The sequence below is a fragment of the Natrix helvetica genome, assembly GCF_964273705.1.
Source record: "Natrix helvetica genome assembly, chromosome: 4".
NCBI lineage: Eukaryota > Metazoa > Chordata > Lepidosauria > Squamata > Natricidae > Natrix > Natrix helvetica.
In genome coordinates, this window is record NC_138550.1 from 104,597,487 (window position 1) to 104,669,575 (window position 72,089).

Consider the following 72,089-nt stretch of genomic DNA (forward strand, 5'->3'; position numbering starts at 1 on the left):
ATTACCAGGCTAGGTAACATCTTCAGCGGATATAAGGGCTTCAGGTGTGAGTGTGTCAAGTGAGGGTTTTGGGATGGGTCTTGTGAAAGGGAGATTATATCAGGTCAGGGTCATTGGGAGATGAACTGGGGGGTTTGTGTGGGTTGGTTGAGGGTCAGTGCTGTCTCTGGTTAGCTGTGTGATTGATTTGGGTTCTGAGAGGTTCATACGCTGGTTGTAGGTCAATGTGTCTGTTGATGGAATTATTTGTGGAGGGCCAGGCTTCGATGAACTCATGAGCATGGCAGGGGATAGCATGGCCAATGATTTTTGTGTTGCTCCAATCAAACTGGTGCTATTTGAGGTCAGTGTGGGTAAAGAATAAGGATTTGGGATCATGGCTACATATCAGTGGTGGGTTCCTACTGGTTCAGCCAAACCAGTAGTGGTTTGGCGGCCTGGGTCGCTGGAACTGGTAGTGACCCAGGCCTGCGACGCCCCTGAACTGGTTCTCTGGGCAGCGCTGTAGGCGCTGCCATCTTGGGTATTTTGCTTCTGCACATGTGCCGAGCAATTTTTTTTTAAAGAATTTTATTGGTTTTTAAACATTTTTGGGAAAAGGTAAGAGGGTACATAGAAAATTTTGGCAGCTTCCACGCTAGTGGTAGACATCCCTCCAAATCTCACAATTTTTACAATATTAAAAACAACGTGTAAAAGATAAACAAAAAACAGAATCTTATTCTACATTGTATCAAATCATGTGTTCAATCATCTTTTCCTTTGTCACTTTCTAATATATCAACAATTACAAATATTTCAAATACATTTATTTTTGTGAACTGAGCCTTTTTGATATTGCCACAGCCCCCCCTCCTTCATATCTTGTACCTTGCTACCCTTTTCACTACCTTCCCTATGTTCGTCCTCTAGGAGAGAAAAGTGCTTTTTAATGAAGGCTTCAGCCTCCTGCACTGTATTCATTCTAATTCTATTTCCCTCCCAAAAAATCAGCATTCCCTCTGACAATAGCCATCTAAACCAAACTCCTTTATTGTATAATTCCTTTGATAAAGAGGAATACTTCCTCCTTCTTTCTCTTATCTTTTTTGGAATTTGCTTAAGAATGGTGATTTCTTCATCTTTATATTTTAGTGGTCCCTCCCTTTGGACCCCTAGCACCTCATCCCTTGTGGTCCTCCTGAGAAATTTAACATGTACCTCCCTTGGAACATTATGACTTCTAGCATATGCTGAATTAATCCTGTAAACCAGATCCATATCCCACCGCAACTGCTCTTTATTTCTCTTAATGTATTCTGCTAAAATTGTACTCATAATATCCTTAAGGTCTTCATTTTCTGTCTATGGTAGGTTCTGGAATCTGAGAAAAAAGGACATTCTTTCAAATTCTATTTTTGCCATAAAGTTTTCCAGGTCTACATTTCCCTTCTGGACTGCCTTAACCTCCTCCCCCAGCCCAGTCTCTCCGCCCTCCAACACCACAATTCTCTGTCTGTTTTCTGAAATATGATGTTTAACATCTCTGAGTTCATCTTTGAGATCTGTCACCTCTTTTTTCAACTCATTTTGACCCCTCATTATTTCTTGAAACATTTGGGTAACAGATAGTTATTTTGAGCTCTTTACAGACCCTTCTTGTTGTAGCAATGAAGTAATTTTCGTTTGCTGCATGCTTGGACTGGAGGTGGCAGACGCAAGAGCCGAAAATGACTTGCCCGTTGGTGGTTTCTTAGGCCCCATTTGTCTGAGTTCAGAGATGGTATAAGTCTTTTACAAAGAAAATGGCATCAGCAGAGTACGCAGCCATGCTGATCCAAGGAGACAGGCAAATCCAAATGGGAAAGGTTAATTCTCCTTCACAGTTCCAAGGCACCGAGGCACAGCAGAAAGGGGAAAGTCAAATAGTGCTGAGCAATTTTTATTGCACTGCATATGCACGCGCAGCAGGCATCAAGCACACATGCGGCGCAGCCATGAGAGAACCGTCAGTAGTGACTGCCAGAACCCACTCCTGCTACGTGTGTGTGTGTGTAAATGTGTGTGTGCCTGTATAAAATATACTGAATTACAGTAAAAACAATCAAAGCCAGCCATAGATATAGTAAAAACATAACATTTACATGTAGAGTCATAATATTAAACACTTTCCTGGTTTTATAAATGGCAGCCAATACAATGCCTAATTCTTCCGCAGCATTTTAATCATGGACTAAAGTAAAATTTACAAACCCTTTGCAAATACATCATGAGCCATTGTCTAAAAATGATCAGTATGAAAGTTAGCCATTTTATCCCCAAGATATGTGTGCAATATAAAACCCTAATAAACATACATCAATAATTGGGAGTTTTTTTTAAAAAAAATCTAGATGTGGATTGTTAGGGCCCCAGCCTAGAGTGGGAGATATGGGTGGGATACCTATTTCAGTCTAAGTCAAAGATTGCCCACATACTCAGTGTCAGTGTTCTAAATACCATGCATGAAATCAATCAGAGACCAAGGCAGAATCATCCTTAAGGTTCCAATTTAATCATACAGGCATGTTAGCACGGCTGTGGAATTCCAACTCTGATTCTCTTCCTGGAATTCCACCCAGTTGAAAGTTCATGATCCTATCCCCACACCCACAATCCATCACATGTTCCAATCATCATCTTCCACGCTGGCATCTACACCCCTCTGCTTCCGGTTAGGTGTCGAGATGCGGAGACAAAAGATGACCTTGAGCTTCTATAAAAGAATGACAACAATACATTCCACAAATCTACTCCTTTCTATTCCCCCCTCCCAACTACTACACTAATGAAACAGCATAGGAAAATAATAGAAAGTGTGGCAGGCCAAAGATCCTAAAAAGAATATAACTACAGGCCTGACACTCAGGTTATAAGCATAGGCAGTGTAATAGGAATTTCTGGCATTTTTCCAACCTGAGGATGTTCTTCTTGTTATGCTTGGATCCTTTAAAATAAAATAAAAATAGATTGTGCCACTAAGCATTGTCATTTGGAATTCCATTTTATAATTAAGGATTACTGTATAGATCTGCCATTGGACCTAGGTAAACAAACCTACCTTTGGTAAGTCATTTATGAACAATACGTGTCTAGCAGCTTTTGAGGATTTGTTCAAGGAAACAAATGGAAACATCCAGTAGAATTAAACTTATCGTACTTATTATTATCACACATATTCACAGGTGGCAGAGCATTGAGCTTAAAAGTTTTGTATATTGATCTGCCAAAGAAAATGTCTTTAATACAACCCTGAACAGGGTTTTGTTGATTTTTCTTCTACGCCAGGTGCAGCACAGGAACTGATGGTTTTGTATAATTTTTCAGATCTCTGTGGGAGGTATTGGTTGCTTTCCTTTTTTCAATAGATCACACCACACGATATGTTAGTTTTAGTTTTACTCTGTATCGTTTCAGCATCTGAATTAAGGCTTGTTCCCTTTGCTTTAGGACAATAAGGCTAAATAGAGTCCATCTAATGTCCTGAATAAAATCACGAAACTCCTTGGAGGTTTTCTTGGACTCCATTAAAGACTACTGAGAACTATTTGGACAAAAAGATAAAGTAAGACGTTAACAATTGGCTCCCAAACGCTAGCACAGGAAGCATCGCAACATGGTGAAATACTTCACTTGGTAAACATCTTTAATAAGAATTTGAAATGAGATCACTAGTTTCCTCCTGAACGTTCTGATCTCCTAAGGATAAAGCTGGCTGCAAAGTTTATATACAGAATTTTTAAAATATCAATTATGTTTTTATTTATTTATTATATTTAGAAATTGGAATGAAGCTCCATTTCCCTACCACCTTTCTGAAAACTACAGGCATTCCTCAACTTAAGCCATTTGTTTAGCAAATGTTAGACGTTACAACAACACTGAAAAAAGTGACTTATGATGGGTTCTTACCAGAGGTGGTATTCAGTCAGTTCTCTCTGGTTCAGGCAAACTGGTAGCAGCGGCTGTAAGAAGCTCTGCCCCTCCTCCAACCTAATGTATGAGCACTGTGCATGCGCAGAAGGTGGTGCGGATGCGCAGATGAGATGCATGCGCTCACATTTGCGAGCCGGTAAGGAAGGTAAGTGAATCCCACCCCTGGTCCTTACACTTATGACCATCACAGCATCCTCATGGTCCTGTGATCAAAATTTGGGCACTTGGCAACCAATATGTCTTAACATCCCAGGATCATGTGATCACCACTTGCAACCTTCCCAGCCAGCTTTAGACACACAAAATCAATGAGAAAATCATATCAGAGGTGGGTTGTTCCCAGTTCGGCCTGGATCCGGTGAACTGGTAGTGGTGGCAGTGAAAGGCTCTGCCCATCTGTCAGGATAGCGCTGGGATTTGCAACACACCTCTGAATCACATGCATGATGAGGGCAAGCGTACAAGATTAAAAAGACACACATAGTCACAAAAATTCATGACAAAAATCATTTAAAAACAAACAAAATAAAAACTGTACCTACTGGCACAGTCTTTTTGCAGACTCCACATCAGAGGTGTCCAACCTTGGCAACTTGAAGATTTGATGGACTTCAACTCCCAGAATTCCCCAAGCAGCCATGCTGGATTCCCAGGTCAGATGGCAAAGCCACCAAATCTTCAGGCCTTTCCAGAAGGCCCCCAAGGTCAAGGCCAGCCTGAACTTAAGGGGGGTGATGTTTCAGAGGGCAGGTGCCAAAGCAGAGAAGGCTCTATCTCTGTCCCATAAGTGACATCCCTTTGTGGAGAGAGCCCTCAAACCCTCTTCCTTTTTTCTTCCTTGCTTGCCTTCCTCCGGGGGGGGGGGGGAGGGGTGTTAAGGGAAGGAGAAAGGAGAGCAAAGCAAAGAAATATTGGAGTAGGATTCATATTTTATTACAGAAAATTCTTAAAGTAAACATTAAAAAACAGATTTTCTTTTGGGTTTAATGGAACAAGATTTGGGGGGGGGGATTAGGAACTTTGATGTTATATATGCTGACGGCAGCAAGACTACTCTATGCACAGAAATGGAAGGTCACCTTGACCCCCCCCCCCCAATGGATGAATGGCTGCAAAAACTGATGGCGTTAGCAGAGATGGCTAAATTGACTGCTCTGAGTTAAGAGTAAAAACACAAATACCTTTACTTCGTCTTGGAAACCACTCCTGGACTTTGTGATTGAGGTGGAAAAAGATGAAACTTTGATCTTGGGTTTTACTGATTAAATAGATTTGCTATTACAGAAATGGCTAATTTCTATTATTATGAAAAAGTAAAAAGTTGAGCGCAGATCTTCATGCCTTATTCAACTGCGCCAAAGGAGTCAGAAGTCAATGCATTTTTTTCTTTTTCCCTTTCTTTCCCCCACTATTCACTTTCTCTTTTCCTTCCCTAATTTCCATAATATTTGCTTTTATATTCTCTTTGTATGTTATATTATAAAGTAATACAACTATAAAAAGGAGAAAGGAGAGCAATGATGATGTGCAGATATCATTACGCTAATCTACTCACTTGTATCAGATGTGACACAATTTGATAAAATCATTATTTGTATGGTAAATGCACTGGATGCATGTCGTCATTTTGGCATCATTGCAATTTATTGCAGGCGCCTTGAGGTCTGTACTGAAAATGCTGAATAATGAAACTGTTCAAGGTGCTTTAATGCAGACCAGGCCTCCTAAGATTAAACAATTCTAGAGCAGATCCTCCAGCAAGTTTGCACATTGTTCTGAAAGTTAGTGGTGGATACCCCCCTCCCAATGTCTTCTAATTTCTTTTGTTGGAAGAGCAAATCTTAACCAACTGGCCTTGTGTCTTTTGTTTGTCCAGCCATGAATTCTTTTCCCAGAGGGATTTGTGGCAAAAATCAATTTACTAGTTCTGAATAACTACAGCTGAATCCAAGCTAAAACACATTAGCTCACAGAGAAAAGTAAATGACACAATATTGTTCCTAAAACAGGTGTATAAGTTAAAAATCTTAGATTGAAACCATTTCAAACAATTATTCTGTCTCCTACATACTGTACTGCAGGTATCTTAATTCTGTTTTCTTCATATAATTCTTTCGACCAAGATTATGGGGCCTTGAGATTCATATTTTAAAATAGCATATAAAGAACCTGCAGGTAAGTCGATTTTTATCAGATGCAGAAAGTTTTATGTAATTGCCTTAAAGGCTATTAACTCTGTAGTTAGGTTATCTGAAGGAGACGGGAAAGCTGCTGCATCTGCAGTGCATCAAGAGAAGACAAACGCTCATTTTTATCCCTCAGTTCTTCCCCTTTTATTCTGAGTTTTAAATAAAGATGTCAGAGTGACATTTTGCAGGTTTCTTTATGGCTTGAATTACTTGGGAAGGAGACTGAGAAGGAAGAGAGGGCAGATGTGGTGGTGGTGGGGAATCCTCTCTGACAACATGGCATCCCTTCCAAAACTGGGGCACAGAGTGCATAAGTTTACTGGTGGATGCTTCAGAGATAGCAGATACAGAAGTAAAATTAACAAAGAGTAATTTCTGAAGCTCTCTATATTTTAATTACTTCTAGTCAATAAGTGCACTGTTATCATGAGCATGACAGATGCCTCACATATGGCAGATAAATTGTACTTATGCCAAGATATATATTTTTTTTATTTAGAAATTGCATCAAATGAGGAAAAAAATGTCAGTCTGCTTTTAAGAAATCTTGATTAGAAGCTGAAAAGCAATATTGCTTGAGAACTTTCCTTCCTCTTTGCCATCTCTTGCCATAATTCTGACAGTATTCTTTGTCCCGATTTTTCTTCTGCAGATTTTCTCTATGGATCAAGAAGGTTCAGTTAAATATCTGACATTGCTCTTGGGGAGGGTTCCTTAAGGGACCTTCATGGACATAATTAGATAGGACCTCAATAGATTTGTCCAGCCAAGGAACTGATGTGGTCATTAAGCTGTTCAGACAGGACTGGAGGCTGGGAGCTTCCTTTCAGCTTTTAACCTTCTATTTATTTCTTTTTATCACATGTTTTAACAGAATAACAGAGTTGGAAGGGACCTTGGAGTTCTTCTAGTCCAAACCCCTGTGCAAGTGAGAGACCCTATATCATTTCAGACAAATGGCTGTTCAAGGTCTTCTTAAAAATCTCCAGTGATAAAGCACCCACTACTTCTGGAGGAAAGCCATTCCACTAGGTAATTGTTCTCACTGTCGGGAAATTCCTCCTTAGTTCTAGGTTGCTTCTCTCCTTGATTAGTTTCCATTCATTACTTCTTGCCTTGCCTTCTGGTGCTTTGTCTGCAAATTTGATAAGTTCTCCTTCTATTCCCTCACCCAATTTTTTAATGCATATATTGAAGAGTACTGGTCTAAGACAGAACCTTGGGGTCCCCCACTGCTTACTTTTCTCCAGGAAAATCTAGTTCCGTTAAGGACTACACATTGAGTACAGTTTGTCAGACAGTTATGAATCCATCTGGTGATGATGCTGTCTATCCCACATTTTTCTAGCTTACCAAGAAGTAGATTTGTGGCCTACTTTGTCTAATGCCTTACTGGTTGGATTTCGTATGTCCACAGAAATTCACTGGTCCACTACTTTAGTCACTTTGTCAAAGAATGAAATAAGATTTATTTGACACAATCTGCTTTGACAACACATGTTGGCTTCTGATTATAACTTTGCTTGCTTCCAAGTGTTAGCAGATGCTAGTGATATATACTATCAACATCAGTGACGTGCGGTGAGGTTTATGACTGGTGAGGCACTGACACAGTGCTGGGTTTCAAATATTTTTAGACTTGTGGACTTCAACTCCCAGAATTCCACAGCCAGGCATGCTCAGTTCCAATTTAAAGTGACAGCATTTGTTTTTCTCCTTTGCTCCTTCTTTCTTTTTCTTTTTCTTCTCCTTCCCCTCCTTCCTCCCTCTCTCCCTTCCTCCCCCTCTCTCAAACACACACACACACACACATACACACACACAAGTTGGATTGGACTATCTCTCCTACCCCTTCCCTCTCTCACTCACTCTCAAACAAACACACACACACACACAAAAGTTGGATTGGATATCTTTTCCAGTGGCTTGAAAGCAGCTCCTCTGACATCCCCCCCATTCCCCTGCTGCCTTTCCCAAACACCTCCACCATTGCAAATGCAGCCTGCTGTCTGGGTGGGAAATGCCTGGAACACAATAAAGCCCACCCACCACCTCCTGCTGGCAGGCTGGGGTGAGAGGAGAGGCAGAGAAGCCAGAGGGGAGCCGAGCCTTCCAAAAGAAAGAGGCTGGGGGGAAGTGTGTGTACTACAGCATGGCTCTTTGCCTGGCTTCCTGCCTCCTCCTGTGGTCTCCTCAGTGCTCGCTTGTGCTCTCCCTCCCCAAGTGTAGTTTGATTGCAGGTGGAGCCACTTGCCTTTTCAAACTTGTAATCAGTGAAGCTGGGCTAGATTTTTATATAGTTTTATCCAGCTGTGTGTGTGTGAGAGAGAAATGAATGGGGGCCTGGGGAGGAAGTCACTACACTTGGGGAGGGAGAGCACCAGTGAGGTTAAGCAGAGTTGATTGCAGGTGGAGCCACTTGCCTTTTCAAACTTGTAATCAGTGAAGCTGGGCTAGATTTTTATATAGTTTTATCCAGCTGTGTGTGTGTGAGAGAGAAATGAATGGGGGCCTGGGGAGGAAGTCACTATACTTGGGGAGGGAGAGCACCAGTGAGGTTAAGCAGAGTTGATTGCAGGTGGAGCCACGTTGCCTTTTCAAACTTGTAATCAGTGAAGCTGGGCTAGATTTTTATATAGTTTTATCCAGCTGTGTGTGTGTGAGAGAGAAATGAATGGGGGCCTGGGGAGGAAGTCACTACACTTGGGGAGGGAGAGCACCAGTGAGGTTAAGCAGAGTCATCCACGGTGAGGCAGCAACTAGCTCAGCTTTTTCCTTTTACTTTTTTTTTCATGATGAGAGTGGTGAGGCTGTGCCTCACCTGCCTCACCTGACTGCACGTCACTGATCAACATAATAGTGTTTAAAAAGGATAAAGGTTATTAGAAGCATGAAATGGCCCTCCATTCAATGACTCCCTTCATAGAGTATGTTTCTTGAGGCCCTTTGCTTGGTTGGGTTACAGGCCTCTAAAATTTAACTTGAAGAAAACCACTGGAGAGAAAAAGAACATAAAAAGTTAAGCATCAGGAACAAAGAAAATCCTTTCACACCCATATTCTTCTTTTTGAGAAGGAATTACTACTGTCACATATAGATTGACTCGAGTGAATTTGTAACCTAGGATCCAGATGTAAAGAAATGGGCTCCATCAAATATATTTGAAGAGAGAGATACCCTTAGAAAATAAAATCCAGTCTTGTTCACTGCTTCCTTACAAATTGTATAAAAAGTATGGCACCTAATGCTTTTGTGATATGGAGCGGTGGACACATGCTAGAAGTATGGATAAACAGAATCAAAATCCCCTGCCATCCCCATATGTATCCCTAATAGCATTCAGCAGTCTGGGCCTGGAATAGTCTCTTCATTTCCTTGTAATCAATGAAAGAAAAATGGTCTTAAAAAGGGAAGTGGAGGAAAACGCCACCTTCTATCAACTTTTACCATGTAGACGAAACCGCAACAGGGAATAAGTTTCTGTGTCTTCTACTCCATTAGACTGCTCTGCTTCTTGTTAAATAGTATTATATCAGAAGATACAACTGCTTTAAGGAGGTGGAAAGACATGTTGCAAGAGCAACTCCATTTATTGTGAAGCCCCTCTCTGCCTTTAAATCAGAATAAACAATGGAAGTTGTCTGCCCATAGTGTTTGATGAAGCCTTCAACTTTAATTGGTTGCTGATCCCTGCTTTATCAGAGATTGTATATATCAGGTCCTCAGTTGGATATTCCTGGATAGAGTAAGTATAAGTTGGCTACTCTTCTAAGGTAAAGGTAAAGGTTCCCCTTGCACATACGTATGTGCTAGTTGTTCCCGACTCTAGGGGGCGGTGCTCATCTCTGTTTCAAAGCTGAAGAGCCAGTGTTGTCTGAAGAGGTCTTCATGGTCATGTGGCTGGCATGACTAAATGCCGAAGGTGCACAGAACGCTGTTCCCTTCCCACCTATTTTTCTACTTGCATTTTTACGTGCTTTCGAAGTGCTAGGTTGGCAGAAGCTGGGACAAGTAATGGGAGCTCACTCCGTTCCGCGGCGCTAGGGGTTCGAACCGCCAAATTGCTGACCTTTCTGATTGACAGACTCAGCGTCTTAGCCACTGAGCTATCGCATCCTTTGCTACTCTTCTAGTTACCCCTTAATTAGCAAATTCTTTCTAAACTGCTTTATTTTCTTTGATTCCATATTATTAGCTTCGTCAACATGATTCCTGGCTTCTCTCAGGAATGACACAAATGAAGAAAATGTGATGGTTTTAGTCAGGTAGGAATAAGAATCATGAGCACCGTGGTGGTTGTGTATTGTTTTATATACTTGTTTAATTCCACAAACATCTACCTACGTACATTGTGTAGGTCAGTGATGGCGAACCTATGGCACGTGTGCCACAGGTGGCACCCGGAGCCATTTGTCAGGACACACGAGGCACTGCCCTGTCAGCTGGCCAACGTGGATGTGCATGCTGGCCAGATGAGTTCACCCTTTTTAAAAGCCATTTTTCGCCCTCCCCAGGCTTCAGAGGCTTTATAGGAGCCTGGGGAGGGCGAAAAGAGCCTCCCCACCCCCACCCCGGAGGCTCTCCGGAGGCTTCATGAGCTTCCCTGAAGCCCCCGGAGTGCAAAAACCAGCTTTACGAGCAAACCGGAAGTTCGGGAATTGACTTCCTGTTTGCTCGGAGGGTCATTTTGACTGCTCCAGAGGCTTCAGGGAAGCCTCCTGAAGGTCCCTGAAGCCTTCGGAGCGCTTAAAACAACCCTCCGACTTCCGGTTTGCTCAGAGGGTCGTTTTGACTGCTTTGGAGGTTTCAGGGAAGCCTCCTGAAGGTCTCTGAAGCTTCCGGAGGGCTTCCACGGGGGTGGGGGAAGCTGTTTTTGCCTTCCCCATGCTTCTATAAAGCCTCTGGAGCCTGGGGAATGCGAAAAAAGCATGCAAAAATAGGGGGCGTGCCTGTAGTGCGTGCATGCGCACTGCGGGGGTCGCGCATTGCATTATGGGTGCGGCACACCTGCACACGACTCCCCTGCGCTCCCCCCACTTATGGCACGCAAGCCAAAAAAGGTTCGCCATCGCTGGTACAGGTAGTTCCTAGGACTTGGATTTTGAAGAGGTTTCCTGTTATAATATCTTTTTATACATATTAGTGCTTACTGTCTATAGAAATTCTCAGTCATCTAGGTCATGGTTGTCCCAAAAGTGCTTTTTCAAGAGGCAAATGGACTTTCTATTTTTTCTTTGAAGACATTTCTCTTCTCATCCAAGCTGAGCTGAAGAAGCTTCTTGGGTGAGAAGTGAAACGGCCTCAACCCCCCCCCCCCCCAAAAAAAAAAAGTCCAGTTGCCTCTTGAAAAAGCATCTTTGGGACATTAATGCTTACTATTTGCAAACGGAATGTATAATGCTTTGGAGAAGATCCGTGAATTTTAATAAGGTTGTAGATAATAAATGACAAAAATATCAAGGCATGAGAGGGGATGCTGATGGAGATAGAGATCAAAAATAGTCAAGATTAGCTTTGCTTCATAATTTGTATTAAACATGTAATATATAAGCCCTCTATTCAAAGCAACATTAGTGAACCAACTTTAATGTTTTTTTTTCTTCACTGTCAATAAGCCATAAATTACATCCTTTTAAAACACACCCGATATGAATAGAACAAAAAAAAAAGGCAGGGAATAATCATCTTGAGAAAGAATAACGAGATAAATAATGACTAAGCTTGCCAGATTCCAAGACATCTTTGGAGATGTTGCATTCCAAATTCATTATAATGAACTGTGGTTTGGTTTCTCCCTTTACAAATCAAATAAGGTAAAATAAAATAAATACTTGAATTCACTCTAGCCACCTGCACAATGGATCATTGCCCAGTTAATTTCCTTTGTGAAATAGAAGTGTTCTCGTTTAAGCTATATAGTGTTCTTGGTTAAGCTGCTGTTAGAAAGGCAGCATCTCCATAGCAGTAAAGACAATGGCAATGTTCTTTGGAAAAGAGGTGAGGATGGGGGTGGAGGGTCTTTTTTATTATTTGACAGTGACTGGCCTGTATTCATGCAACATAGCGATGGTAAGAATTTAATCATTATAGTGGCAAAAAGGATGACCTGATGTGGAGCAAAATTATACCCAAACAACCATGGAATTGTGTTATAGTGGACAGGAATAAGACCTACCAGGCTAATATCCCCTTCTACCGACAACATCCATCCATAATTTACTCTGTACTGAAGATCTTTCCTACTGATTTCAGGGGTCAACAAGCTTCAAAAGGGAAAAAAATGTACTGCATTTCTTAATCAATTAATGCAACCTTTTGTCTATAATTGATATTCCTATAGACTTTTAGAATACCTGCCCTTTCCTCTGGGGCACAGTGAAGTACAGGAAGACAAATTTTACATTTAGGGCATCTGAAACTTTCATCTGATCGCATGACATGAAAGCATTTCCCAGAATTCAGATATCTGGCCTGGGTTTGGATAGGCTTAAATGTTAGGAGAAAGGGGTATCTTTGCAACATAATAGTTCATAAGATTGAATTGCAATGTGTCCAGGCCTAGATCAAAACTGTTTTGTTTGCCTACATATTTAAGTAAGATTGTATATTGTACTAAGTTTCCTGGCTGAGTTTGCTCAGCGAATGTTATTGTAGCTCTTTTATTTAAGTACAATTGTTGTGTGTCTTTATACTTAGCATAAATCACTCTGATATCTATAGGCATGAATGTAATTAGGAACATGCATGTTTCTTGTTTTTATGGTAATTTTAAGATGTATTTTTATTATTCTGTTTTTATTGTATGGTGCCCAGAGTCACATTCATGAGATGGGCGGCTGCATAAAATAAAAATAAAATAAAATGTGGTATCTTAACAACTAATACATGCGTTGCATAAGTTTTCCTGATTGATAGCACTATAGGAAATTTGTTGGCCTTTAAAATGCCACAATTATTGGTTGTATGTGCTGCAAAAACTCTGCCTATGGCAATTACAAGGACAAAAGGCAAATTTAAGTGCAGTTAATGAAGGAAAAAACATGGAAATGCTTCGAAATTGTGTTCAATAGGACAAGAGGAGTCTCAGTCATTCGGGGATTCCCCCATTTGTATTTTGCACAGAGGTGAAAGGAAATTAAATTTTTTGTCTCCGGTCTATTTCATCTAACATTTAAACCCTAAAGTTCTCTTCATTCCAAAAATTTGTCTTTATTTAACTAACTTTATACCGCATGGTTTTTTTTTTCTCCTTAAAAGTTGATTGACTTGTAATGTAGTTGTTCATTCTCTTTCTTTTTTCTTTTTTGCTTTGTTCCACCTAATTATGTAGCTGCCACTCTTAAAGCATGCAAAAGAGATAAATTTGAAAACATTCTTGGCTTTGGTTATACTACAGATAGAATTGTTATTTGTCTTCTCACAAGGGAGGGAGAGACAACGCGATGTAAAATTTTTGCAGGCCAATTTTTTTTTCAATAAAAATTCAGTGAATCTAACAGGAAAGAAAGGAATTGACAGGCATGTAATTATTTGACTATTCCTACTTTTGTCACTTTTCCTCCCTCCTGCCATTCTTTTTACCATTCCTTGTGTTAGATACTTGCTCTAATTACAGTGGTTTCCACCAAGGTCCTCTGTTGCGGCGGGAACAGAGGATTAATCCTATCGGTCGAAGGGTCTGACAGCTCCCTATAAAAGGGCTGCTGTCAGACTCAACCTTCGCTGGATTGTTCTCTCTTGTTCTACTTAATAAAGAGCTGTTGTTACTGTCTAGCCAGTGTGTGCCTATCCATTACCCAATGTAACACTGGCGACGAAGGTGGGATTGGAAGGCAACTAGGTGAACCGAAAGAGCGTAGCAATCCAGCAAGTACATCCAGCCAGGAGCTCAGCTCGGCTTCGAGCAGCCATTTTTGAGCGGCAAACTCAAAACGCCCTCAGGTCACAAAATGGCCATGCACGCCCCACTTACTCCGTATGACCCAGTCACCGAGCACTGGGACTCGTACATGCTATGATTTGACTGCTTCCTCGAGGCAAACGACCTCATGGGCCTTTTTGAAGGCCGCAAGAAGAACATGTTCCTCGGATACTGTGGCCGGAAAGTGTTCAAGATGGCAGAAAACCTCTCTGAGTCGACACCACTACAATCAGTTGCCTGGTCCATGCTTCAGCAGACGCTGAGGACCCACTATGCGCCCAAGCATGTTCGCCGGCATGAGTTTAACATCAGGAACCAAAAAGAGGGTGCTTTGCAAGGCCGCAGCGTACTGCGAATTCCGAGACCTGGATGAGCTAATTCTGGACCGCATAATTTGCGGCGTGCGGGACATTAACCTACAGAGGAGGTTACTTGCCACGTCTGACCTCACTCTGCAAATTGCCTTGGATGAAGCCAGGGCATCAGAATCGGCTGTTAAGTCTGCAGAAACCCTGCAGTGCCAGGGCACTTCACAGGATGCGCGGAAGAGCGCACACTCACATCGCAAGGCTGCAGAGGCCGAGAGCTCAGCTGGCGCGCAAATTCGAACTGCGTCTCCCACCTTGTGCTAGCTGCGGAGGAGACCATGCCAGATTGTTTTGCCATCTCCGCGACGCTGTCTGCCACCTTGCCTTATGTTAACAAAGTCCAGGATCTCTTTTACATAAGAACAATCTGCAGAGCATGAACAGAGTGACAGTAACAAGTCTTAGCCAAAAATAGTATGATAAGACATTGAAGCTGTTCAGAACTCACCTTAATGGATCCATTTTTTTGGCATGAATGAGATTTCATTATGTCCTTCAAAAATGTACAAATCAGTAAGTAAAAAGCTTTTATAGAAAGGAAAGGTGGTAAATGCATATGTCCTGTCTTTCACCCATCATCTAGCTCTGCTGAAATATTTCTCTGTTGAAAAAGGTAAGCTCTGCAGAAAATTCACTACTTCTCAGCAGCCATTATGAGTTCCAGAACTCACTTACAATTCACGTTGCAAAATTTTGCTAGTTAGCCCCCTCCCCCATTGGTAGTTTTATGGTTTTCTTGTTGTCTCCACGCCATCCAAAGTTTCCACTTGATTTCTCTTAATCTCAGGAAATGTAGAAAGAGGCCCAATAAACCAAACCAAAATTCAGGGTCATAGAATCTGTTGCAAACCAGCTTCAGATTCTCTGAACTTTTTAGATGATATTTTAGAAACTCATTGCTTACTAAACTGCACTATTGAAATGGCAATTATAGCAATGGTGGGATTCAATTTTTTTTACTACTGGTTCTGTGGGCATGGCAGGGGAAGGATACTGCAAAATCCCCATTCCCACCCCTCTCAAAATTTCCGCTACCGGTTCTCCAGAACCTGTCAGAACTGGCTGAATACCACCTCTGAATTATAGACATTATCACCTGTGAATAAATGCCACTAAATTTGCCAGTGCAAATTGCTTTTCAGTAATAATTCAGCTCTAATCCTGTGCCCATCTCTCTCTCTCTGTCTCTCTCTCTCTCTCTCACTCACTCACTCACTCACTCACTCACTCACTCACTCACTCACTCACAAATGCATTCTCCTGAAGATTCTTGGAGGAATTACTATTAATCTGTGTTTTATTTTGGTGGGTTTTTTTTTTACTGTGTTCATATTAACTTTGCAAGGAACTGAACTGTGCTGAATCAATGAGACCCCAGTTTAAATTGCATTTAGAGTGTCAACAAAGGGCTTAAGCTTAGCAGGTTTGGAATACTTTCAACAAGCTAGCAAGATCCATTATACCTAAGGTGGAAATTTAGCAATGCTTACAAACATTGTATAGACTTGTACTGGGAATAAGTTCAATTTAACCCAGACTTGCTTTTCTGAAACTCATTTTAAGGAGCTCCCCTTTTAGTATATATTTCCTTGCTTGAAGGGAGAACGTTTGCTTGTGGCTAGCAGTGACTCTATTTTTAGGGTTTAGCTTTGATCATTTGCTAGTGGGAGCACTGTTCCCTTCCAATGCAGAAACTACCTGGTATTTAGCCTTAGAGTTGTAAAGATTTTATAACAGAAAAATAGCATTGTATGAGCCGTAAGCAATAATAATAATAATAATAATAATAATAATAATAATAATAATAATAATAATAATAATAATAATAATAATAATAATAATAATAATAATAACCTTTTATTTCTAGACCACACTCTTTCCTAAGCAGAACTCGGGGCGGTGTACAGTCATTATTAAAACCATATACAAATACATGGACATAGACATAGACGTAGACGGAGGAGGTAGAGAATATACTGTACAATATTTAGTAAAATACAAATAAAATTAAAATTCCCTTTAAAAATTCCCAATAAAATGTTTGCCAGGAGGTGGAAGATGGAGCTATCAATCGGCTAAGCCAGCTAATTGGAACAGGTGGGTCTTGAGCTTCTGTCGGAAGGAGCGGAGGTCGTTAGCAGTTCTAATGTCGGGGGGGAGGTCATTCCAGAGGGTCGGGCCCATCACAGAGAAGGCTCTATTCCTAGGCGTCACCCGCTGGCACTGCTTGGCGGATGGCACCTGGAGAAGTCCCTCCCTGTGAGAGCGGATAGGTTGTAGAGATGTGTGAGGTGAGATGCGGTCCCGCAGGTAACTAGGTCCCATGCCATGGAGCGCTTTAAAGATAGTAACCAACAACTTGAAACACACCCGAAAGACCACAGGCAGCCAGTGCAGCTCGCGCAGGAATGGTGTTATGTGGGAGTATCTTGTTCCTCCCATGATAACCCGCGCGGCCGCATTCTGAACTAGCTGTAGTCTTCGGGTGCATCTCAAGGGGAGCCCCATGTAGAGAGCATTGCAGTAGTCCAGGCGAGACGTCACCAGCGCATGAGTGACTGTGCGTAGGGCGTCCCAATCCAATAGGGGGCGCAATTGGCGCACCAGGCGAACCTGGTGGAACGCCCCCCTCGCCACGGCTGTCAGATGGTCCTCCATCGACAGCCGAGCATCCAGGAGGACGCCCAGATTGCGCGCCCGTTCCACAGGGGGCAGTAATTCGCCCCCTATGGCCAGCGATGGCGTCCACTGGTTAAATCGGGGCGCCGGTAGCCACAGCCACTCAGTCTTGGAAGGGTTGAGTTTAAGTCTGTTGTCCCCCATCCAGACCCGAATGGCTTCCAAACACCGGGACAACATTTCGACGGCCTCGTTGGGGTGGTTTGGGGTGGAAATGTACAGCTGTGTATCATCAGCGTACAGATGGTATCCAACCCCAAAACCACGGATGATCTCACCCAGTGGCTTCATGTATGTGTTGAACAGGAGGGGCGAGAGGACCGAACCCTGAGGCACCCCACAAGTGAGTGGCCTCAGGGTCGACCTCTGCTCCCCTGCCAACACACACTGCGTCCGGTCGGAGAGGTAGGAGCGGAACCACCGCAAAACGGTGCCCCCTACGCCCACCTCTTCCAGCCGGCGCAATAAGATACCATGGTCGATGGTATCGAAAGCCGCTGATAGATCTAATAGGACCAGGATAGAGGAACAACCCCTATCTCTGGCCCTCCATAGATCATCTACCAACGCGACCAAGGCCGTCTCCGTGCTGTGACCGGGTCGAAAGCCGGACTGGCGCGGGTCTAGATAGTCTGCTTCCTCCAGGTGACGTGGGAACTGTTGCGCCACCACACTCTCTACAACCTTCGCTAAAAAGGGAAGGTTGGAGACAGGACGGTAATTAGCTAGTTCCTCAGGATCCAGGGAAGGCCTCCTGAGCAGGGGCCTCACCACCGCCTCTTTCAAGGCGGCCGGCAGGGACCCCTCCTCCAGTGAAGCATTCACCAGACCCAGGAGCCAGCCTCGTGTAACCTCCCAGGATGCCAGTACAAGCCAGGAGGGACACGGGTCCAGTAAACATGAGGTGGCTCACGTAACCTGTCCAAGTCCTCGGGGGCAACAGAGTCAAACCCCTCCCAGCGTGGTGTCTCAAGACTTGCTTCCGACGTCTCCCCGGGTCCACTGAAGGGGGCCCATCCACTCCGGATCTGATCGATTTTGTCCTGCAGATATTCCCCAAACTCCTCTGCTCTACCCTGCAAAGGGGCTTCCCGCGACCTCTGCAATAAGAGAGAGCGGGTCACCCGAAACAGGGCGGCAGGGCGGTTATCCACGGACGCAATAAGAGCGGCACAGTGTCTACGTTTAGCCGCTCTCAGAGCCACAAGGTAGGTCCGTAAATATGCATTGGGGCCATTAATGTTCATGGCCTTGCTGAAATCAGAGAATGACTCACTTTTGACAATCTCATTTTTGAACAAGATTGTTTAATCTAAATTATATGCAACAGGTTCATCAAGTAGGATGGATATGTGTCCTACTAGAGATGGTACAGCCCCTCCACTACAAGAATTATCAAGTCCAGTTGAACAACAAAAACTAATAAAAAGAAAGAAAAGGAGACACATTATTAAATCCAGACAGATTAGGTATACAGGACAAATTAAAGGATTTTGGATTAAGACAAGTAGAACCTATACAAGTAATATTATATTAAATATGAAATTTTGTTTGTGGTAAAAAAAGATGATGGGACATACCAGGTTATTAAAGTAATAGTAGTAGGAAGGTGAAATATGTATTATAGAGGGAAGGTCTTAAAATTAATATAAGAGCTTATTAGAGAAAATTAAACTGAAGAGCTTGGATAACTGAAATGTATTTTCAAAGATGAACAAAATGTATTAGAAAGTTTGGATATGTTTTTATGTATAAACATATTGGCTTCATTAGTAAACTGATTAAACTGAATTTACCAGACATCTAAATATTTTTCAAAATCATTAATGATCAAAAAGAGTATGTCACATTGATCATCCTCATGTCCCCTTATTTGTGGTTCAGTATTACCTTCTCCTTCTCTCCAACTTAAAACTGAAGGAGCTAAAAGCTGTTCTTGGTTATTCTAATGTTAAGGTAGTTTTAAATTTCCTTTCTCCCAACAAATTTTCTCCCAGACACAATTTAGGAAGAGTTCACTGACAAGGTCAGGGTTAAATCTGTCCAACTCCCATTGGCCAATTCAGACTGGAGATGCCTCTGTTCTCAAATCCATGAGGAGGATGTCCTCCGTGCCCCTGATTTGGGTTGCTGGAAAGTTCAGACATCTGGCTTTTGCAGCAGTATCTGCCCACATACAGTTGCTTTCCGAAGCATTTGTCAGGTCTGAGGCAGTTACATGAGAAATGCACTTTCATGGGAATGACTCAGATTTCTTATTAAAAGTGGTTTAACATTCTTTTGAAAGAGCACCAGACCTGTGCTTAAAAAATAGCACTGGGACATTCTTCAGAGAGCTATGTAGAATGTTGATTTAAACCAAAAAAGAGAATAGCTATATGTTGTTGATTCTGTCTTCAATGATTGCACTACAGGTATGATAGCTGAAAAGTATTTTCTGGAACTATACTTTTTACTGTTTCATAATTGGAGTTCAGGGAGCAGTACTATTTTGCCTGATCCTCAGGCTAGGTCTGGATGCTGCCAGTCACAGTGACTTATTAGCACTGCCATTTCCTTGAGGTGAGAACTTGCTCACTGTTTTTCCCATTACACCCTACAGCTTTCTTCTTTGCCACTTAACCTAGCTTCTTCCAGTTTCAGGTCCCAATATTCCCCACAACCAATGGTGGGATTCAGCCAGTTCGCACCTATTTGGGAAAACCAGTTGTTAACTTTCTAAGCAGTTCGGAGAACCGGGTGTTCAAAGAAATCTCTTTTTGTTTTTTTCCACTTTACAGGGCTAATCCTGTAAGGAAGGCAGGTAGGAAACATTCTGGTGTTGTTTCTAGCATAATCTTTATTGTCCTGCTTACAGAAACTGCCTCTCCGGTTAACCCTTATTACATTGTAACAGCTAAGGCGAAGTTCCCATCGACGTGAGTGACGTTGAGTTGGCCACGGCCACACTGTCACATGCCCACCAAGCCATGCCTACCCAGCTGGTCATTAGGGCACAGAACAGGTTGTTAAATTATTTGAATTTCACCACTGCTGGTTGAGAGACTAGTGAACACATTGCGGACTTCTCAGAAGGGCCTAGCATTGTGTCTCAATAGCCCAGGGGTGTCAAACTCACAGCATCACATTATCTTCACGTGATGTATCATGACTTTTTCCCCTTTGCTAAACTAGAGGGGGCATGGCCAGCGTGTGATGCATCTGGCCCAAGGACCATGAGTTTGACACCCCTGCAATAGTCCAAGGGACAGATCCCAGGCACAGAGAAGGAGTGCTAAGTGAAGTGGGAGGGAGATTAGGACAGCTTTTTCCCACTTCATCCCATTTCTCTTTGTCTTGTCCACCTATGCTCCAAATGAGCTCAGCTGATAGATCTTATGATCTATCTCTTGGACAACTTCTCTTATGGGAAGATATAGGAACAAACATAATCAAAGTAAGATTTTGAAGTAGGCAATTTAATTCCAGTTGCTTCACCTGTAATTTTTGGAAGTCTCTTCACTTTTTATTGCTTTCCATGCTTGGATAAATTCATTTTCTGAATTTCTATTTCTTGAAATCTTTACTGTGACCTGATGTGGCACTAAGTCTATGGGTCTTTGGGAACTTTATGGGGTATTTCACCAAATTATCAATTTCTTTTGTGATTATTCTCTACACTCTATAATGCTGTATTATTTTGTATTGTTCCTCCTTTTTTGAAAAAAAAATCATGCTTTATTGTATCCTTTTATTTATTTTTAGTTTCCCTTTAATGTTTTTTAAATACTCCTAATACTCCTTCCTCCTCCTATTTTCTCCACAACAATAATCCTGAGAGATGGTTTGAACTGAGAGAGAAGGCCTGGCCCAGAGTCACCCAACTGGTTTTCATGCCAAAGACGGAAATAGAATTAATGGTCTCCCAGTTTCTAGCCTGATGCTTTAATCACTAGACCAGATTTTTTGTTGTTAGTTACGAAGTCGTGTCCGACCCATTGTGACCCCATGGACAACATTCCTCCATGCTTTCTTGTCCTCTACCATTCTCTGGAGTCCATTTAAGCTCACGCCTACTGCTTCAGTGACTCCATTCAGCCACCTCATTCTCTGTCGTCCCCTTCTTCTTTTGCTCTCAATCTTTCCCAGCATTAGGAAGGACTCACTTCTCCAGTGAGTCCTTCCTTCCCATTAGGTGGCCAGAGTATTTGAGTTTCATCTTCAGGATCTGGCCTTCTAAAGAGCAGTCAGGGTTGATCTCCTCTAGGACTGACCAGTTTGATTGCCTTGCAGTCCAAGGGACTCGCAGGAGTCTTCTCCAGCACCATAGTTCAAAAGCGTCAATTCTTTGGCATTCAGCCTTTCTTATGGTCCAACTTTCACAGCCATACATTGCAACTGGGAAAACCATAGCCTTGACTATATGCACTTGTTGGCAGAGTGATGTCTCTGCTTTTTAGTATGCTGTCTAGATTTGCCATAGCTTTCCTCCCCCAGGAGCAAGTGTTTTTTAATTTCTTGGCTACAGTCCCCATCTGTGGTGATCTTGGAGCCCAGGAAAATCCCTTCATGGATTACTGCCTTGTCGTGGCGAAGGGGCTTGTGTAGCTCAATGAAGCTATGAGCTGTGATGTGCAGGGCCACTCAAGTTGGACAATCATAGCAGAAGGCTCTGGCAAAACGTGGTCCACTGGAGAAGGAAATGGCAACCCACTCTATGCCATGAAAACCCCATGGACAGTACCAAAAGACCAGACTGGTTAAATTTAAAGCATCAAACATAACGTTCTTTCTTTAGAGCCAAAAATGGATACTCTGTTCATGCAATATTTCTAAGAAATGCTTCTACTTTCCCTCCCCCTAGCAGCCTGTTTGCCAATTGTATGTCGCTTCTTCCTTGTCTTTAACATTCTAGTTCTATTGACTACTATCCCCCATCTATCAAAGAGTGGATGAACCATGCACTGGAATCTCTGCACTTAATCTTTTAGATTATTTTATAAATAAACACATACCCTTCTTTATACATCCCATGACTATTAAGCTTTTGTTCTTGGTGCTTCATCTATATTCACCTTTTTTTTAAAAAAAATTTTTTTTATTTTTATAACAAATAACCACATGTATACTGTTCAGTGGTGGGTTTCAAAATTTTTTACAACCTATTCTGTAGGTGTGTCCTATTTTGTGGGCGTGGCTTGGCAGTCATATGACCGGGTGGGAGTGGCCAACTTGTAAAATGTGGTGAAACTCATTTAACAATGCTCTTGCTTAGCAACCAAAATTTTGGGCTCAATTGTGATCGTAGGTTCTTTCTTTTTCTTCCTCCCTTCCTTCTTTCTTTCTTATATCTCTCTCTCCCTCTTTCTTTCTTTCCTTCTTTTCTTTTTCTTCCTTCCTTCCATTCTTTTTTTCTTGTGTGTCTCTCTCCCTCTTTCTTTCTTTCTCTCTTTCTTTCTTTCCTTCCTTTCTCTTCCTTCCTTCATTCCTTCTTTCTTTCTTGTCTCTCTCTCCCCCACTTTGCAGAGGGTTTTCGTAATTTTTATGCAAGCCGATGTGTTTTTGGTTTGTTCTTCTTAGTGATATTTTTTTCTCATAATGCTTAAGAAGCACCCTACCATTAAGTGTCAGTCTGGGTGTGCTGCATTCAAGTATGTGCCAATTAGCTGTACAAATACATTAATTACCCAGAGTTCTCTAGCTAAGAGGATATTTTTTGACCCCAGACCTTGGTGTAAAGAGGTTACTCTAGTAATTATAAAGTCAACTGGCATTTAAGGCTCCTAAAACATGATTTCAAGTTCCTCATAAAAAATAGTTCCAGAAAATGCTGCTTCTGAAATATTTCCAGTTTCAGTCACTTCAAGGTAGCTGAAGGGTTTCTAAATTTTATTGAGGCACTACTCAGCTGTTACATCGTTATATATGTATGTATATATTTATTTATTTATTTGGAAATTTTGCATGCCATTTATTCCTTTAATAGCTCTGCTTGTTTACAACAATGTAATAAAATATCCATATGAGCAACTTACTATGAAACCTGCATTTTAAAAAACCTATAAAATCTAACACATAGAAACAAAATAAAATATGAATAATAAAACATTAATAAATCCCCTTATATTACTGTCTCTGGTTCAATAATATACATTTTAAAAAGGGATAGAAATGGGAAGAGGATATACCAACTCAATTTCAGTTTAATAATAAGCATTTTCAAAAAGTAACTGGAATGGGTTGAGAATCTACCAATTCAGGGGAAAGGATTATGTGCAAAGATCTTTAAAGTTATTTCTGACTTTCTGTCAGTTTCTTTGCACCTTTGTCTCAGTGGCGATTGGACAGTTTGGTTCACTCCTTTTAGAAGGACAAGACAAGATATAAATCCTTACTTGGAAATGGTATAGCAGTGAATGAGCTATGGATATTGAATTGTCATCACCTTTCTCATTACTCATATTTTACAACCCCACGTGATGCGGTCAGAGCACTAGTGCCTCACTTGAAGTATAAAATTCTTCATCACAGTTCCCAAGAGAACATCTGTCTAATGTTTTATTCCCCCCACTCCTTCCATCTCTTGTAGTTATGTGAATTTTGATCAGCTGAGCCAAGAGGCCACCATGCTTTATGAATTAGAAACAAGCTAAAAGTTAGAGTCAACATTACTTTAAAAATTCAATACAAAATATCCTGAAGAAAGGATTAACATTAATCAATAAGAGGATATATAAGAAGGAATTCTGATTCTGTCTGGCAGGCGAAATATGATCTGGAAGAGGACAGAAATGCATTTACAATGCTGTATCATGAAACCTGCATTTAAAAGTTTCTATTTATTAGGGTTTTTTTCTATTCAATTTTTTTTACATTTGGTTTGTTAGATTATTTTGTATTTTATTTTGTACCGTAGTAGAACATGAGAACATAGGAAGATTGTTGATTTGAGCCACCTGGAGTTCTGCCACCCCACAATCTGTGCCACAACTATGTCCTAATCCATGCCGTTCGTATACATTTTCATCACATCAGCCTCAACAGTTCCACCTTCCAAATCCTCCAGTATTGAGAGTCTCCCTTCCAGCCACATTTGTGCCAAAAATTGGAAATTGTTTCCCTAATCTTTACAGAAAGTAGACCATCTGAGGCAAGTGATGTATGTCAGCCGTGCTTATAGGCAACATTACAAGATCATTTTTTGCAATTGACATACTGTATGGTCCAGTGGTGGGTTTCAAAAATTTTTAGAACCTCTTCTGTAGGTGTGGCCTGCTTTGTGGGAGTGGCTTGCTGGCCATGTGACCGGATGGGAGTAACTTGCCAGCCATGTGACTGAGTGGGAGTGGCTTGCCAGCCATGTGACTGGGTAGGTGTGGCCAACTTGGAAAATGTGGTGAAACTCACTTAGCAATGCTCTTGCTTAGCAACCAAATGTTGGCTCAGAAATTCTGGAATTTGAAGCATGCAAGTCTTAAAGCTGTCAAGTTACAACACCCTTTCACCCCTAACCCTTTAGAGAAAAAAAAAACCTGGGGTGTTCAAACTTAACAGCTTTAAGACTTGTGGACTTCAACTCCCAGAATTCCTCCTCTCGCTCTACATCTTGATGATGTGCAGACGGGCAGGGGGAGGGAGCTGGAACCAGTTCTAAACGGCACTGTAGATTTGTGGAACCTCTTCTATAGAAGAGGTTAGAACTGGCAGGAACCCACCCCTGGTATGGTCAGTCTAGGAAGTGCTGCATAGTTTCTAATGGTTTCTTATGTATGTGCCAAGTGTTTCTTCCTATGCAAACATTCTGTGTCACATAGTTGTCAAGTTATGGTCACCATAACACAAAAAAGTTTTTGAGACCCAGAAAGAGCACAGAGAAGAGCAACAACAAAGATGATAAGGATTTAGAGGCTAAACATACAAAGAACAATTGAGGCAACAATTGAGGGATGTATGGTCTTACAAAGAGAGAGATGAGGGGTAATGTGATAACAGTCTTTTAGGCCTTGAGGGATTGTCAGAGAGAAGAGGAAGTCAACCTATCCCCCAAAACACTCAAGATCATTAAAGAGAGATCCAATCTAGAGCCAAGGAGAAATTTCCTGACAATGGGAACAATCGGTGGAATGACTTACCTCCAGAAGTTGTGGGCACTCCATCACTGCAAGTTTTCAAGAAAGATTGGACAGGCATTTGTACAGGTTGATATAGGGTCTCTTGCTTGAGCAGTGGATTGGACTTGAAGACTTCCAAGGTCCTTTCCAACTCTATTATTCTACGGTCTCTGTTCTATGTCCTATAGCTGACAACCAGATACATTCAGAAGCTTACAAACAGAGATGGACTTGGTTGCTCTTTCATATCTTATGGTTAAGGCTGATGCAAAGTCTTAAGGAAAAATAATTGTTTCTCCTTTCCCAGTCCGCAATTTAGTCTTGCAGTTCCTTGTTTTCCAATTGCAAATTCTGTAACCCATCTGTCTCTAAAATTTTCCAGTCCATGTCCAATTCAGTGGATCTTTCTCATTCTTTAATTAATTTACTCGTCACTTCAGAGTCCATTCAAATCTCCCCATAACATTTCTCAGCAATTAACTCCAAAAGCTTCTCTGAATCAACGGGATAAAGTTTCAGCCCAATAGCTTTATTTCTGTTGTCCATTGTTGTGTCATCCCTTCTGGACTGTAGCTTGATGTGTTTCTCCCCAACAGTTCTTTTCCACGAAGACACTTAATTTGGCTATGGTAAAAGATAACTTTTCTCTCTGCTTGTTTTAAATTTAAATTCTCCATTCCACTTTGATTTCTTCTCAGTACCTCTAAAATCTTCCATGTGATGTATTACAAATTGCAAGTTTCCATCTGCCTTCATTTTTTAGAGTATTCACAAGAATGTCAAAATATTCTAGGAGGCTGTTTATCATTAACCTAATTATGACTGTTTCAGATAGAATTACACTTTGAACTTCTGGTTGGCTTGATATTTCTAGCATCTCATTAAAATGCACCGATAAGCTTTTTCTCCTTCTTCAAGTCTCTTATTACAAAACTGTGTAACAAGGTGCGCTTTGAAAATCATGGGCCTTTTCATTATGTAGTCATTTCAACATTTTCCATATTTTTGTACTTTTCTTGTTCCTTAAATGAAACATAACTGAATTGTCTTCAATTAAGCAAACTCATTCTAGATGCTTTTTCATAACTTGTGTTCCATTTTTCTTTTCATTTTTTGTTAATGACGAGGAGTGTTAGGAAAAGAAGAGGATCATGAAAAAATAGCCAGGAGAAAGATGTATGTACAAGGTTCATCCTTGCTCAAGGACAGTCCTGTGTCTGTAAATGCCAGTCAGAGACACATAGTCCTCATCTTGTAGCCATTCATTTAGTGACTGTTTGAACTTACCACAGCACTGAAAAAAGCTTGGGACCATTTTTCACACTGACGAACCCTTGCAGCATCTCTGTGGCCATGTGATCAAAATTAGGATGCTTGGCAACTGGCATGTACTTAAGACAGTTGCAGTGTCCTAGGGTCATGTGATCCCCTTTTGTGATTTTCTGACAAGCCAAGTCAATGGTGAAGCCAGATTCACCGAACAACCATGTTACTCATTTAACAACTGCAGTGATTCACTTAAGAACGGTGGCAAGAAAGGTTATAAAATGAGGCAAAACTCACTTAACAAATGTCATGCTTAGCCATGGAAATTTTGGGCTCCATTGTGGTCATACGTTGAGGACTACCTGCATGTAAAAGCATTTCGCCCCATGAATCTATGAGTAGTTTTGGGTTGGGTTGGGTTGGGTTGGGTTGGGTTTTTCTTTTTTCTTTTCTTTTTTCTTTTTTTTTGCACCATGCAAATCTGCAGCAGGTTAAACATTAGTCAGGACAAAGGCTCATTAATGTTCATTTTTCTTCAGAAAAAGTCTGACCTGCTTTTGAAACTGGCCACAGGGACAGAGTCTCAGCTTTATTTCTCTTTCTTTTGTAAATAGAATAATAGCCTCACACTTGCAAGAGTACAGGGCTTCCTGCAAAGCTCTTCACAGCATTTCCCAGACGGACCATGCCACAATACAACATTGCATCAAAAGCACCTGGGGAAAAAAGAAGCACTTTCTTCAAAATCTCATTCTGTTGTGAGCCACAGAGCATTTGTGAGGCGGGGAAAAAAATAACTTGCACCCAGCTACTGTACAAAGTAAATTCAATCCCATATGTTTCTAAATAGACAAACAGTTTTACATCCAGGTAGTTTATTAAAACTGAGGCATAAAATATGTCAGAATTGCAATCTGTCCTACAAAGCAAGTAAGAAAATGGTTTATTGCCACTCCCACCTCTCCAATGCAGGGGTGTATTATTATCGGCAGAGGCCTCTTTTCCATTTGAAGAATATGTTAGTCTTAAACAACATGGTATTAAACAATACTGGATGTTGCACTTACAAAATCTTATATTTCCAGTGGAAACAATTCTGACATTTTTCCAAAGTTCAGCACAAGTCACAATCAAGGCTCCATTCGTAGGTCACGTCTCACTTTTTGATACTGCTTAATTTGGACAACTTAAAAGTGACAAGATCCCTTTGTTACCACTACTCATTAGAACAGTGACATAGGCTGTCACCATTAACAAAAGGTTTAATTTAAAGCAATATAAACAGCACTGCACAGCAGTCAAAGAAGTGGCAATTAAAATGCATCTTCTATGATGGAATGAACTTTAACAAGGATCTTAATGATCAGATTAGAAGTCATGCATGAAGTTCTACTTCTAATGCATGGTAAATTCATAAAAAGGAGATAAAAATGTAATATAAATATGAAGTGTGGCATTTGTGAACTAGATAGAATCGTGACACTGCAGACATTTTGCCTTAATGAGAGGAGAAAAAAGAGGAAAGGAAAGAAATTCTCCACTGCCAGTGCATCATTTGAATCAATTTAGTTTAAATGTGCTTGCTTGCTTTCATGGAAGGTCATTATTTTGTAAAGTGATTTTTGTAATTGTTGTCATTCTATATCACTTATGTCACATTTAGGTGAGATTAATTCTGAGAGCATCCCTCTAATAGATTATTAGCTAGCTGATTTGCTCAATGGCATGCACACACCGACACAGACATAAGCACACACACATTGTCAAGCTCGTCGGGTGTCTCCTGTCAAGCAGAGAAATGAAACAGAAGCTCCAAGGTGGCTTTATTTCCAAAATTTATTCTGGTTCATGGATCAAAATCTCGGGACTTTTTATTCCTTTGTCTACTTTTGCTATCTCCAGAAAAATTAAAGCACAGACTTACATGGATTATAGTAGATTTTATAAAATGGATTGAGAAATCCATTAACATATCTGCTCCCCCCCACTCCCCAATGACAACTAGTTAGGTGGCAAGCTACTCTATGGCTATCTATAGTGGCCCAAGAATACAGGAGCTGGTCCTCATTAAATAAATGGCAGCTTTAGGAAATACTTAGGGATAAAGATATATACCTAGATCAGTACACTAATACCTAATCTTACATGGAACAATGGAAGAGCTATGCTATGGGCATGGTGGATCAGTGGCTAAGCGCTGAGCTTGTCGATCAGAAAGATCGGCAGTTCGGTGGTGCAAATCCCTAGCGCCATGTAACGGAGTGAGCTCCCGTTACTTGTCCCAGCTTCTGCCAACCTAGCAGTTCGAAAGCATGTAAAAAATGCAAGTAGAAAAAATAGGAACCACCTTTGGTGGGAAGGTAACAGCATTCTGTGTGCCTTCAGCATTTAGTCATGCTGGCCACATGACCAGGGGGACGTCTTTGGACAGTACTGGCTCTTTGGCTTTGAAACGGAAATGAGTACCTCCCCCTAGAGTTGGGAACGATTAGCACATATGTGCAAGGGGAACCTTTACCTTTACCTATGCTGTTTGGAATCAGAGTGGAACATCAGGTATGAGCATTGTTTGTGGATACTTGGAAATATTGGACATATTTGGAAAATAATTGGAAATATTCTATCCCGGAGAATGTTTTGTAATTATTATCTCTAAGACTGTAATTCTGTCCAGGAATTTTCAAACCAGTTTAACAGCTATGGCTGCTAAATTAGGTGTTTCTGATAGCTATTACAATTGGAAATTGTCCTTCTCTAACCTCCCTATTCCTCCCCAGTCCTCTTTTTATAGACACTACAATTATAATGGGAAAACAGCCCATTGCCCCTTCTGCCGAGGTCTTCCAGCCATAGAAACTACTGATGAGCTTTTGAGAGGCAATCCTGTTTGAAATAAAGACGGATGTTACTAGAATACTAAGTTTGTATTCCAAGCTGGTTAATGATAAACCTCACAACATCGCTTCCGCTTAGCTTTAGATAAAATCCACATGATCTTTACACATGTATTCACATGGTCTTACTGGTAGTCCTCGACTTACAATGGTTCGTTTAGTGACCATTCAAAGTTACAACGGCACTGAAAAAAGTGCTTTTTTTCAGTTGTGACCTTTGCAGCATCCCCATGATCACATGGTCAACACTCAGACCCTGGGCAACTGTCTCATATTTATGACGGTTGCAGTGTCCCAGGGTCATGTGATCACCTTTTGTGACCTTCTGACAAGCAAAGTCAATGAGGAAGCCAGATTCACTTAACAATCAGGTTAACTTATCCCCTGCAGTGATTCACTTAACAACTGAGGCATGAAAGGTCATAAAATGGGCCAAAACGTACTTAACAATTATCTCACTTACCAACAGAAATGTTGGACTGAATTGTGGTCATAAGTCGAGGACTACCTGTAGTTCAATGTCAGAGATGTTAATGATTTCTCACTGGGTTTCTGTGTCTCTGAGTCTAGAAGAAGTCTTGACTTCTGTTGACTTTTTGAATACGTCCATGTGGTTTTCTTCAGAAGTGGTTTGCCTAGGGCTGAGAGAAAATGACTGGGCTGCTAGCTTTGCGCCTAAGGGGATACTAGAACTCCCGATTTCCTGTCTTCAAACCTGGTTCCTTAAACCTATGGCAAACTGGCTCTCTAAAATAAAACAAAGCAAAGCAAAATAGATGGAAAAATATGAAGATGGATCAGGGCTATGAGAAATGGCAGCCACTCATGGAGATTCCAGTTTAGGCGTATACATTAAGCCAGTGCTTCTCAAATAGTGGGGCGGGCCCCCCAGGGGGGGCGCGAGGCTCCGTAAAGGGGGGCTCAGCTCAAATTATTTTATATATTTTTGTTTTGCAGGTTAAAGTTTTTTTTAATATTGTGTTCCTTTAAATCCTGTGCTCCTTTAAATCTTTTCTGCTACAGTTAATAAAGCTATTCTTTGTTGTAAATTGATCCACATTTCTTTCTTTTTTTATTCTCTTATACGTTAATAAGGATACAGTGTTATGCAGAGGTGTACTTATAACAATTTTATAGACAAATGATACTATTTACAGTCGCGCGGGGGAGCGCGAAATGTTTTCTTCTTCCTAGGGGGGGCATGACAGAAAATAATTGAGAAGCACTGCATTAAGCCAAGTGAAGCCCAGGTGATACAAAATAGTTAAAGTCCTGCAACTCTAAAAATCACTGTAAGATAAAAATCAAAAATTTAAGCCATAGTGTTAAATTTGGTTCGGCTTCCCCCCACCTTCTTTTTAAAACTTCTTTTTATTCAGTTTGTGGGTTTCTCACAGTTTCATGGCCTAGAATCCAATAAACAGCCCAATGACAATCAGACGTTGAGGCAGAATTTAAGAGTGAATTTATTTGAGTTGTGCAGATCATATACTTTCTTTTCCTGTGTCCCCCCCCTCCCCTTTATTTTCTATACATGACTGCTAAAATGCTGCCATCTTCTGTCTGTTTTTCATGTGCCATTCAAAAACAGTAGCAGCAAACTCTGCTTATATCCTGGACATTTATAAACTGATTTATACGGATCACGTGCTGCTCTTCTGCAATATATATATATATAACATGACAAGTTAAACACAGAGGCTGCCAAAAGATCTCGAAAGGGTCAGGAGCTTTCATGCAGCAGCCCTTGAACATACTATTATGAGTGCCACCTAACTAAAGTATGCTCAATAGTTTTGACAGTGATTATTTGAAGAGCACTTTATTACTTTGCCAAAGACTGGCACGGTGTTAAAACACTGGCATTACAGCAGTTGAAGGATCCAGGAGTTAAAAGATATTTTGTTTTTGCTTTTTAAGAGGAGTGCTGCAGAAAGTTGGAGTCAGCTTCAGTTCTGACGTTCATATAATTTGTTAACTACATGGAAGATCCCAGAATAACAACACCCACCCACCCCCACCGCAAATCCAACCCCACCCACAAGGAATTTAAGTTTATCATAGTTTGCAGTCACCACAGTTTAAGTATTAAACGAATATATTACACATTCAGATAGAGGACTTTGATGTGCAACGCATGTTAAGCATTTTGAAAAAACTAGTATCAGGGAGACATGCCTGCAGTAAAATAAAATTGTGTATAATAAAATAAAATTTGTGGAAAATGGAATGACAGAATAACTGTCCAACCTCCTGCTCAAGGAGGAGACCCTACATGCTACTGAACCAAAACTCCTATCATATTTGAAATATCACATAATTTTGAAGTGTGAAAAATGTAACCAGGAAGACAACCTCCGTAAGTAGGCATTCTGTTGTTACACAAAGGTCCATAAGTCACCGTATTTGTGGTCATAAGTCAAGGATTACCCATAACTAAAAATAAATAAAATTTATCCCTCCATCCCTTACCCTCACCAGAACTGTTTGCCCAATTCTCCCCTCCAAGTGGTTGCCCTTTTTTTTGTTCTCTTGTCTTTCCCCTCGCATTGACTACCTTTCACCCAAAGCAATGGTCCTGACCTTCTGAACCACTTTGTCAAAGAGCCACCAAGGTCAATGCAGAATGCCCATCGTTCTCCCTCCCTCTCCAGTTTCCACAAGGACATGAGGCATGGGGATGGGGAGCGGAGGGGGGGGGGTTTGACAGAGGAAGGGGGAAATGGTTTTGAAAAGAGCACATTGCTGTTCAGGGCTGACAGGGAGTTGCAGCCAGCCGCCTAGCCGCCCCACCAACCTTTCCATTAGAAGGCGAGGAGGAGGAAGAAGGTGAGCTCATCCTATCTGATTAGGGCTGTCACCATCCAACCGAGTTTGCAATTAGTCCATGCCAGCCTCGTTCAAGCTTGGATTCCTTTCAGCAGCGATGGGTGGGAGGTGGGGGGGGGAATGGGGGGGGGAAGACTTGAGCTCCATTGAATTGGAGCGTGGCATCTGCTGCACATGGAGGGGAGAGGTTGGGGGTCAGCGGTTGATTTTGATAAAGTGTGCCAGATTATTTGTCTCCCGTAATCCTGTTTGTCATGCTAGATGTGTAGAGGAGTCTTTGTGGCACAGCCTGACATATGGGCTAGCCTGCTGCTTTGCCCAGCACATGCTCTTCACAGTTGGCCTAGTTCCCAGAGCCTTGTTTTCCTGGGGAGCGGGCCTCCTGCTACTATTCATCTGGCCCTCCGCTCCACAAACAGGCTTACTAATCTTCAGGCCTGTCTGGGCTACTCAAAGCAATGGCATTATTCAAAAAGGTGGAGGGAGAGAGAGCAAGGAGGAAAGAGAATGAAAAGCGATACATGAGCTGCTTTTCTCATTCTCTTCTTTCTCTGGAGCCTCAAGCGAAACAGAGCAGGAGCCTGATGATCATCTGTTTTCAAATCAGGGGCTATCAGCAAATGAGAGTTTATTAGTTCCTAAAGGAAATCATGACTAACTCCGGACAAAGGAGAATTTACCACAGGCCGTTCAAACCCTATTTAGCCCTCTCATTCTCAAACTAGTGCTCCCCAGATGTGCTGAGATGTAGTTGCAACTTTCTCAGGCAACTTTCTAACATTTGTGTCCTAAAATAACTCACCTTTTTAACTCTGCAGCTACCTCAATGGATTTGAAAGACTAAAGAAGCAAAAAATGTGGCTTCTTACAAATAATGTACGATTAGAATTCTTAAAAGTTTGAGAAGAGATGAAAAAAAAAAGATACTTCTAAACTCAGTCACAGAGAGAAAGCATGGAAGTAAATTAATTACCAAGTGAATGCCAGGAATGGCAGGGAAAATTATATATTCTGATGATGGCAAAATTGGCTGCAAGTGACAAAAAAGATATCTCCCTAGAAAAAGAGGCCATCACTGCGCTAAGGCAGTGAAAAAGATGAACTCTGTTAGAATTTATTAGGAATAAGATTTAAAATAATAAGGATCTCTTGTTTCCTGTAGTCACTCAAGCAGTGTGCCAGTCTCATTGAATTCAGTGAGATATATCTAAGAAGACATGCACTCCAGTTCCTCAGGATTTTGCTACAGAGAAAAAAAATGTCCTAACAATGCAACCAATATTATCTAAAGGTTGTTGGTGGTTAAGAAAGTAGATCAGTCTGCAACTCCATTATTTTTATGAAGAAACAGTGAAAGTGTACATTAGGAGTTTTACCCAGCACTGTTTCCACTTGCCACTCCCTCCAAACTATTTTGAAGTCAGTAATGCAATTAACTTTCCTTGCTGAAGGCTTCGGAGCGCTGACAAAAGCAGCAAAGAATATCACAAGCAATCTGTTCTCTCTCTATATATATATATAGTTGACCAATAGAAGAGCACACAAGCCTCACTCAGTCCACATACTGCCCCAAGCTATTGTAGATGCAGCAACACAGCTCCCTAATTCCATCCAAAGAGGATGTTTAATGACTTGCTATGACCATTCACACTTCCATAAGAAGGGAGGGAGGGAGGGAGGGAGGGAGGGAAGGAAGCCATGACCAAGTTAGGCTGATAACAGCAGCTTGCCTTCCCTTTTTTGTACATCCATTGTATGCCTAATACCTGTAAGAAAAGGGAGGACTTCAATTGCATTGTCATGGCTGCCATTTTGATATTTTGACCCTTCCTTCTTTCCCCATGGACGCTTCTTTCTACAGAACATTCACACTCAACAGTCAAAAAAGGAAGGAAGGAAGGAAGGAAGGAAGGAAGGAAGGGAGGGAGGGAGGGAGGGAGGGAGGGAGGGAGGAAGGAAGGAAGGAGCAGTTTCTGAGCAGTTTCTATAAAGAGGGAGATTTTAAAAAAACTACCAAGCTAATAAACTGTCACTCTCATTGTATATAAAAGCTTTTTGCTAGTTGTGATGGAGAAGGCAACCATGTTAGTAATTTCGCAACTTGGGAGTAGATTTAACAATACATTTTGGTGTATAGGGTATTATCAGAGAGAGAGAGAACTTCATCCTAAAAAACCCCAGAGATAAGCAGAAAGAACACACAGTCTGTGGTCTACTGAGTTGAGGGGTGAAAGAGAGATGATTCTAGAGCAAATAAAATTCCTTCATCCCTCATTTTTTTCATGAAAGGAAAAGGTAAGAGATTACTTTTCTATCCTATTAGTTTGTCTGGGGTTGGGAACAATTACTTATACTTTGCATCCAGTTGATTTACAGCAAAAGAGAAGGGTAAAATAGGCAGAACTCTAGTCAAACCTCCCCACTTCCTCCTTTTTAAATTACTTTCTGTATGAGAAAGATTACAAATAAGAAAGTCCAGATCAACGATAGTACTGAAGTCATCAGGACAATACATATTTCTGGATCTTGTGTGAAAAAAAACTCTGAGTAGTTGCTGGGAGGAGAGATCTATAAAGCCTTCAAGTCACCTTTCCCCTTTAAGGACCTGTAAACAGAATGGTACATCAAAGGAAGTAGAATGAAGCAAGTGTTCAGTGGGAAAACAGACTACTATATAAACAAACTTGTCAAATACACTATTTCAGCTTTGGGAACAGAAAGATGTTTGTGTGCATGTATGTGTGTAATTTTGGGATCCCTAACAGCTGAATTAGGAATATATTAGTTCATCAGCTGATCGCAGACAAAAGCATGAAACTAAAAGCTTCAAAACGTATTTTGCAATAACTTGGTTTAAAGGGCCATATATTTGAGGATATTTATGTACCATTTGTGCAGTTCTTACAAGCTTTACAAGAGCAAATCACAATCACCATTAGCAGGGGATTGGACTAGAAGATCTCCAAGGTCCCTTCCAACTCTGTTATTTTGTTATTAGAACAAATGCTATATTCTGCATTACCTTCAGGAATTGTAATGCTAATAACCTCTAGCTAGCATGCAGTTATGCTGAATATGAAGGGAATCGGCCTTGTTACATATATTCATTGTAAGAGTGGTGGGATAGTGTTACAACGGCACTGAAAAAAAGTGACTTATGACCATTTTTCACTTATGACCATTGGTCACATGGTCTAAATTCAGGTGCTTTGCAATTGACTCACATTTAAGACGGTTCCAGTGCCCTGGAGTCATGTGATCCACTTTTGCAACTTTCTGAGAAACAAAGCCAATGGGGAAACTAGATTCACTGAACAATCATGTTACTAACTTAAGAACTGCAGTGATTCCCTTAACAAATGAGGCAAGTAAATGGGGCATAAAATGGGGCAAAACTCACTTAACAAATTTCTCACTTGGCAACATACATTTCAGTCTCCATTGTGGTCATAAGTTGAGGACTAACTGACTCTATCACTCAGCTGCTGTTCAGCAGATATTGCTGCCATATTCAACTGTTAGTTAAACTGGTTAAAACACATGAAAGTGGAGAACAGGTGTATGCTAAGGAATTCCATCACAAATATTTTACATATGGTCTTTTGGGAGTCCATATATGCAACATGAATGCCAGAAGTATCAAGGGAGTACTCTAAACATAGTCTTATATAAATGCTTTTTGAGTTTCTCAGTCATCCAGGTCATGATTGTCCCAAAGATGCTTTTTCAAGAGGCAACTGGACTTTCTTGTTTTTCTTTGAAGACATTTCACTTCTCATCCAAGAAGCTTCTTCAGCTCTGACTGGATGTGGAAGAATGAAAGGATTTAAACTCCTTGCAGACATCTGGTCATCTGCATTCTTTTAGCAAGTTGTTAAGGCCACCTGGAAGTTTATCTGTGTCATCAAGTAGTGCAAATGGGTGTGGAGCCTTCTTGGAACTGTTGAAAAGACTGTGTTGCAGACTGGAGGTAGAAGATGTCATATCCCTCCCCCTCTATTGAGAGAGGGCTGTTCTCATATAAATGGGGACTTTCATATGGATTGAGGCAATCGGGTTCATGCAATCCCAATTTGGTGAGCATGGAAGTATCCTCTGCTTCATCACACTATATATGTAAACATTAGAAGAATCCAATCAATAAATGCATCATTAGAATGCATACTCCTCTACACGGCCCCTTTGCTCTTTGTCTCCTCCAACGTATGTAGATACCTGAAATTATTCTGAAAATTATCTTCTCAAAGTAGAGTTGCCTTTTATCTATATGGGCAACAAGCCCTTTCCAATTTTTATTATGAGTATCGCTTAAGCTATGATGCTTTGCTAAAAACACTTATTAGGCTGTTTTTATTAGGCCCCACTGAACACAGTGTAAGTTGCTTTCAATAAATAAACACAAGATTGTTACATCTTTTGTAAAGCCAACTCTGAAGTCAGAAAAGGCCCAACAATTGACATTTTCCAGTCAGATTATATTGCAAACAGTGTAAATCTGCTTACTGACTCGCCTATTACTTTTAGAGAAATTAAAGACAAAAATCATGACATCAGTATGATTAAAATGGTTGAGTGACACACCAGGGCTTAGTGTATTGCCAATTCTCTCACTGAGCAGATGTCTCTTGGTCATTAAAAAGGGTCAGCTGAAATCCTTACCCTTGGGTGCCTTTGTCTACCATGACCGCAATAATTGATGTGCACTTATCACCCCAGGTCAATAAGTCACAGCCTTTGGTATGGACTATCTCTGACTTGTCTGCCTTAGTTGTGAACTTCAATGAAGGTCTAGTCCTCACCAACTGTGTGCTCCTTAATGGTATCTCTCTGACAAATACCATGCCCATTGTAATGCAATGGCCACCTGCTGCTACTTTTGCTGATTTCCTTTTCTCTCCCTGCAGGTGCACAAATCTGTATAGGCATCCCCTTGAAATACTGAATAATGGATACGTCCTAATGATCACTTGTTTTAAAACCATAAAAACAGACATTTCTTGTATAAATCTTCTTTTCTGTGTTTAAAGAGCAAGTTCTACCTCTATCTCCCATTCTGGAAGATTTCTGACCATATTCCCTTTTACATTTCCATCTGCTACTGCAATTCCTCTATGGTGCTTTCAAATCCATGTTCATTTTAGATGCCTATACATTATGGAAGTATTTTGATACGTACATCAGTCAGTAGATGAAGCCTAAATGTGCTTTCTCTCTCTCTCTCTCTCATTTCCATGAGCAAATGAATTTTTCTGATGGAATTTGATGGCCATAGGTATAATTGGTTGTAAAATGATGGAGATGCTGTTCAATACAATTGCCCATTAATAAATAAAATCCAGGGCAGTCAAGGAGCTACAGCATGTGCACATGAAAGGATAATTTAATGTAGCAGGCTACTATTTCTCTGCTTTATTTTCATTGTTCAGTCTGCAGCTGCAGACAGCTAATGAATGCAGTTCTTGTGAAAATGGATACTTCCAGATAAAATTGCCTCCTACCACTGTGAGTATATTTGGAAGAATTATCAAGTCTGTACAAGTCAATATCACTATGCTATATGCAAATATATTGAAAGAATAATATCATATCTGCAGGGTCTGCACCTTTAAATACACTCCAGATAACTTAGGGAATAGCATAATACAGGAACACACGTAAATCTCATACATGTAAATTCCATTTCTGATTCAGGAAGGAACAATTGCATTAACTTAGCAATGTACTTCAAAAATATAAACAGTTATGATTTACAAGTCAGATTATATGTTCCTGCCCTCCTCGTTTTCAAATTACCACACTGAACCTTTGATTTCAACAAAAAATATGATGCTGCCATTTTAGTTTTAAGTCAGCGATTTTGTTTTCAAATGTTGTGTAACACAAGGAAAACATTTGTTTCTGTGAATGCATGAATGCCCAGGTCATTTTTTAAAACTTCCATATTTCATATCTATTATTAAAAATGGATGGATTGTTTTTATGTATTTGTGCATTAAAGAATAATGAATACATATGTTAATTATGGGTAGACATGTAAGCATAAATGTTAAAGTTATGTCACTTTACATTGAATTTGATCTCCTTGCCGTGAAGTTATTTCAAATTTAGAAGAGCTGAGAAATAATATAGGTGTATTTTCAATGAGCACATAAGACTACATATTTTTTTTTCCTAAATTATACTCAGGCAAACAATGCACTTTCCCAACTCAATTCTGCCTATCCTTTAGAAATTCAGAAGATATATGGATCCCTACAAAGTAGGGGGAAAGATAATGTCAAGGAACAGAAAACGAGCGGAAAACATCCATGATCTATAGAAAGTCAGATTGCAAATCTTGAGGTAGCATCCTTCATTTTGTCATTTTTAAAATTTTTGTTACTATTGGCATTACAAGAAAAGATGAGAGGTCCTGGTTTTCATTGCTAATTCAGTGGAAATAGCTTTGTCCTCTCCAAATGAAATGAATAAAAAATGGGGGGGAGGGGGAAAAGCACTGTCATAGTTCCGTTTTGTTGCCCATATAAATCAGCAATCACCTTAGCCTTCATGTTCTACTTCATGAATAACATCTATTATGGCTTGAGAAATGCCAAGTGCTCTCTTCAACCAGATAGAATTTATTATTTTGGTAATAGGATAAGTGAATCTTCCTTTTCCTTGGACAATTTCAATCAGTCAGTGGAACAGTTCTTCCTAAGCCAGGGGCATTCTTTAAATCTGGCAGCATTGCCCAGTTGTATGAAAAGAAAACGTTGGGCTCTGAAACTGCTGAGACAGACCAGTATATTGCAAACAAAAAAAATGAATTCATTGTGCAGACAGTCAGGTCTAATAATATTTTTTTTTAAATATTAGAATCAACCCAGGAATCCAGATACAATCAAGCGTAGGTCTTTAGTATAGCCCAGTGATGGTTAAACTTTTTCGGTGCCGAGTGCCAAAACTGGCCCATGAGCATGCGCCGGAACCTGGAAGAGAGCAGCTGGCCGGTGTACATGCACGTAATAGAACCCAGAAGAACAGCTGGCAATGATGCACATGCCCACAGAAAGGGCACTGTGCCACCTCAGGTACACGTGCCAAAGGTTTGTCATCACAGGTATAGCCTGTCTGCCCACATTTTTCCCAACACCCTAAAGCAAGATTCATTGCCTGTAATGGTACGTGGGAATGACTATGAGAACTGAGGGGAAGAGATGCTGCCTAGGGAACAATCTGATAAAGGAAGAGGGGGAGCCCACAGCTGTGTAATGCGCAGAGAAAGAAACTTAAAATCTGTACTAACTTATCAGGCTGTAAAAGAGACAGCAGGAGATTTGTACTTTCAGACTTGCAAGACTCTGTTAATAAAAATAAAGTAGAATTAGCTCATCAGCTCTATTCCCTGTCTGGTTTACCTGGGAAGGCTGATATTGCCATGCTGTAACTCACAACATTCTGAGAGCCACAACATGGTTGTGTCTAATGGGGGAATCTCACAAGTAACAAATAATCATGATATCTGTTGGTACAGTAATAAAACATGCTGGGCAGGCCATGTTGCAAGGATGTCAGACCATCGCATCCCTGAACAGCTCCTCTATGGTGAGCTGTCTCAAGGAAAACGATGGCATGGGGGACAAGCGATACAAAGACATGTTGAAAGCCTCCTTCAAGTCCCTGGAAATTGACACCACTTCCTAGGAAACCCTGGCACAAGATTGATCGACATGGCGCATGCTGATCCACCAAAGCTGCCAGACATCTGAGGACAGAACAACCATAGCACAAGAGAAGTGAGCACTCCGCAAAGCTAGAGCTGCAAATGCTGCAACAATGGTGCCTATGCATGTGTGCCTGACATGTGGCAGAACATTTCATGCCCATATAGGTGTTACCAGCCACCTGTGGACACATCATGGACAGCCCACAAGTTGTTAGATGTCAAGGTCCTCTTTGAACATGATGGACAAACATCATCATCAATAAAACATACTTTCCAGCAAGAAAAAGTGAGGGTAAGGATGTTGATGTGCGATGTGCTGGTCTGACAAATGAGAATTTCACCGTACAAGAACTGAATTCCAAACTGAATTAGGCGTGCCTATATAAAAATGTTATTAGGAAAACTGACCAGAAACAAAGAAATAAAATTTTCTAAGAGCAAAACACTGGTGTATATTCTTAATGATGCTGACTCATGATCACTTCCTAAAATAAAACATCTAATTTATCTAACAGAGCTTGCCAACATGCTGCATATATTAACTTGAATGAACATGGGGAAGGAAGTGGTAGGGAGAGTTCCATTTAGTCCTGTGATATCTAAAGTTGTTGACATCTAAAGTCAACAATAACTTTGCAGATAGTTAACTATTAATTTGCCTCAAAAAGGCCTTTTGGGCTGTCCATGTGATCAGTGATGGCATAGCCTACCTATGTGAAGTACTTCACGTCACTCTGGCAGCCACGTCTATTTCTAATTACTGGGAAATACTTCACCTTCCACCACGTTCATCAGCTTATTGGAAATACCAGACATAGCCTCTACACTAATGCTAGAATTGTGGAGTTGTATACAAGTACTAAAATAGTTCTTTTGATTATGTCCCGCGAATGCCATCAGACCAAAACAGAAGCAACACCAAAGCTCCCCTTTGAAATTCTGCACAGCCCTACACAACAATTTTGAAATTCATTTTTTTATTTATTGCATTTCAGTTCTGCTTAATGTTTATTGTGAAACTGAGATCTTGTTTGTTTCAAAGCAGAGTTCCTCAACCTTTTCAACTTTGCAGACCAGCGGGGGGGGGGGGGTTCTGTACACGCAGTGGGCATGTAGGTAGCTCCATTTGTGCAAGATGTGTGTACATGCAGGTGCCACCGGAAGTTCTGGAAGTCTGAACATGGGCCTGTTTCCAGCCTCCAGAGTCTGGGGGGAGCAGTTTTCACCCTCCCAGAGGCTCGAAGAAAGCCTCCTGAACCTGGGGAGGGCAAAAAAACCTCCCCTCCGCTGTGGTGCAGGAGGCTGACTAGACCACGTCCACCATGGCCATGCCCACACAGCAATGTGGCAGCAAACCGGTTGCTGCAATTTCTGAAGCCCTCCCCTGCTCAAGGCCCGATAGTGGGCAGCAGCACAGGGGTTGGCGACCTCTCTTTTAAAGAGTCAGCCCTTCTTTAATCCCAATTTAAAGGATAGGGGATTTAACATTGTGAGATTATTTTATGTTATCATTCCTAGTTGTTTAAAGTGCTGCACCTTACCAATAGCTTGGTCTGATTCTCATTTCATGGAAGCAGTAAAATAACCCAGAGGGAATTGCCCACTTCTCTCTTGGTACCGCTTGCAGTTCTATCGGATACCGCCTTGTAGGTAAAGGGCAAAGGCAAGAGCCAGCATTTGAGATAACATTAGGAACAATTGGGTGCCTCTGAAGAGCCTGCCACAGTGACATCCCGGTGTATGCTGATACATATGTCCTCTACAAGATGTTATCCCAGTGATTTCAAAAGCCAGCGGTGATGGACCAATGCAAATTAGGGAACCTTGAGGAGGCTTGAACCATTTTATAAAATGATGTTGGAGGGTTTTTGCAATGAAGCAGTTTAGATTGTTTGCATTGGTTATTGTTTTCATTTTAAGACAAAAAAAATGTTTATAGGCATATTTTGAGCTGGCCCCTAATGAACAAAAAATGTTATATTGATGTGAAACATTACAGTCTGAAGTCTAAGCAGGCAAGAATTGGGTCACACTGTAAGGGAAGATCACAGATGGGAACTTTTCCATGCTAACTTTGCTCCATGCTCCCCTCTGATTTGCAGAGAGGCTGGATACTGAATCCCTGTCCCAAAAAGGGGCATGGAAGAAGCTTTCACGCACCTTCATTGTTTTTTTTTTAATCTAGGCCTCAAAAGCAACAATGACTTTGCAATCTTTTTCAAAGAGCCAGTGATTTTCTTATGTTATCAATTGTGTCCGCTCTAATAATTAAGCTGCAGTCTCTCATAGCTTGCCTGTTAAGCAACGTTCAGGTGACAATGCAAGTTCTGCAGTAAACTCCTATCTGCACTTCCATCCAAATGTTATGCCAGAATATCATGAAATGATTTCAAGAGGTGTGGATGCATGAACTTTGAAGTACAAGTTGAGTCTATTGTTTTCCATTTTTGCATGTGTGTGTGAGAACATTTGTGGGTGTCTGACAATTTTTTTTTTGTAATACTACGCTATGGAAGAAGTGGCGTAGGGTTTCCTGCCTAAGCAAGGGTTTGGACTAGAAGATCTAGACTCCAAGGTCCCTTCCAACTCTGTTATTCTAAGATTCTAAGAAATTCTGCATTATTGCCTACCAGTATAGTTGAGAAACTAGAATGGGTTTCTCAAACTGGTAGGGCTTCTTTGTTCTGGTTAAGGCCAACAAGAGCCAACAATGGTACATTCTAATCTCTTATTAGCCTTACACCATTACAATTTTCTGCTCCCAGCTGTCAACAAAAGAATTGGTCTAAATAGATAATATTTTACAGGATGACTCTTCTTGTTATAATGGTTTTGGAAAGAACTGTGCTCCCACCTTGGAAATACCATGCATCTGCATTGTTTTGAAAAGGCCAGTTTTCTCTCTTTGCATCGTTCTTATTCATTAAACTTTCAATAGTCAGAAATTACTTGTGAGTGATGATTATTTTAATTGCTTAAGAGATATTTTGGAACCTTTGTTTGCTGGGTTTGTGAGAGTTGACAAGGCTTTGGAGCCAACATGTCAGAATTCAGCATGTATCACTTGTTTAGTGATACAACAGCATGTTAATGAGATGCATGAATATGTTCCACTTTAACTATATTTGGCATTTGCCAAGTGCCTGGGGGATACAGATGAGGGAAAGAGGCATAAGAAGAAGGTCACTGCTTAAGGGCAGCTCATATGTTATATGTTATTACTTTGATCACATATTTATGAACTGGAAGAGCAATAAGGGAAATATTCACCACATGGTGCACACATGGGTGCTGGAAGATACAAACCCTTTTTTTTCACTTCAGTTCCACTTTCTGTTATGAAAATTCGTTCTTAATTTAATTAAATGTGTTTATTGTTTCTTGTGAGTCAAGCTTTTTCCTTGTTCCCAAAGCCCAGATGCGTGCGCTTTTTAGATTACATTTATTTAATGGAAGTTGCTTATAGTTCCCAGATTACCTAGATATTATTAGATTGTTTTCAGACCTTGCTTCTTAACCAGTCTATAGAATAGAAACTGCTATTGTATAATAACGGTGGCTCCAGATCTAATTTGGTCTGCATTTTTAGGAAAACCTTATTTGCATTTCCTAGATGAATACATAAACCAGATGTATTTTAGATTTTGCACTTCTTTAAACTTTTGTGTCATAGTTCTGAATTCAAAAACATTATAAAATCCATATTTAATTGTGCATTTGGAATCAAAATGGGTATATGTTTATAAACATAAAATTTGAATGCACATAGATTTGAAGATGTCACAAAAGGATGCAATAAACATGACTGAATGCATGTGACATTGATGTGATACAGAATAGAACAGCCCTTCCATCAATGTAGCATAGGAGTCTGAAAATCAATTGGAAATGGTAGTCTGATGTTCTTATTGCATCTTTTAATTCAGTTAAGTACCTAAGTTCATAAATATGCCTTCCAGCTTCTATTAACTAAATCTAATTAAACTTTATTTGTCTCCAGTTTTTATAGGTATGAGATACAAGTTGCCTCAATTTTCTACTTGATTAACATCAGAATTCCAACAGCAACTAAATTTTACCATTTTCAGGTCTTTCTTATAAGCTAATGAGGGAAAGCAGAAGTAAATCTATTTGCTCCACTAATAGTCTTCGAAGAGATCAGTTAAATGCAATAAAAGTTCAATTTTCCTGCAAAGGATTCTTTGGTTAAGGACAGTGACTTCATTAGTCTTCCTAAGTTATTTTCACATTTTCACATTACATGTACTGTGCTTGGAAACATTTTCAGATGGTAGTCTTCCTCTCCATTCAACTCCTCCTTCTCTTCTAACCCCCAGGGTAAAAACCAAACGTGCTTTTTTTCCCAAAAGGCAACTGAACTTTCTTGGTTTTTTTTCTTTGAAAACTTTTCATTTCTTATCCAAGAAGCTTCATCAGTTCTACCTGACTGGTGGGGATTCAGATAGAGACAAGTAGAACTGTAGATGCTTCTTGGATGAGAAGTGAAACGTTTTCAAAAGAAAAGACCCAAGAAAGTCCAGTTGCCTTTTTGGGGGAGGGGGGGGAAGCACCTTTGGGACAACCACCTGAATGATTGAGAATTTTCTAGACACTAGGGTGAAAGAAAACATCAGTGGGTTTTTTTCCAATTTGGCATTTGTGGCCTGTGCTGAGGCAGAAAATTGGACTGTTAGTAATATATGGAATATGAGCAATATGCAGAGGTCCTATAGTGGGGCTTAAAAGCGTACGCACCCTTCTGAATGTTCAATATTTCTGTATTTAAAAAATGACCTAAAATGAGATCTGTTTTCTTCACGAGTCCTAAAGTTAGATATAGAGAACCTGATTAAATGAAGCTAAAACAGTACATTTTTAAAAAGTGTTAAACAGTACATTTCATTATAGCCTCAGAGGCACATATCTGTAGCCAGATTAATTTGTTCCCTTCCCTGAATGGCATACATTTCCCAGATCAACACCAGCACCTGAATATCCAGGAGAAAGATTGTGATAACTTGGGGGTTTGGGATGTCTCATTTTCTTTGTATAGCTTCCTACATGCTAGGACAGCAGTGGGCAACTATGGCCCCTTTACAACTTGTGGACTTCAACTCCCAGAATTCCTGAGCCAGCCGTGATATGGTATATGGTATAAAAATTTGGGAAACCACTTGATAGTAGCAAAAGAATACCAAAAAAAAAGCCTCCAACTCGGGATGTTTTGCAACCCAGTTATGGTAGCCCTGTATGTGATAATCCTCTACATTTATATGTAAAGACTTGATTTCAAAAGAACAATTTCTCATTCATAAATGCCCCATGTACATTGCCATTTTGATCTCCCACTTCTTAATTATTACAGGGCTTTGCTCACTGAAGAGGCAAATCCATTCCACTGTGTATCCTAAAGGGTATAATGAAGTCAACTGTCAAAATCCCATCATGCTGCTGCCCTGCAGCTGTATCAAAAGGGCACTTGTCAGCTGTTTCACCCAGTCAAATGGAGACAAAGACCCTTTTGATGGTCATCTTTTCTCTAATCATTCTACGCTGAAGCAAATACTAAAACCTGACAGGAAAAGGTGCAATTTGAATTTCCATACAACTCAGGCTGACCCATATAAGAAAGTTAGATGTATCAGAATATAATACTTCTCCTGTTAAGGATATAAAATAACTGATTTTTAATTTGCTGTCTGACAAAAGTAAAAAGGTATTTTTCTTTTGACCCCCCACCCCAGTGGTGGGTTGCAGCCGATATGCCCTGATATGGGCCCATCCACCTGCCTGAGCTCCTTACTTGTATTTGAGCTCTTCAGCACTTCCGCACATGTGCACGGAGCGCACGGTGCCTGCGCGACACTCCACCGAGCAGCTAGAGCGTCGCAGAGCCTTGCAGAGGCGTCAGAAGAGGTAAGGACGCATGCACACATTCATGTAGTGGACACCGGGCCCCATCGCAACTGTATGGGTTGCAATGGGATCCGGAACCCACCACTGTCCCGCCTCCATTTTTAAACTTAAGCTCAGCAAATATAGCAAGTCTTGAGGGTGGAGGTTTGTTCTCTGAGCTTGTGAGTTGGTTTCCAAATGTTTTGTTACCAGGCTAGGTAACATCTGCCAGCAAAGTTTAGGGGATGTCAGTGTACCTCTGTTTATAAGGCCTTCGTGTGGTCATTAGGTTTTGTGATGGGGAGGTCACGTCAGATAAGGGTTTTTTAAAAGGGTTTTTTTTTTTTTACAAATATATTGAATCAATGCGTGAACGGTGTGGTACCTGGGTGTCATACATTCTAATGCAAGTAAAACTGATAAAGTTAATCATAATTATTACATTCAATCAACTTGTTTTTCTAATAATCATACACAGTTATATCGTGTTGCAATCTATCGTTATTCAATTATTCCATTTTTCTCTTGTTATTACTTTTATTTTATTATATAAAAATTTATACACCTTATTTTTATCACTTATTCTAGCTTTAGTCCTGTCATTCTTTATTAAAAGGCTTTTTCTTTCTATTTTGTCTGATTTCTAATCATGCCACCCATCTAAGAAAAAAAGAGAAAGAGAGAGAGAGAAGGAAAAACAAATCAGAACAAGAACAACAAAAAGAATAATCTATCCATCGTCTCTCATCTGCTTCAGTACTTTGATTTCTATGCTTTTATTTTAACTTGCCTCTCTTGGCTCTTTATTTCTGTCAGAATCTGTTTTTTTTTTTTTTTTGGCTATTCAATCTATTTCTCCCACCTCTGCCCATTTCCACTACCTTGTTCCCAAATTTTCTGCCTTGTCTCCCTTATGTTTGAAATGGAGACAAGTGCCTGGGCAGAAAATTTGGGAACTAGGCAGTGGAAAAGGGCAGAGGTGGGAGAAATAGATTGAATAGTTGGAAATATCTTCCAACTCTCTTAATACATTTCCCCCCTGATTTAATGCATCAATCACTGTTATTTCCGTTGTTATCTCCTCTTTGTCTTCTTCTTCTTTCATTTCTTCTGATGAAGAGGGTTTTTTGATGGGTTTTCTGATGGGTCATATGTGGGTTGCATTAAGTAAAGGGTTTTTGATGGGTTTTCTGATGGGTCAGATGTGGGTCATGTCTGGTGAGGGTCTTGTGATGGGTCTTGTGATGGAGAGGTAAACATTAGGTGAGGGTCATTGGGAGGTGAAGTGCTGGTTGGGGTGCGTGGGGAGGGTTACATGGGTAGGTTGAGGGTAGGTGCCATCACTATTTGGTTGTGTGGTTGAGTTGAATTCTGAGGAGTTTATAGGCTGGATGTAGATTGAGTGTCTCTTAAAGGAATTGCTTGTGGAGTGCTCGATAAACTAGTGAGCGTGGTGGGTGGTAGCATGGCCATTGATTCTTATATTGCTCCAATAGAATTGGTGTTGTTCAGTGTCAATGTGGGTAGCAATTAGGGATTTGGGATAAAGGCAATTGACTGCCAGCTGATGTGCATGGATTCTGGTTTTCAATTGATGTGATGTTTGTCCCACGTAGAATCAGTTGTAATTGTTACAGTTCATTTGGTAAATCATATTGTTTCTTTCATCCTTCTGTATCTTGTCTTTGGTTTGGGGTAATTCCTGGCAGATTGTGGCTGTGGGCTTGTAGGCTGTGGTTATTCCTAGAGGTTGGTAAATTCTGGCTGTCATTTTTGATACCCCTTTTGTGTACTGGTTTTTGTGTGGTGGTTGGCTGTGTGGTATGGTGTGGTTTGGGTGCTGTGTGTCGGAATACAACATTTTTCAGATAGTCATTGTGGAGAAAGACATCAAGCAGCTGTTTCTCTTCTGATTTTCTTAGGTTGTGGTGTTGCAGTGTGTCCTGGCCCTTCTGAAAAGGGTCTGGACACAGCTTCTTTTGTGTGCGGTGGGGTGGTTGCTTGCAAAGGTGAGGACTTGGTCCATGTGAGTAGGTTTGCAATAAATGCGGGTTTCCAGTTCTCTGCTGTTTACTCTTCTTATGTCAATGTCAAGAAATAGGGGTCTTTTGTCTGTTTCCTCTTCGTATACGAGTTTGATCCCTGACACAAGAATACCAGAAAGTATATCAGAAATTGTCCTTTCCAATTCATTCTTATAATAAGCAAGATTTGCCTTTGTCCAAGTGAAAATAGGGGATAGATAGGAATTGGGATGCAATTTATGCAGTTCAGAATTTGATTATAAAGAGAATTACAGCACCCCAAGAATTATTCTCATATAAGCATATAATAAATTTTACAGCTCTCTCTTCCAGTGAAACTGTATCAATTAAGAAAAGATCAAGAAGCATTTATAGAACTTGGTATACAAAACAGATTTATGAAGCAGGAAAAAAATGTAAGAATAATTTTAAGCACTGGACTGCATTTAAAATTCTGAGCATTCTCTAGTTTATCAACCTATAAGCTAAATGAATCCAAATATTTAGCTTTGTTTTCAACCATGACTATTTAAATCAACCTATTAAAATGTATATTATTTTCTTGACTTCCATGAACATTTAGCATCATGTGCCTCCAGTATAAAAGGATAAGAATTAGAAGGAGCATTCATTCTATTTTTATTGGATAGCCATCCATGAATATATTTTCCTAGGCATAAAGCAATTTTTACTGTGGTATGGGGGTCATAACCACAATTTCACACAGTTGGACAAGGTTTATCACAGGAAAAGTTAATTAGATCAAGCAAAGCACAAAGAATGGAGTTTATTAACAGCATGCAAGGAAAAACCTGTTACAAGCTAACATAAAACATACTGCAAAACTGTTGATTAACATCACGAGTCAACAAATGACAGAGACTTCTTGGGTACCTGATTGTCTATGCTCTATAAATTTGTTATCTCTCTTCCTCTCCCCCCCCCTCAAAAAAAACCCCTAGGAAAACCACCCAACAAAGAGCTAATTTCTCAAATAGACAAAGGCTTATTATGTTCCTGTTGCATATTCATAAATGTAAAGGTTATGTGTTGGGTGTTTGATTTTATTTGCATGAAATATTTAACTAGTCCGTTAATGTTCTGAATAGATGCAGTTTATCCATTACAACATGTAATGGAGATATAGAAATAATTTACTACTATGCCCTTTCCCCTTTAAAAGTTGTGCCCTTAATGAAATAAGGGTAACACATAAAGTTAATGTACGAGATAGGGCTATGGGTAACTTTCTAGAAGAAAGATGCAAAATCTTTCTGAGCAAACAATTTTTCTAACATGGGTAACAGAAAATGGGTTTTGTTTTCTGTTCAAATCATGAAAGGCCAGAATATAAATGCTTAGGGGGAATAAACTTCTTAACTTTTTTTAAAAAAGCAGAGTTTCCCCAGAATATGGTTGAATAAAGATAGAACCTATACTCTACTATATTTCTGTAATTATTGGAACAACAGTGTATTAAAGTAAATAGTTTAATTGGGATCCCACCCACTGAGATAAGGTAGTCTTTGATTTACAACAGTCCATTTAATAATCGTTCAAAATTACAATGGCACTGAAAAAAATTACTTGTGATCATTTTTCACAATTATGACCTTTCCAGCATTCCCATGATCCTACAATCAAAATTCAGATGCTTGGCAACCGGTTCATATTTATGACCGTTGCTGTAACAGATCATGTGATACCCTTTTGCAACCTTCTGACAAGCAAAGTCATTCACTTAACAACCAGGTTATCAACTGCAATGCTTCACTTAACAATTAAGCCTTAATTATTAAGGCAAGAAATGTCATAAAATGGGGCAAAACTCACTTAACAAATGTCTCACTTAACAACAGAAATGTTGGGCTCAATTGTGGTTGTTACCTGTACTGCAAATCATGGAGAAGCAAAATAATGTCACTACTCCAGCGGGATGGGATTAAGACATGCCCCTCCATGACATAATAGGATTATCTATCAGCAGAGCTCACCACATGGCACAACCAAGCCCCTACATTACATCAGCCCAAGGACTTCAAGACAAACATGACCCGGGTTCCGGCGGCTGACGGCGACAGGCAAGCTTTGCTCGCCCCGTGCTTTCCCGGTGGGCTCCCCACTCCTTGGGGGGCACAGGACGCCCCGTAGAGGCTCCTGCCGGAGGAGCAGCACCACGGGGGATCCCCTGGATCGGCGGCGGCCGGGGGGGCCCCACCTCGCTTCAGGCACTGGGGAGCATGATGGGGAGACGCTCCGGCGTCTTCGCTGCAAGGCTGACGGAAGAATAAACGAGCAGAAGGACGTGGCTGCGGTGCGCTGAGGCGAAAACTCCCTTCCATTCCCTCTACTAATCTGGAGAAATTGCCAGCAGTTTAAACCTTTCTTTTGACTTAGCTGGAGAAGTGCGGCTGGAGGGAGGGGGATTTCCCCCCCCCTCGGACAGGCGGCTTGAAACAATTTTGTTCTCAGCCCCAGGGGAAGGAGGAGGGGGAGAGCCAACCAATGATGTCACGCTCTTACTAAAAGCGAACTTTGGATTTAACTCTACAATGTAACGATGATCTGGAAATTTTGGAAACTTTGAAAACTTTGTTATGCCTCTAAACCCGAAGCTGGCAGGGCAAGATGGCACACTTCCGTTGTCTTTATGAACTGTGAAAATTGACTCCACCTTTAAAACTTCAGGCTTCCGGTCTTTGTCTCCGTGCTACTCAGATAAATCTCTTGTTGATTGCTACTTTTTGGACTCCCTGGTGTGAAAAACTTTATCTTACTGCCAGTGTAACTAGAAAAATCACCTTCTGCTTGGACCTTTAATCTCCTGGACTCTCCTGGCTGTTCTACCTATCTGACTGATCACTCTCTGTATTGACTGAACTCTTTATTCCACAAACAATGTCTCGTAAAAAACCACCTCCTGGGAAGCCTGGCTTTGCTGCCTCTGCCCCAACATCTACAACATCCAGTCCTAGTACACAATCAACGATAACAACCTTGATGCAACCTAGAACTACAGAGACTGAATTCCAACAAATGTTTCAACAACTTCTACAGGGACAAAAGGAAATAAAAAGACAATTAAAAGAGATGAAAGAAGAAATTAAAGAGAACCAGGCCCAAATTAATAAAAACTCACAGAGACTGGATCTTTTGGAGGGTGGGACGGCTGAGATGAGGGAGGGGATGGAAGGGGTGCAGAAGGGGAACAAAGAACTTGACACCCAACAGATGAAAATAGAATTTGAGAGAATGTCCTTTTACCTTAGATTTCAAAATGTGGTGGAGACAGATGATGAAGATATAAGGGACATTATGACAAGTATCTTGGCTGAATACATTCAGAAAGAGAAACAACAGATGGGGTGGGAACTAGATCTGGTTTATAGAGTGAACTCAGCTTATGCTAGAACACACAACGTACCCAGGGAGGTACACATTAAATTTCTCAGAAAAAGTACAAGAGATGAAATTCTGAGTGCACAAAGGGGGCAAGCTTTGAAATACCAAGATAGGGAAATAACCATCCTGAAACAGATCCCCAAGAAAGTGAGAGAGAAAAGAAAAAGCTACTCGCAATTAGCGAAGAAACTATACCAGAAGGGGGTGTTCAGATGGTTGATGCCTGAAGGTATGCTAATTTTCTGGGAGGACACAAGAGTTAGAATTAATACACCCATAGAGGCGCAGGCCTTTATGGAAAAAAATAAAGCACTCCTAGAAAAACCAGATGATCCTACAACAGACATACAGGACACGGGAGGGGCCGGAGCTCTGGCGGCGGGGGGAGATGGGGCAATACCGAGAAAACTCAGATCACAAAAATGAATAAGAAAATCTGCTTGACATAAATTGATTGAAATTATTAATTGAACTCATATGCTGACTATATATTACTATTTAGTAATGAATTTTGTGTAAATGTATATTATGAGTATGGAGGGAGGGGGCACCTACCGCACATCGCAACTGCCAAAATTTGAAACCATTCCACTACCTTTTTCCCTGTTATTTTTCAAAAAAACCAATAAAACTTTGTTTAAAAAAAAAAGACAAACATGACCCCACATGGCCCCATGGGAGTCTGACAGCAACCAATAGAATACATGTTCTTGGCACAGGAACAGAAAGCTCAAGTTCAAAGCCCAAGAGAGGGTATAAATACCTCTCACTCTCCACTCCATGTGGTCAGCTACCCAGAATCATACATGCTTGGTGATTCTGCTTCACCATTAAAACATCTTTCCAATCAGCCTCCATGTTTCCAGTGTCTTTCTCCCCACTTGGAACTGAACCCAGATGGATATTTCTTACAACACTAGTCCATAGATATACAGCCTTGGCAAATTTAAGACCTGTGGACTTCAACTCCCAAAATTCTCTGGTAATTTAATGATATCGCTGATTAAACAAACAGTAAGTGACTGTTAAAGTTAGTATAAGCCAGTGGTGGGCAAACTTTTTTTTCAACTGAGCCAAATCTCGCCAAAACCACGATTGAAATTTACTTTGAGAGCCACATTTTTAAAACCGAAAATACATAGAATGGTACACTGTTTTTAGTTTCAATAAGTTTTTATTGAGAATATTCTGCATGCAAGTATCCACATAGGTCGGGAGGATACAAATAACACAACTAATAAAACAAAAACTTTAGAACGATATTATTTATCGATAACGTTAAATTCCGTAAAATTTGCCTTACAATGTAGAGAAAATTACATCCTGACATTGACTGACAAAGTCACAACCACTAATGTGAACATTGGCCTTGCATTTCCTTGGATAGTTTGAGTAAGTCAGGTTTGTATGTTGCTTTTAATTTCATCTCTCTCTCCCATTTTCTTTCTTTTTTTCTTTTTCTTTCTCTCTCTCTCTCTGGCTCTTTGTCTCTCTCTCCCTCCCTCCCCCATCTCTGTCACTCTGTGTGTGTGTGTGTCTGTCTGTCTCTCACTCACTCTGTGTGTGTGTGTCTGTCTCTGTCTCTCCCTCTGTCTCTCTCCCCTCCCTTCCTCTCTCTCTGTCACTCTGTGTATGTGGGTGTGTCTGTCTCTCACTCATTCACTTAATCACTCACTCTGTGTGTGTCTCTCTGTCTATCTTTCTCTCCCTCCCTCCCCCTCTCTTTCTCTCTCTGTCTCTGTGTGTGTGTCTGTCTGTCAGTCTCTCTCTGATTCCCTCCCTCACTCCCTCTCTCTGTTCCTCTCTCTGTCTGTCTTTCTCACTCACACACACACACACACACACACACACACACTGTGGTCACCTTGTTGAGTGTTCCAATCACATTTGAAACACTCAACAACTGGCCTGCATTTATGGTATTTTGCAGCATTCTGCAGTCATAGGACCAAAATTGGTTGTCACTCGCCCGGGCTTTTGCAGAAGCTTCCCTCCGAAGCCCGAGAGGAGGGAGGGGAGCGGGCACCCGGCACACAGAAGAGCTGCATTAAAGGGTGTAAAGAGCCGCATGTGGCTCCCGAGCCACGGGTTGCCCACCACTGGTATAAGCTATTGCAATTCTAGCCACTCGCCAAAATTCCCTGCTTGGCAGCAAAAGCTGAATTTGATTTGAGGTGGTTTTTTTTTTTTCCAGAATAGCTTATACAAACAAATAGCTTTCAGCATATACAATCTATTGGCTTGCCAGCTCATTGCAAATAAACCTGTTTGTAGTCTAGTCATTTCACACTATCTCCCAGGAAACACAACAAGCTGCTCACTTTTCACTTATGGTAGTTTTAAATTAATTCAAATGAAGCTTGCCTCTTGAGCCTGTTCTATATGACGGTGAAGCAACTGATGATGATAAATTACAGTAGCTTCACATGAGAATACAACTACACTCTCGGTTGCAGTCTTCTGTGAAATATGTACGTATGTGAAACACATCTATAACCTGGACCACAGTTTAAAAAATGATCACATCCAACTCAACCATAGAGGATTGCAAAAAAAAATGTATTAAGAAAGCAGTTGTTAAAATTGTTATATTTTTCAAATTAGACATTATGGAAATGAACATCCATTTCAGCATACAACTATATCTGTGGAATGAGAACAGAATTCATCTGAGGAAGAATTTTAAGGTAGAGCAGGGCAATTCATTTATCTTCAGCACAGTAGATTAAGCTTGAATTATTTCTGTTCAGGATCTGGGTTTCCATCCCAATCTGCTTCTATAGAGCTGCTAAAAGGCTGTGAACAATGGCAATATCAGGAAGGAAGGGAGATTATTTATATAAAATGCAATATTAAGATGGAATTTGAGATAAAATCAAAATGACCCTTATGATCAAACCAGACAACTTTTACCACACAGTTTCCCCCGTTCTCAGTGTGAGCTTTTTTTTTCTGAGCTGCATTAGCTAGGTGACCTAGTTATTACTGATTCATTTTATTGAAATCAACAATAATAACGAATTCATTCTGCTTCCCATATAGCCTCAAATCACTTTCGCAGCACTTAGGAGGAAGCATTATTATTCCTTATAAAGCTTCTTTTCTTTATAACAAATCTTTTTCTATTTATCCATCTGAGGCAAAAGAGACTATTATTACTGCAAATTTTATTCTATCCTGTCCCCCACACGAGAGTATTTCAGGCACTTAAAAGGCACGTTTCACAAGGCTCCGCATTTTACTGATTTCTGTGAAAATTGGCAAGTTTGACATCCTTCTCAAGAGCCTTTTCCTCACAATTTCTCCCCATTGTGCTATATAACAAAAAAAAATTTCCCCCAATACACACTTGGTTTTTCTGGATCTGGCCACCACTTCAGAGTGAAGAACTGCTAATAGATATGGGGCTTTAAAATGCTCTAAGTCTCTAGAAATGGAATCAGATTAATTAATTAATTCAATGTATATGGCTGCTCATCTAAACAAAGAGATTCTGGGCAACTAACAGCAGTTAAAACTAACAAAGAGCATAAAAGAAACAGGCAATTGGCAGGCAACCTTGAATGCAACTGGCTTCCAGGCTCTGTTACTCTGACCCCCATGCCTGGGATCACAACTATGTTACCACCAAAATATCAACATTCAGATCACTTAAATCAATGTTATGTATGATTGCAAAATTTATTTGCTGAATCTTTAAACACTGAAACTTGGACTATAAGCAGCACCATGTTTTGCCTGACTACTTTTTATTTCAGAATAAAAGTCTGGTTTTGAGAATATCCTTTGGAGCAGTGGTGGGATTCAATTTTTTTTACTACCAGTTCTGTGGGCGTGGCTTGGTGGGAGTGGCATGGCTTGCTGGGCAGGGCAGGGAAAGGATTCTGTAAAATCTCCATTCCCACCCCACTCCAGGGGAAGGTTACTGCAAAATCTCCATTTCCCTCCCCCCCCAATCATCTGGGACTCAGGAGGCAGAGAATAAGATGGGGGCGGGGCCAGTCAGACGTCGTATTTACCGGTTCACTGAATTACTCAAAATTTCTGCTACCAGTTCTCCAGAGAACTGGTCAGAACCTGCTGAATACCATACTTTCTTGGGTATGAAAGCCTGCTGGGTGACTGGTCCAATCGCTCTCTCTCAGCCCAACCCACCTCACAGGGTTGTTGTTGTGGGGAAAATAGGAAGAGGAAGGCGTATTGGGTATGTTCACCACATTGAGTTACTTATAAAAATAATAAGGATTAAAAAATCTAAACAAACAAAAACGATTAAATAAATGGTAACGGGATGAGAGACCACAGAGGTGGATATAAGAGGCAGCCATAGTGTTGATGGTGTTGATTTTGTGGCTATCTGAAGGAGGCAACATCAGCAATGGACCCTTCCAGGTTCAAGGGTTTTAGCAAGTCTCTGACCAGGTCAGTTCTTGGCCCTGGCACCGACCCTTATATTTGGATTGGGAGATTTGTGCCAATTTTGGGAGCAAACTAATCTATTTTTATATTTATTTTGGGCCTTATATTTACATTGATTTAAAATACATTCTATTGAACACTGGTAAGGATTAAATAGTAAGCCATTATACATTGCTGCATTTTTTTAGTTTATGTAAATCAAATATATTGCTTTTGGGAGAACTTCACCTGCAAAGTTGGCCATAGTAGTTTGAATGGATGGAGGGTCTTTTAAACTTGGGCAAATCAACTGTATTACATACTTCGTCTTTTTATTCTTTTGCTATTATGGTGTGTCCTTGGTGCTCTCTGAGCTTCCTTGTTTCTTGCTGACATTTCATTACCCAAACTAGGTAACATCATCAGTGCTAGTAAGGAGTGCAGTTTGCTGTCAGTTTATATTCTAGTGGCTGCCTGTCAGTGTTGCTGGGAGAGGTCTTAGAGATTCTTTGGTTGGGCTGTTTGCTGTCGCCGTCTTTGGCCTATTCTTGACTGGAGTATTGTTTACTTGATTGTTGGTCTGATGTTAACCTTGGAGTTAATCAGAGGTGGGTTGCTCCCGGTTCGGCCCGGTTCAGTCAAACCAATAGTGGAATTCAGGCCTCGGTTGCAGATCCGGCAGTGACCCAGGCCTGCCACGTCCCCGAACCGGTTCCCTCTCCACCAATGGGGCACCACCATTTTGTTTTTTAGTGACTGCATATGTGCAGTTCACTGTAAATTGTTCTGTGCATGCATGAAGAACAATTTACATTGAAAAGTGCACGTGCACACAGCACATAACTGGCACATGCTCGAGCAAAGCGAACGCTTGGGTTGCGCGGGGATTGCAAACCGGTAGTAAAACCGGCAGCAACCCACCCCTAGAGTTAATCTATGCTGATCTGGGTGCTGATTGCTGGTGGAGAGATCTTGGGTCTTTTAGTTCCTTTTTCCTTTGTTCCTTTGGGTGATAGTAATAGCAATAGCACTTAGACTTATATATCACTTCACAGTGCTTTTACAGCTCTCTCTAAGTGGTTTACAGAGTCCGTATATTGCCCCCAACAATCTGGGTCCTCATTTTACCGACCTCAGAAGGATATAAGGCTGAGTCTGCCTTGAGCCTGGTGAGATTTGAACCACCAAATTGCAGGCAGCTGACAGGCAGCATAAGTATTCTGTAGTACTGCACTCTAACCACTGTGCCACTGTGGCTCTTGTAGTCTCTTTAGTGATAGTCTCTTTTGCATAGTCTATAGAGGTTGTTAATGTCAATGTATCTATTTATGGCTCATTTGTCAGAGGGCCAGGCTTCTAGAAATTCCCTGGTGTTTTTGAAGTTGGCTTGGTCTAGGATGCTCATATTTTCCCAATTGCAACTATGGTTAAATCTGCCTATGTTCTGTGAATTTTTTTAAAAAATCATGTCTTCTGTTGCCATTATTTTTTTTGCTAATTCATTCAGTAGATTTATATCCAGTCAGCATAATCTACACTTTCTTCTGCAGACTGATTTCCCTAACAAAAGTCCAGGGAGAAATAATAACTGACCAAAAGTCACTCAATGAACATCCAGGACAGAGCAAGTATCTGAACTTGTCTTTCTTACTTTCCTTCTTACTGTTTTAGTCCAGTACAGCTACTACTTAACTCTGTTTCCTGTCTACATCCACATTAACCTCGTCTACATAACCCTTCTCTGCAGGATTTCACAAGTACTTTTCAGAACCATTGCAGCAGCTGCTGTGCCATAAGAACTAGACTGAGTGAAGAAGATGCCATTAATTTTTATATTTATGCAAAAAGTCATCAGAAAAGCACATGCCTATTCTTTATCCCTTTTCTTTTCTTATTTCATCTTATATGCAACAGTATTGATTTTACCACAGTTGTTATGTAACTCCGATTTTCTAAAACATTCTTGAAGGTAAATTTTCTGGTCGAGATGTATTGACTTAAGAGTCATATTGATTTTTGATTGACTGATAGAATTTTCTTTTAAGCCAATGTAACATGTGCTTATTTTAATTTCTCGGGAAGCCGTTTGCTCTCACAGCAAGCATCATTATTTCTGAATATTCATCCCTCTGGCGAGAAATCTTCATATGCCACTAATTAATCGGAATGATTTGAATTGTTACAGAAAATCTGTTCAATAGATGCTTATTCCATGCTTATACACATACATTTGTACAGGAGACAAAACGCCGCAGTGGAATGTGTTATGAATTCTGATTTTAATCTAGCTGTGATTTAGGTGGAGTGATATAACATTTTACTCTTTAATGATGATGGAATGCTTTTTTGTATGGTGGATGGTTAAATTAAATTAACTTTCAAAGGGGTGGGGGCTGGCAGTTATGTCTCAACTGTTTATGCTCCAAAGATGTGGTCAAGTCTGGGTCAGTTTGAACTCTAAATAAAGAGAGGCTTTTTCACAAATTGCAGCAAGATAATGTAGTTCACCTTTGAACCAAACTGTCTTTCTGAGTGCCAAGAGATGAAACTTAATAACAGAGCTTTGGCAAGCTCCAGTTATCAGTCTAACTCACGGGGAAGAGAGGAAATAGATGCTTACTCCAGAGTCAGTTTTAATGGACAGTCAAAGGATATGTTGCAAACTGGTCTGTTTTCAGGGACTTGGGACAAATGACTGCAGTATTTTTTTGCCTGGGATAGATGGTTTGTTGTTTATCAGAATAAAAATGAGTGGCAAAAGAGCTGTTAGAGAGAAGTTCTTCTAGTTAGCCCTTTTCACTCCAATAGGACCAACACATGAAACCCCCATTTACTGTGGGTTCTAGGAAACATGAAACATTCTAGGAAAATGAAATAATACGCATCCATTTCTAATCCTGCTATATATATACTGGTTCTAATCCCAGTAAGGGTATGGCTAGCTGATGAGAGCTAATTAGCACGAAATAGATCTATCCTAGTCTCCCTTTATTTATTTATCAGTACAATTACAACACATACATACATACATACATACATACATACATACATACATACATACATATATATGTTCACTAAGTAGCCTCAGGAAAGCCAGATTTGCTGTGCAAGGATATACAAACACTGTTTTAATAAAATCCATACAAATTAGCTGAAAATATAAGTAATGTTTTTTTCTAGCACTGCAAGTGCTTTGAGCAAGAAGCCTATAGGAAGAAATAGCACATATGAGTATGCCACCTCTCAGTTTCTCTTCTCATTTCCTTCTCTACTCTTTAACAGATTAACAGAGTTGGAAGGGACCTTGTAGATCATCTAGTCCAACCCACTGCCCAAGCAGGAGATCCTACACCATTTCTAACAGATGGCAATCCAGTCTTTTCTTGAAAGCCTCCAGTGATGAAGTTCCCACAATGTCTGAAGGCAATCTGTTTTATTGGTTGATTATTCTCACTGTCAGAAAATTCTTCCTTATTTCTAGGTTGAATCTCTCCTTGGTCGGTTTCCATCCATTGTTCCTTGTCTGGCCTTCAGGTGCTTTGGAATATAGCTTTGACTCCCTCCTCTCTGTGGCAGCCCCTCAAATATTGGAACACTGCTATCATGTCTCTGCTGGTCCTTCTCTTCACTAGACTAGCTATGACAAGTTCCTGTAACCATTCTTCATATGTTTTAGCCTCCAGTCCAGAGGTGGTATTCAGCAGATTCTGACCAGTTCTGGAGAGCCGGTAGTGGAAATTTTGAGTAGTTCGGAGAACTGGCAAATACCACCTCTGACTGGCCCATCCCCATCTATTCTCTGCCTCCCGAGTCCCAGCTGATTGGGAGGAAATTGGGATTTTGCAGTAACCTTCCCCTGGAGTGGGGAGGGAATGGAGATTTTACAGTATCCTTCCACTGCCATGCCCACTAAGTCAGGCCCACAGAACCAGTAGTAAAAATTTTTGAATCCTACCACTGCTCCAGTCCCTCCTGTCCTTCTCCCTCCCTGTTCATACTTTCCTTCCTTCCTTCCTTCCTTCCTTCCTTCCTTCCTTCCTTCCTTCCTTCCTTCCTTCCTTTTTTGACTGTTGAGTGTGAATGTGCTGTAGAAAGAAGCATCTATGAGGAAAGAAGGAAGGGTCAAAATATCAAAATGGCAGCCATGACTATGCAATTGAAGCCCTCCGTTTTCTTACAGGTATTAGGCATACAATGGATGTAAAAAGAGGGAAGGCAAGCTGCAGTTATCAGTCTAATTCACTGGATAACAGAGACAGGGGTGGGATTCAGCTGGTTCGTGTGAATCAGTAGTTCCAGCATCAGTTAGCCCTAACCCACCCACCCACCCACCCCTGCGCTTGTCTATCCTATATTTCCTTTGTTTGAAGCCAAGTTGATAGGTGCAGCAGAGTGGATTGCCATGTCTCAGCTGTTTTACTCACCAGAGCTGCAGTAGAAGGTAAGTTTTAGAGCTGTTTTCAAACACTGTGTGTGTGTGGAGCACGTGCAAAATGCACGCTCAGTGAACTGGTTGTTACATCGGTTGAATCCCACCACTGCATGGAGATAATCTTAATATTTTGGCCCGCTTTGGGGATCTCCCTATGTCAAGATAGACCAGATTAGACACCAATGTCATGTGGGCCAATACTACTTTTATGGTAAAATTATAGTAGCAGAATCTTGCAAGTATGAAAGCACCCTTTAACTTCATGATATCTAGGGAGGGGGCTTGTCTGAAGTATTTTCTCAGTTCTGCCCCAGTCTTAGGCTTCTTTTGTCTGACCCTTGCCCTGACAGAGGCTCTTCCTCCACCTCTCTGCATCCTGCCACAGAATTGCATCCTCCTTTACCCTGCTACTCTGGGAATGGATAATTTATATTTCTGTAATTCTGTATTACTCTGTTATATGTTGTTGCATGTAGGAGGTGGCACAGTGGTTACAATGCAGTACTGCAGGCTACTTCAGCTGACTGTTAGTTGCAGTTCAGCAGTTCAAATCTCACTACCTCAAGGTTGACTCAGCCTTCCATCCTTCCGAGGTGGGTAAAATGAGGATCCAGATTGTTGGGGGCAATATGCTGACAGTAAAACTGCTTAGAGGGAGCTGTAAAAGCACTATGATGCGGTATATAAGTCTAAGTATTATTACTATTGCTATTGCATGTTATGCCAATGTATTTTTTGAAAAGCCTCTTCTTATTTTCTTTTGTTTTACTCATGGCCATCTTGAGTTGTAGAAAGGACAAGTTTAGCTCCATGTTTTTTCTTCCTTCTTGTCCCTCTACCTTTTTTACTGTTCTGCTGTTCTTCATCAACAGGACATAATTCATTGAAGATGTATATTTACTTGATTGTGAGCATGCATTGTTTGAATTCTTCCTATATACACTTCTCACGGCTGGTTAAACACCTACAACTTAAAGAGTCCCGTGGATCTATTATAACTAGCATTGTTCTTGATTGATTGCTGATGGATTAATCTCTTGTCCCTTGCAGCCCATCAGGATGCTTCTTTTGTCCTGTTGATGTATTTATTTATTAAACAAATATAAACCATATAAACAAATATATAGTGCCACCCAATTCACACACATTGACTCTAGGCAGCGTACAACGTTAAAAACCCATTGTGAAAAACCACAGTTTCACACACCCTCATACACCCTATGGCATTGACACAAAGAAACCACTTGATCAGCTCTAAATAGATTCCCAAACCTGTCGACAAAGCCATGTTTTCAAGGCCTTGCAGAAAAGCTTGATAGTTGGGACCTGCCATATATCCCTGCCTTCCTCCTCTGGTGTTTTGGGTACATATAATTGGGGAGAGGCACTCTTATCTTAAACTTACCTATGTACAAGAAATCTATGTGAATTTTGTATCAAAATGCTATAAAGCAAGAAGGGTATAACAAAGAAATAGAGAGAGATGTACCCGAGTTACACTTTTTCCAATACCAGAATTTAGAACATAGTGTAATACCTTTTACCCTGTCTGCCTGTGCTGTTAATTTTTTGGAAGGCGGAGGGACAAGGCAATGCTGATTTTTCAAAGAGAAATACAGTGAGACTGACTATTGTGTCCTTGACCTGTTCATGGTGGCTCAGCTCAAGACCACTACAGTGTGCCATGTGGAAACGAAAGCAGTGATTTCTATATGCTTTCCTAATGTGAGTTACCTATTGAAGGAAATGCTTCAATTCATTCAAATCAGTTTAATTCAATGTGTAGAAGAGACTGCAAATGCTTCAATTGATAATTCTGCCAGTCAGTTAATAGCTAATTCATTGTGATATCATGCCAAAGAAACAAGAATTCAGAAACAAGAATTAATTTTATAGGGCATAGAAGAGTAGTGTCTGCTGCAAAGGACAATATTATCAGCTTAGACAAATTGTAGGCTTTCTGTAGAGCTAATTTATTGGACAAGTCTAGCCTAGCCAACCCTGACTGGACTTCTTTATATAGAATTACTTTTATTAACCAGAAATTTTAGAAGTCTGAGAGTCATCATGATATGAATGTATTTTGAACATTTAACACATCAAAAATGCAAAACAAAGGCATAAAATATCAGACCACTATAACGACCCCACCCTACCTTATGAGTGTTCTTTTAAAATAAACACATATTCAAAGAAAATGTGAAATTACTCAGTAATTGCAAAAGAAGAAGAAAAAGAAGGGGAGGAGGGGGACGGGGAGGAGGAGGAGGAGGAAGAGGAAGAAGAAGAAAAAGCAGAAGCAGAAGCAGAAGCAGAAGCAGAAGCAGAAGCAGAAGAAGAAGAAGAAGAAGAAGAAGAAGAAGAAGAAGAAGAAGAAGAAGAAGAAAAGAAAAAGCAGAAGCAGAAGCAGAAGCAGAAGCAGAAGCAGAAGCAGAAGCAGAAGCAGAAGCAGAAGCAGAAGCAGAAGCAGAAGAAGAAGAAGAAGAAGAAGAAGAAGAAGAAGAAGAAGAAGAAGAAGAAGAAGAAGAAGAAGAAGAAGAAGAAGAAGAAGAAGTGCTTTAGCTACTCCTTTAGAGAGCACCTTAAAAAAAACAGTATACGCAACTGAGTGCCAATAATCCCATGAAGTGCTTTCAAGAAATATGTGTGGATTAAATGTTATAAAATTCTTACACTGCAAGTGGTGTGGACTTTACTATTTTTCTAACCACGATTGTACATGAATACTTAAAATGCAATTCTAAGCACACTGACTGAATAGTAAATCTCATTGATTAAACTGGGATTTATTCTTGTAGATTAGTTATTAGCGTGCAGTCTAAGTAATACACTCTCCAATATTAATATTTAAATTAAAATAATACTCTTGTAACTTTAGCAAAGCCTCTTACATTATACATTAATATTATTGTAATATTCCAAATGTGCATCTATTAAGATTCTGCTCATTCTTACCATAAAATACAATGGGGGGGGGGGGGGGAATCAACATTTTAGTATACGTGAAAAAATATATGATTGGATTTCATATATCATGTGAAGCTATGTATTGTTTAATTGTGGCTCATTGCATTGGCTTGTTCATATATCGCACAAAACTGTAACCCAAGATTTTCAATATACAATGGCCAACTTCAGGCAACATTCTAAAGTAGAAAATATTCTGGTTTAATGAAATGTGTAAAAAATGCTGACTTTTATTTAACATTAAAGAAAATATTTATCATAATTTTCCCCTTCGCAGCTTCAAAATAGCTATTGATCACCATTTAAATGAAAAGATATTTATTACCCTCATAAATCAAAGTATCTGGTTTCTATTGCCTAGTATGATACTGTATTTGTAATTGCAGACATTAAAAAATGTTGAAAAGATTTAAAATTGGGAAATGTTAAAATGCGTTAGGCACATTTGCAAAATATGAATATTCAGTTTATATCAGCGGTTCTCAAATAGTGGGGCGCGCCCCCCTGGGGGGGCGTGAGGCTCCGTAAAGGGGGGCGCGAAGGCTCCCTTTCCATCTGGGTGCAACGGCGGCGGCGTGGGCGAGGCATAATATATCCCGCCTGGAAGTGGCAGCACTTCGGACTGTGGATTTTCATTGGAGCCGCAGGCTGGAGCTGTGCAAGAAGCCTGCTCGGGCGGGGGTGGGAGGGAGGGAAGCATGGCTGTCCCAGGCTTCCCTCCCTTCCCCCCCCCCAGCCCAAGCAGACTTTTTGCACAGCTCCAGCCCGCGGCTCTAATGAGTCTCTGAGCAGTCCCCAGCGCTGCCACTTCAAGCCGGGATATATTCTGCCATGCCCTCGGCGGCGTCTTTATGCAGGTAGCTCGCCTCCCCGCCAGCAGCTCCACCGCCAGGATTCCGTCTGGAAGCGGAAGCGCAACAGCCGCTGTTGGGGAAGGGACAAAGGGGCGGCGGTCGCCCGATCTTGCCACCGCCACCCCTTCGCCCCTGGTAACGGCGACTGTTGTGCTGCTGCTTCCAGCTGGGATGCTGGAGGAGCTGCTGGCAGGGAGGGAGGGAAGAAAGGGAGGAGGGAGTAAGGATAGACAAGCAAGAGGGAAAGAGGAAAGAAGGCAAGCAGGCAGGAAGGAGGCAGAAGGAAGGAGGGAAGAATGGAACTGGAAGGGAGGCAGGGAAGGAGGGAGGGAGAAAGGAAGGATAGGAGGATAGGGAAAGAGGAAAGAAGGCAGGCAGGCAGGGGGAAAGAGGAAGGAGGGAACTGGAAGGGAGGCAGGAAGGAAGGGAAGGAGGAAGGGAGGGTGGAAGGAAGGAAGGATAGACAAGCAAGAGGGAAAGAGGAAAGAAGGCAAGCAGGCAGGAAGGAGGCAGAAGGAAGGAGGGAAGAATGGAACTGGAAGGGAGGCAGGGAAGGAGGGAGGGAGAAAGGAAGGATAGGAGGATAGGGAAAGAGGAAAGAAGGCAGGCAGGCAGGGGGAAAGAGGAAGGAGGGAACTGGAAGGGAGGCAGGAAGGAAGGGAAGGAGGAAGGGAGGGTGGAAGGAAGGATAGACAAGTAAGAGGGAAAGAGGAAAGAAAGCATGTGACTATGGTGGGAGACGAGGAAAGACCGGTGTGCTATGTTATGCAGAGGTGTACTTATAACAATTTTATAGACAAATTATACTATTTACAGTCGCGCGGGGGGGGGGGGGCGAAATGTTTTCTTCTTCCTAGGGGGGGCATGACAGAAAATAATTGAGAAGCACTGGTTTATATGGATGTAGGCTCCACTGAGGGCCATTGGTTATGACTATTTACCAAGTAGTATTAATTTAACAAGGAGAGAACCATCTAGAATTAAGGAGAAATTTCCTGACAGTGAGAACAATTAATTAGTGGAGTTGCTTGCCTCCAAAAGTTATGGATACTCCAACCCTGGAGATTTTAATAGTCATTTATCTGAAATGGTATAGGGTCTCTTGCTTGAGCAGGAGGTTGGAGTTGAAGACCTCCAAGGTCCCTTCCCACTCTATCTGTCATATGAGAGGCACTCTGGTATATAAAGTGTTGGAATAGCAGTGAGGAGATCCTCCATCATCAGCCATGGACTTTCACCAGGTGATTTTTGACCAATCTCTCTCAACCTAACTTACCTCACAAGGTGTTTGTTGCTTTGGGGGGGGGGGGCAGGAGGCAGTGCTATGTAAATCACCCTGAACTTCCAAATGAAAAATGTGATAAAAGCCTAACAATATATACGTTGTGTGCTATGTTCCTTCCACAAAGCTTCCACTTTCTTTTCCCAGCAACATTTCCAAACCACTGCATACCTCTTCTCAAATGACTTCATTTCCCAACTTCCTGCAGCTGGCCAGTGTGTTAGTCTTCATCTTGAGTGCTCTACCCTTTCAATGTTCCTCAACTGTGTGGAGCGTTTCGAACTAGGAGAAAAGCTCAACAATTAGCTACTGTGTAGGAATGCAGGGGGATTGTTAGGGTAGTCATCCACTACTTAAGATCATAATTGGGCCCAAAATTTCTGTTGCTAAATGAGACACATGTTAAGAGAAATTTGGCCCATTTTACAACCTTTCTTGCTACAGTTGTTAAGTGAATCACTGCAGTTGTTAAGTTAGTAACACGGTTGTTAACCGTTGACTTTGCTTATCAGAAGGTCACAGGAAGTGATCACATAACCCCAGGACACTGCAACTGTCATAAATATGAGTCAGTTGCCAACTGTCCAAATTTTGATCACATGATCAAGGGGATGCTGCAATGGTCATAAGTATGAAAAGCAGTCATAAGTCACTTTTTTTCAGTGCCATTGTAATTTAAAACGTTCACTAAACGAATTGCTACAAGTCAAGGACTACCTTTATATATGTGTTTGCTATTGACTTTTCCTTGGAAGCAGCAGCTGAGCAGAGCTGAACTGCACTAGCTTCAAATATTCACAGCATTTGCGTGATGAAGAGCCCTGAGATATTAGCATATTTGTTTTAGAAGATTTTATACCACCTCTCAATTAGAAAAACTTACAGAAGAATGGAAGTGCCTTAATTAAGAGTAACGGAATGAAATAGCAACAGGGAAAACAGAATCAAAAATAGATAGCAAAGGCACTGTTTAAAATATAAGATAGATCTATCATCATTGGAAAAAGAAGTGATCCTTTCAATCATCTTTGAGTTGCCAAGCAAAACATTTCTGTTTTCCCAGGCTTTCTAGAAATACCAAACTAAGCCTTTTTTTTTTAAGGTTTACTTTGAACCCGTTGTTTCTCTTTGAATATTTTGACGTTTCTATGCCTTGTTTTATTATCTTCTATTTGAAATATACTCATATCTTCATATTTGATTAGCTGCTGTGGGAACATCCATTTTTTTCCTGGAAGTTTTGGACAGGAGTTATCTAAGTAAATAAATCAAATGTTAAAATATGAGTGCCAGGTACAAATTATTTAAATTCAAAGAGAAAACCGATCATATTGGGGTTTTTATTGTTCTCCTGTGGTTTGGCACTTGTATAGAGGCCCCAGATGTACTATAAGTCTATTTTATAAAGCTGAATTCACCCTGGACACCTTGAGTAATTCCACATGACCAAGTGTTTTGTTGCTCACATCTTTTAATTTCCCTATTACAATGCAGCATGGAAGGCTCTATATATCCTACATTTCTAAAGTTATCAGGACCCTATGGGAGCAGGCCAATCTATGGGGTAGATGGCCAAGGGCCAATGAATCATTGAACACATCAATCCAGAATTCTCACTCAAGGCACAAATGGCCAGGCTCAAATGATCATACTTTGGATATTTTATGAAAAGACCTATGGTAATTCTCTGTGTGGTGGTTAAGACACAATGGTGAATTGATGGCACATCATCCATCCATCCATCAATCCATCCATCCATCCATCCATCCATCTATCTTTCCAGTCAAGACATCCAACAACTGCCAGGAGCCAGGGGGAAGAATGAAACAGATAACCTCCTCATTCCCATATGGAAGAGACCATCAATGGGAATGATGTTGTTTAAAAAATTTCAATAAAAGCTGGTAAACTGAGGTTCAGCAGATTATAGCTGAACATTAGGTAGGTCTTTCCTGTATAACAATTGGAGGTTGGCAACTGTATAATGAAATGAGGATGTGGTATGAGTTTATATACAGTCCCACGTTTTGACAATATTTCTCTTGGGAGAATGAAATTTGAACCTATAACTGCTTGTTCTTAAAGAATAGAAACATTGTTTCTTTTGACTGGGAAAATACAATATGGAAAATATAAGGTCAGGGTTTAGAAAAACAACATAAATTATTGTAAAAATGAATATCTCCAAAAGCAAGAAATACGGTGGGTTTTTAAAGGGATTTCTGAGTGATAAACTGGAAAAAAAATAATCACATTAATTTTAGTTTTTCATTACTGAACTATAACTTCTTCAGAAAATAAAAATATTCTTATCATCTATTTATCTCTTAGCATCTGGATTTTTTTTTGGTAATATATGTAATAATTTAAATTTAAGCCATGTGTTTACCATAATTTAGTTTATTCCTGTATTTCTCATGAGAAAAACAATGTCCTGGGGGGGGGGGGGAACCATTGTACACCCAGTTAAAAATGTTCATAAAATACTTCAAAATATTCTACATAAAGCTTACTTTTGATTTGCACAACCGCCACCACTTTTTAATATATAAGACCAATAATCTCAGAGAGAAGCAATTTGGTGCATTGGTTAAAAGCATGAAGCTAGAAAATGGTAAATTGTGAGACCTAGTCCCACCTTAGGCACAAAGTCAGCTGGGTGACCTTGGACCAGTCACTCTCAATCTAGCAAGATAGAATTGATGACCAGCTGCATGCTACCGGCATAACAGCAAACGCTGTTATTTGATTACATTTCAGCGGATATGGATAATAACAGAGACTTCCCAACCATATCCCATGATTAAAACCGAACACGAAATGACAAAAGTATACTATTTTAACTATGCCTGATGACTTCTTCCAAATCTTCAATACACACACACACACACACACACACACACACACACAGAAGGAAAAACTAGATACATTTTGTGGTCAAATTAAGTGTGATTAAAAAGAAAGAAAACTAACAGAAAAACAATTGAAAAGATCCATGTAATAATGATTATAGGTAGTTTTGCACATTGTGCTGTATAACATCATCACTTTATGATGGAAGTTCTGATCCCAATTACCATCATTAACCAAAAACTAACACCACACACACAAACACATTCATATAATGCCTTCAAGTCATATTCACTCCAGGAAAGCACTTGGACATACCCCTGCAGTTTACTTGAGAAGACTTTTCAGAAGTAGTTTGCCATTCTTCCTAGGGCTGAGAAAGAGTGGCTGGCCCAAGGTCACCAGCTTCATTCTTCAACATAGTGACTAAATTAGTAGACCAGCAAAATACTGTGGATATAATGCCCTCAGCAAGGCATTTGAAAAAGTACTTCAATTTCTTGGTAAGCTAGAAAAAAATTGGATAGATAGAATCACCATCAGATGGATTTGTAACTGGTTGACAAACTGTATTCATTGAGTACGTCCTTAATGGTATTACATCTACATGGATGGAGTAAGCAGTGAGGTACCACAATGTTCCGTCTTAGGCCCAATACTCTTCAATAACTTCATAACCGACTTAGATGAGGGAATAGAAGGGGAGCTTACCAAAGTTGTGGATGATACTAAGCTGGCAGAAATAGCCAACCCTAAATGATAGGCTTAAGATCCAGATGGACTTGAACACTGGGCACTATCTAACAAAATGACATTCAATGTAGAAAAAAGTAAAGTCTTACACTTGGGTAAGAAAAACCAAAAGTACACATAGATTGGGTGAAACCAGGTTTAATAGCAGTAACTGTGAGAGGGATCTTGGTGTCTTAGTGGACAACCAATTAAATATGAGCCTATAGTATGCAGTGGCAGCCAAAAAAGCCAATGCAATCCAAAATTGCGTTAAGAGAGGAATGCAATCAAGATCAAGTGAGGTACTAATACCACTCTGTAAAGCCTTAGTAAGACCAAACCTAGAATACTGCATCCAGTTTTGGTCATCACATTATAAAAAAGATGCTGAGATTCTAGAAAGAGTGCAAAGAAGAGCAACCAAGATGATTAGGGGAGTGAAGGCTAAAATGTATGATGAATGGTTGCAGAAACTGGGCATGGCTAGTCTAGTGAAGAGAAGGACCCGGTGAGACATGATAGCAGTGTTCCAATATTTGAGGGGCTGTCACAGAAAGGAGGGGAGGTCAACCTATTTTCCAAAGCACCTGAAGGCCAGACAAGGAATAATGGATGGAAACTAAACGAGGAGAGATTCAACCTGGGAATAAGGAGAAATTTTCTGACAGTGAGAGCAATCAACCAATGGAACAGAGGTTGCCTTCAGAGGTTGTGGGAGCTTCATCACTGGAAGCTTTCAAGAACAGACTGGATTGGCATCTGTTAGAAATGGTGTAGGGTCTCCTGCTTGAGTAATGTGGGGGTTGGACTAGATGACCTACAAAGTCCCTTCCAACTCTGTTAATCTGTTAAATATGAGAGCTAGTTTTGTGCCTAAGGAAGGACTGCTCAAAGGTTCCCAGTTTCTACCATGATGCCTCAAACTACTGCACCAAGGTGGATGTCATGTATGTATGTATGTGTATATATACACACAGAACCACACACATACACAGTACACATAAAACATTAATGCACACATATGCATGCCTACGTACCACAAATCTTGTTTCAATTAAATATGAATAAAATGATGTTAGTGAAATGAGGAAAATAAAAAAAAATGGCAAAAGAATTAATCCAAGTATAAATCTTCAGGAAACAGACACAAAGTCCATTTGTTTTACGTAGCCCAATAATTATACAATACATCCAATTTCATTTTTATATCAACATGTCTGTTTGCTGATTGTTTAAAAAAAATCACACAGTTTAGTCATTTTGTATCTAATCATATGTCATTCGTATACCAGACAGGCTATAACAGCTCTTCAGTACAGGAAAGAGTGCTATAAATTAATATGGCCCTGTGATAAAATATTAACTGTGCCTGTCTCCCAGTGTGATTTCATTTGATTTTACCTCTAAATTGATTTTGATTTTAAACTAAAATCCAAAGGATTTGATTTAGTGAAGTCATAACTCCCTCTCCTGTCCTGGCTGCTTGTTCCAGCTGTTTCATCATCATTCTTTGGTAATATAACATTTGGTCTCATCTACACTGGTCCCTATTACCAATGTTTTGAGGATCATGCTATAGAATACCTAAATAGAGAGTCCCTTAGCCGAACCTGATAAAATGAGGGAGTAATAAAATTGACCAGTCTCTGTAACTTTTGTTTTCTAGCTGTAGAGGTCAATGCAAAAGGGGCAAGTCCTCTATTAAGGCTGCTATCTTAAAGACACCTTGGAACAACTAAATATAGAGAACCTTCCTTCTCAGTGAGAACAAGTGCTTAAGGCATCAAACTAGAAACTAGGAGACTGGGAATTCTAGTTCTACCTTAGGCACAAGGCCATCTGGGTGATCTTGGACCACTCTCCCTTTCTCAGTTCTAGGAAGGAGGCAATGGCAAGCCACGTCTGAACAACTATGCCAAGAAAACTTCAGGGACTTATCCAGGTGGTCTACAAGATTCAGACATGATCAAACAGAAGAAAGAAAGAAAAATCAGTAATTGTATATGGATGAAAATAGGGGGGAACCTACTGTCAATTAGCAGCTCCTTCTGATAATGCTAATATATTATCTTCAGTTTAATGTTGCAGTTATATCATAATTTCAATTATAAACCACAGATGCCTATTAATAAAAAGAAGTTTATGAAATTATTGATAAATTATCAGTCCGTTACTGTACTTGCATAGCCAGCAATACTGAGCATCAGCTCTTTGGAGTATACAGGTAGTCCTTGACTTAGAACAGCTCACTTAGTGACTGTTTGAAGTTACAACAGCACTGCAAACAGTGACTTATGGCCATTTTTCACATTTATGACCCTTGCAGCATCCCCATGGTCACATGATTTACATTTGGATGCTTGACCATTGTCTCACATTTATGATAGTTGCACTGTCTCAGAATCATGTGATCCCCTTTGGCGACCTTCCGACAAGTGAAGTCAATGGGGAAACCAGAGTCACTTCACAACCGTGTTACTAATTTAAGAATTGCAGTGATTCACTTAACAAATGTGGCTAGAAAAATCGTAAAATGGGGCAAAACCCATTTAACGAGTTTCTCACTTAGCAACGGCTCAATTGTGATTGTAAATCGAGGACTACCTATATAACAAGAGAAGGAAAGCATAAAAAGTATTGTGTTTGGAACTGTTTCCAACTCTGTTACCATAACAAAATAACATATTACACTGGGTGTGTTTCTATTCTCCTGTTACATCTGCATCCTTCATCACAAGGCAGGTCCGCTCCATAGGAGGGAGTGGCATTAGAACAGAACAATCACTAACATTCAAAGGATTCCAGAAGTGTATAGTTGCTGTACTCAGATGTGGGATGGATGAATATGACAGAGGTATTGATTCTAAACTGCAAGTCTCTCTTTTATTGTGTAGGACCACAAATGAACCCAAAATTTCTGTTGTTCAGCAAGACAGTTGTCAAGTGAGTTTTGCCCCATTTTGTGATGTTCAAGTGAATTATCGCAGTTGTTAAGTTAGTCACATGGTTGTGAATTGAATCTTCCCCACTGACTTCACTTGTCACAGAAAGCGATCACCTAATCCTAGGACATTGCAACCATCATAAACATGAACTAGTTGTCAAGCATCTGAATTCTGACCACGTGTCCATAGGGACGCTGTAACAGTCTCAACTGTGAAAAACCATCATAAATCACATTTTTCAGTGCCGTTGTAACTTTGAATGATCCCTAAACAAATGGTCGTAAGTTGAGGACTACAAGTAGTTGGAACAGCTCTATTTGGAACTATCCTGGCAAGGTTGTCATTTGTGTGTTGGGAAAACATACCAACAGTGAAGGCTATGAGATCACGCTTTTCTCACAGAGAATATA